This window comes from Vanellus vanellus (assembly GCF_965231255.1).
Source record: "Vanellus vanellus genome assembly, chromosome: 5".
NCBI lineage: Eukaryota > Metazoa > Chordata > Aves > Charadriiformes > Charadriidae > Vanellus > Vanellus vanellus.
The window spans coordinates 64,287,227-64,359,315 of NC_138910.1; the positions used below are offsets into that span (position 1 = coordinate 64,287,227).

General features: G+C 46.7%; 1 protein-coding gene across 1 annotated transcript; it reads right to left on the reverse strand.

Moving 5' to 3' along the window:
* Positions 1–34,880: 34,880 nt before the first annotated feature.
* LRRC8C (leucine rich repeat containing 8 VRAC subunit C) lies at positions 34,881–37,397 on the reverse strand. The gene has a single exon (XM_082483776.1). It carries the CDS (start codon positions 37,331–37,333, stop codon positions 35,066–35,068), a length of 2,268 nt encoding a protein of 755 aa, XP_082339902.1. The 5' UTR covers positions 37,334–37,397; the 3' UTR covers positions 34,881–35,065.
* Positions 37,398–72,089: the final 34,692 nt, after the last annotated feature.

Below are 72,089 nucleotides of genomic sequence, written 5' to 3' on the forward strand. Positions count from 1 at the left end.
GGCTTGTCCAGCCCAGCTCACTGGAATGATTTCCCTGCCTCTCCCAGGACATTTCAGTCTGTTAGTTCTTTCTTCAAATCACGACTGAAACCCCTTCTTCCCTCTTCAGATCTCAGCTGGCTTTCTCAGTGAAATGACTATGGCTCTGTGTGCAAATGGTGTCACAAAACCCCTAAGTGCCCTACCTGGATCTAGGAAAATGGTGGTCTTTAAAGAAATGGCAAGCCAGTCATCTTCAGAGTGCTTAACTACACCTGTGCTAGCACTTAACCTTTACTTCCCCAATGCCACAGTTACAAGAGAGCTTGCTGATTTTGTTATTCATTTAGAACAAGTTTTCTTAAAATAGCCTAGCCACAAGGGCATAATGAGGTGCACAGCTGGGCAGAGCTTTCTGAGCAGCAGGAGGAAAAAGAAAGAACATATGTGGGACCAAAATGCTCAGAGCATGCAATAGACTGATCTCCAGTCATTCGAATGGCTGAAGATTAAGGACTTGCCCAGCTGGACCGTTAAAAAAAATGTTGAGGAAGGACAGGCAAAACAGCAGAAAAAAAAGGGGTAAGGGAATAATATATCATTTATTTCTTACATGCTGCATCTTCTCTCTGTCTTCCTATTTTTCCATGGAGCAAAGAAACCACCAGTCATTCTGTACAAGGAGAGTAGAGAAAACTTATTTAAAAATGGGGATCTTTAATCGGGGATCTAGCGGGACTTGGAGCTCTTTTCCTACCTCAACAACTGCAACAGTGCTGCTGTGTTTGTGCCTGGGAGCCTGCAGAACCCAGGCCTGCCAACCCAGTACTAAAATAAGTTGATTTTGCTTGAAATGGCTAGATTCATCTTTTCACTTTAACTGCAGCACATGCTGCTAGTTACGTGTACATATTATAGACCAAACAAAATCAATTGCTCCATTCTAGAGACCTTACCCAAGGGAAAACATAGCAACAACGTAATATAACTGCACCTCTGAAATTCTCTTCCCAATACTTTTTCAAATACAATGACAATAAACCAAAGTATTCCAGTCCCTAAAGCTTCTACAATTAGATATCCACTGTCAGTTTAGCATCACACTGTCCACTTTACTTTAAGATGACACACCTTAAAGACCCAAGTATTCCTGTGATTCCTCTCCAGAGCTGCCATGGCAGTCAGCACACTCATTTAAAGTCTGCTTCATCTCCTGCTCCAAAGACATATGTGCAGTGGCAGGGAAGCAGGTTACCACGATCTCCAAATCATTCAGTCTTCTCTGTGTTTACCTTGAATGTAAATTAATTGGAGAAAGCACTGGCGATATTTTTATGTATGAATTCACTGCCAACATAGCACAGCCACCACAAAACAACTAAACATGTACCCCCCCCAGCCCCAAACACCTCCAACTTATTTTATCACCATACAGGAGCAGGTAGCAGGAGAAGGAAGGTCTGATCACACCTTAACCCAAAATAACGTTTTGCTTTGTCAGGTTAATTATATGTTCTGACATCAGAAACTGAAATTAGCAGGCGGTTTTCCCTTGGGTTGCTCAGAGACTGTAGAATGAATCACGCCAGCTCTTGTGCTGCACCCGGGACCACAGGGAACGAGGGATGGAAAGACCAGAATATTTATTTTCCTGCTCAGATCTCTGTGGCTAGAGAGTCATATCCACGCTCTGGCTTTGTAGGCGCTGTGATGTGGCTGATTGGTATTGCCATCATCCCACATGTGGCAGAAATGGCCATCATCTTCCAATAGATGCATTTACACAGCCACAGAGGCATATTCACTGCTTTGCTTTGATCCTGGTGTGAATTCATGGCACTAGTTTCTCAAAATGTCACTGCAACTTTCTGAAGTGAATTTGACTTGAGAACAGTGCTCAATATGGAGCATTCTCCTTGGAGAAAACAAAAAAATGTAGCCAGACCTTTTTAACATTTAAACACACAGAAAACACTCCCTGAGTAACCAAGATACCCTCCTCCCCCTTAGAGCTATTTAGCACCAGACACCCTGAAGTTAGCCTAAGTCTTAAATCTTGCAAGAGAAAGAGCACCCAGACACTTCTTTTGCTTGCCGCTTTCGTGTCTTTTTATATCTAAAGTTCTTCTGGCATTTCATTTCCATGGTGGCTGCCTTTCAACCACTTCTCCCTCTCTCTGGCCCCTTTTCCCCTCATCCTTTTTGTGCTGTTTAAGAGCTTCCTACCTGGTGCAACAGAGCTGCCCGCAGTTACCTCTGCCAAACCCCTGCCTGCCTCGCTGCTTCCCCGGGGCTCCTCCTGCCAAGCTTCATCTGCTCTTCTTCCTCTCCCAGAGCTCCCTCTGCTGTCGGATGCAGCTGCACTTCGAAACCCGGCTGTGAACCAGCGGAAACCCCAAGCGTTTGCTTTGGAGGGCTGATGCAGCTCACGCAGGAGGCAAGGCTGCTCCTGGGGTGGTGGGGAGCAGCATGGACAACATGGCCTGGCTGGGTTGGCCTCCTCCTGCCACCTATCCCCCCTGCCAGAGCGCCTCTTGAAGGCAGAAGGAGCAGCATCCTTGCTCAGCACCCCGCAGGGATGTCCTTTATCTTGGGAGTCAGCACGTTAGGAAACACCGCTTCTTTGGACAGAAAAATTGGCCTTTGTGCTCTGTCTAGCGTAGGACATTAGCATAACGCTGTGGAGTAGCTGCACACCCAAAGCGCTGGTTAATGACAGGAGATACAATAGGAGAGGAAGGGAAAATTCTGCCGAAAATTACCGAGGAGTGAAGAATAAGGCCCCAGCCTGTGGAAAACGTGTGCTATTTCTGCCTGCTGTGAGCAGACTGGCCCCGTGCTCTGACAGCCTCACTGGAAGGCACCTACACCCTGTACCTACGCACTGTAGGTGCCTGGAGGTGCGTGCCAGCTGCAGCAGGCCAGCCTGAGCCAGGGCACCGGAGATTTCAGCCCCCAGCCCCGCGGTGCGTGGGCACGAGGCACCGGAGGGAGGGATGCTCGCTCTCCCATCACCCCCTTCCAGAAGCCATGCGCTGCGGAGCTGCCTCCTCGCTGTGCAGCACGCACGCACGCACCTCGCTGCTGACAAGATGCTCAGCAGCTCTTCTCGCTCTGCTGGGCTTCGGGATGCCTGGGATTGAGGAGAAAGAGCACAAGAACTCCATTTCTCAGCAGTGAGGGGGCCTGGCTCCAAAACGTGCCGGTAACTTGTGCCGGTTTCCCACAGGGGCAGCACCCTGCGGCCGTGGTACCCAGGGACGGTGCATGGCTCCGCTCCCACCCTGAGGAGCGTGACATGGAAATGCGCCGAGCTGTCCCCTTCGGAGGCTGCCACGTTTGCACACTTGTTGCCTGCCTGTGTTGCCATAGGAACTGCAGCCCCAGCATCTGCTGCCTGCTGCTCCTGCCGCGCTGCCTCTGCGCCCAGGCAGGCTCAGCCCACCTCTGCTTCTCGCTCTGCCGGCCTGATCATGCTTCCCCCTCGCTCCTGCCTCGTCCTCTTTTTTTGGGTGACAATCGGATTACTGCTGTAGCAGCTAATTATTGCATTAGTTATAATTTGCCTATTCATTTGCCTCTCCCCCTCCCTCCCACCTTGGAACATTTCCATCTCTCTGTCCTTTCCACCTTCATGCTAGTTCTGCTGGCTGACTCCCATCCCCTTTTCTCTTGCACTCTTCAGCCACACAAAGGACCTGGGGGTGCTGTTTGACAGCTGGCTGAATATGAGCCAGCAGTGGGCATAGGTGGCCAAGAAGGCCAATAGCATCCTGGCCTGTATCAGGAATAGTGTGGCCAGCAGGACTAGGGAACTGATTGTCCCCCTGTACTCGACACTGGTGAGGTCACACCTCGAATATTGTGTTCAGTTTTGGGCCCCTCACTACAGTAAAGATGTTGAGGTGATGGAGCGTTTCCAGAGAAGGGCAACGAAGCTGGTGACGGGTCTAGAGCACAAGTCTTATGAGGAGCGGCTGAGGGAACTGGGGTTGTTTAGTTTGGAGAAAGGGAAGCTGAGGGGAGACCTTATCGCTCTCTACAACTACCTGAAAGGAGGTGGTAACAAAGTGGGTGTCAGTCTCTTGTCCCAAGTAACAAGTGATAGGACAAGAAAAAATGACCTCAAGTTACCCCAGGGGAGGTTTAGGATGGATATTAGGAAAAATTTGGTCACAGAAAGTGTTATCAAACATTGGAACAGGCTGCCCAGGGAAGTGGTTGAATCATCATCCCTAGAGCTATTTAAAAGATGGCTAGACGTGGTGCTTAGGGACATGGTTTAGTGGTGGACTTGGCATTACTAGGTTAATAGTTGGACTCAATGATCTTAAAGGTCCCTTCTAATCTAAATGATTCTATGATTCTACAATTCTAAAGCCTTGTTGCACTGCTGTACCCTTTCCTTCCTCTTCTCCTCCCTACTACTCACATCTTCTGTGCTCTTCCCTAGTGCCTCTTGCTCCACACTCTCTCCCAGTCCTTCTCCTCCTGTTTCCTTCCCCTTTAGACCCCCTGCCCACCACCTCAGGCTACTCTTTTGCACAGTCCTTCTCTTTCTTCTGTTCCTGTGTAGGGCGCTGCCAGCTTCTCCCAGGTCTGAGCCAGGCTTGCTCCTCTCTTGCACTCTCCCTGGCTCTTGTACAGTCAACAGCATTTCTCATTCTCTGCTCTTGTCTGTCCAAATACCCCAGAAGCTATCTCCTCCCACCTCTGGCCTTACTCCATTCTTAACCTCTCCAAATCCTCACTTTCCTCTTTCTTCAAGCCCTCCACGGTAAGCACATTATAATCTCTCACTGTCACCAAATCCCACCCTGACCCACCTTTCTTCTTCCTTGTCCTCTGAATGGGAAATTCCAGCCATCACCACAGCCAGCTCCACCCTCAGCCTAACAGTCCTGGTCTATACCTTTACTCCAGTGCTTGCACCATCGTGTTTCACAGCCTCTCGCTCCTCTGTTCCCACCCCCCCGGCTGTCTTGCTGCTTTTGATGCCATTGACTGCAAATTCCCTTTGAAGTCGTATTCCCTCCTTTCTCTCAGAATCACTTTTCCTCTCTGCCACTTTCTCCCTTTCCACACAGCCCCTTGGACCAGGACCCCAGAGTCCTCCCTCCATCGCCACCCCAGGCACACCATTCATCCTTCTTTGCTACCATTTGTGCCCCGTCCCTCTCCACCTGGGAGTCTCCAGCACCCCTGCCCTTTCCTTCCTCCCATGTGAAGGACACAAATGTCTGCTGGAGCACCTTCTGGAGACCATCTCTTCTGCCTAGAGGACTTCAGCTAGCATCTACAGCGGTGCTGGTCCCCACTCCTGATGGGTCTTTCTCCATCTTGCAGCTCAGCCAACCTCTACCCTTTCCTAGATAAACTGAGTGCTTCTAACACTGCCTTCACTGATTCTCTCACTTTTCCTTGCAAGTCCCTTGCTTTTCCACACTCTGTTTTCCTATCGGGAACATCACTTGTCCTTGCTAGGTTTCTTCTGCTTCCACCCTTCTCCTAGTCATAAGGATGCTGTAAAGTTAGACAAGGAATTTTCCACTTGTATTATATTTTCATACATACTTCAGACCATCTGTGGAAAGCTGTCAAATGACTAGTTGGAAACATATTATAAAATCTTGTTATTTTACTTAAAACACTAATTTAGCAGGCTCAGATCTGAGAACTCAGCAAAATGCTAACAGTTTTCTTGTGCTTCCCAACTTTGCTCATCTTTTTACAACAAGAGGGTCTCATAGCTTAATGTGTCCCGGAGTCTTCCCCCACCCCATGCAATTCTCAAGCCCACATTTGGCTGCTAGCTTGGCATGTGTTATGCATTGCTGTAGTCTCAGGTCTACACGTGCTTGTTAATACAGCCTGGAGTAATTTGCATGTGTGTTCTCAAGTCAGCAAAAGTGAGACAGCACTTCATTATTTTCTAGTGACACCTCTGGACCCCACGATCAGTACATTACCAAGTCTTTTTAAAGTCTGTTTGCAGTGGGCTTTTTAAGTGCTTTTTGCACACCGCGTTGTCCTGTTATCTATACAGTTGGACTCCAAATTTCCAGCTCTGTATCCTCACTGTCCATTTGAACAGCATCCTAGATACATTTGAAGTTAGCTTTGTGACCATCTCTTTCCTGATTTCCAGTATTTGAGAAAGCTTCTGGTATCTGTCTAGTTTCCACATGCCATTTTGTGGCAATGCTGGCCTGGAGGAGACTGGCAGCTCTATATTCCTGGTTTTCCCTATATCAAATTTCTCACCTTTAGTTCCAAACCTCTGGAAAAAAACCGTCATTACTTTCAACTCCCATTTTTATTTAGATTTTCCCTATAGAGAACAGCTTGGCTTACCTGTGCTTACTGCAGAATTTCTTCTTCACATCTGAATATCTGTTGTTGAACCTATCTTTAAAGTCTCCTTGCACACACTTTCTGGCATATTTGCACCTTTGTCCTTGTGCCATCAACAAGTTCTTCTGGTTTTCCTCTTCAAAAACAGCTGTGCAGACCTTTTCTCCATGTGTTCCTCTGCAAAACAAATTCAAGTTAGTGCAACAGAGGGTAAGAGACAGGTACCCACACTTCCAAATTATGTAAGCCTACGCTTGGTGCTGCTGTGACGTGAGCTCTGTTGGTACTTATACATTGTCCTTCTGATCTGCAGTTGCTTCCATTGCAAACCCCTTTGCTTGGATGACTAATAAGTAAATCTATATACACATAAAATAGCAATGAAATGTTACTAAATCTACAGTAAATCCATTGAAAATGGTCAGAATTTTCCAATTTACACCCGCTGACCATGCAATATTTTGTACATCTCCTGCACTGAGGGTGTTCCATCAATATACTTCCCAGAGATGCAACCTTCACATACGCTGAGTCTCAACAGATCAGTTGTAGTGGGAGCAGCTGGCTCCAGCAGCCAGCAGGCAACATTTCCCGCTCAGAGCTTGTTTGCAGAACCAGAAATTAATCTCCCAGGGTTTAAGACAGTCCCACAGCCTCATCCCCAACCCCAGGGAATCCACATTTTTCTCTTCTTTTATAACTCGGTTCCGTTTCATGCACAGACAGGATCTCTTTTGACACGAAAGGATCTGACACGATAACAAGCAGCAGCTGCACGGAACAGTCACCACTTGTGTCTGAAATAGAGCGTTTCTGGTGCAAGAGGGAAAAGCCAAAATGCACCAAAGGAATAACTCCAGGAAGGATTGGACAGTCGGTGTCTTGGGTTTAAATTGTACTCCACATCAGGACTAGTCAGATGGGAACAGCGGTCCCTTTTTGAAAATCTGAATGACACGATGGGATCGGGAATAGGAAACAGGGAATGACTCGAGGAGCTGCTATGACTTATACCCTGCCTTACCTGAGCCCAAAAGCCTTTCAGCTTTAGGGGTGGGAGTTTGCTGAGAAAGGCTGATTCCAGCCAGAACTGGAGCATGCATCAGGGAGCAGATAGGTCCTTAGAAGCACGGGTCTTATCCATGAAATTTTCCCATGAAATTTTCCATCATAAGTTCAATACTTTCATGTGCACTGGCCAGCCCTTTTTGGTAACATCAGACATCAGGCAAATGTTTCCTTCTATTGTCTTTGTATCTCCCAAAGGGCCTTTGGCTTGAGTGTCTTTGCCAAGAAATAAGAAGCAGCAAAAGCAGTTGACAGGTTGAGATCAGTGATGACGGTAGAAAAGAGCTGACCGTGATGCTGGTTGCTGTTTATTCTTCTGAACAAAGTACAACCAGTTTGCCCAGGGCTGCATGAGCAGGAAGGAAGAGCTGATCTCTGCTATGCCTGGCTAAGCATGTAATGGTCTGGGATGAAGTCCCATCTTGAGAAATTGGGGGTGGAGGAAAGCTGAAGATCCTTAAATTCAGCCCCATTGCACTTTTTTTGTGTTATCTATTCCCGTGTGGAGTTCCTAAATCTGGGTGAGCAGAATTGTCTCAGAAATATTGCCTGGTTTGCTGGGCTTGGGGAGGGAAAAGGATAAGGTGAGCTTCACGCCACCGGCACCAGAGCCATGGCAGACACAAGGAAGAGAGGGTGCTCTCCTCTACTTTTCATTTGCCTTCACACAGGGGGTGGGCTGTGCCCTCACCTCCTCCTTTTGGGCTTGGAGAGAACAGGAGGAGCAGTAGCAGAGGGGACATGGTCTTTCCACTCAACTCAATTAGTAGAGCCATGAAGTACAGCAAAATCCCCAAATCATTGAGCTCATGTCAATGTGAGACCCTGATGTTTTTCTTTCCCAGACCTGGATCACTTGGAAAAGAGCTGCAAGTCACCATACACATGGACAAGCTTGTTGTGTTCTCAGGAGCAAGTGCATGGCATGCAAATCTACAGTTTGCAGATTGCCTCAAAGCTAATTCAAAATCAGTCAGTGAAGTGAAGTGCATGTCACAGTGGAGTGGTAAATGGACCTCTGGGATGCCAACCGGCCAGACCTCACCTGCTTTGGACACTACAGCTGCATCTTAGCTTGATGAGATGCAAACATTTTCAGAAGTACTCCAAGACGGTGTCAGTAGTATGTGGAAAAGCCAGAGTGGATCAGACGCACACCTTTGCTCTTTCAAGATTTTTTTTTTCCCCAGTCCGTTCGCTTGAGTTTTCGTGGATGTTTTCTTCCTGTTCTGATTCAAGCGTGTACAGGCTTGAAAAATGGTGGTGCATGACTTCGAAAACCCTGAGTGCAGCTGATGGGGAGGACCGAACTCTTCCACCAGGACAGGCAGGTTTGTGTGTTGATGCTTGCAGACCAAAGCTTACAAATTTGTTTTCTATCTTCAGGAATTTTAAGGTAAGATGCAGCATTTTACTGTGCCTTTGATAAATCAGTACCTGGCACAGCTTCACAAAGGTCAACAGCCAGAAGGGCCTGCAGATGTGACATAGGACCATGGAAAACCTCTCTTCTGCTGGAATAGCAGCTGGAGGTGAAGTAGGATATTAAGTCAACAGCAAAACTTCAGCAAGATGGGGTAGAAAATAAGATGGAAAAAGCTCATGGGTCAAGATAAAGGCAGTTTAATAAAAGCAAAAGCAAAGGCCGAGTGTGGAAGCAAAGGAAAACAAAAGACTTATTCTCTACTTCCCATCAGCAGATGATGTCCAGCCACTTCCTGGGAAGTACATGTACATCAGTTCAGTACATATAGCAGTTGCTCCGGAAGACCAAACATCGTAATAATGAATGCCCCCCCTTCTCCTCCTTTCTCTTATCATTTGTTGCTGAGCAGTTGTCATACGGTATGGAATATCTCTTTGGTCAGTTTGGGTCAGCTGTCCTGGCTATGTCCCCTCCCAAGATCTTGCCCATTCCCAGCCTACTGGTGAGTGGGCCATACTGGAGAGACAGCCTTGATGCTGTGCGAGCACTGCTCAGCAGTAGCCAAAACACTGGTGTGTTATCAACATCTTTCTAGCTACCAACACAACGCACAGCACTATGAAAGCTGCTATGGGGAAAATTAACTCCATCTCAGCCAGACCCGATACATCCAGATAGATCACATGGGAAGCACTGAAGGGAAACGCAGGCCTCCCTTTCTTCCCATCATTGTGTTTGGAATATGTTTCCAATTGCACTAGTCACAAAGCAATCAAAGACATTCGTCTACAGTGGCAAATTGAAGATGTCCTATCAGACCACATTATAACGAGCTATGCACTATTGAATCCTTAGTCACATCAGAAAAACCAACATCCACATGGCTTCAGGACACAATGCAGTTGATTTCCATATGCCTTGACAGAAAAGAGAGAACAGTTCTTGAAAGCAAATGAAATATGTCTTTGGAAGATGCCGGCTAACATGCTCTTTCCGCTCCCTTACATCCTTACCCAACATCCTACCCCTCCTGCAAGGAGGTGGGGAAGGAGGGAGGCCACCCCCTGCTGCACACAGAGGCGACAAGCTCATCCAGCCAGGAGCCTTTGGCCTTTCCCAGGCTCCCCAGCAAGCTCCAGGCCCTGCACCCCCTCGTCTCCATCCATCACCTCTGTTAGCCACCTGTTCCCACTGTGCAAGAGCAAGCAAGTGCCTTGCTGCTTTGCTCATTTAGTTTTGGGTGCGCCACATTTAACATTCCCAGTCTCGTTCTGCTCACCTGACACCGTCTGCTGGTTTTAACAGCCGTGCAAAGGAAGACAAAAGTGAAATTATCAAACAACCCAGCCATGGCCGCGTGATAGTACAACAGCTGGGGGTGGCCACCGTCAGAGGGAGCAGGGACCCGAAGCTGGCTCAGGACCTGCTGTGTGTGGCAGGAGCCCCAGTTATACATAATTTACTGGTTCCCTTTGTTCTTCCAGATAACAGCCTTTCTGTTGCGCTCCGAAATGGATCAGAGATGACTGCAGCCTTTGACTGGTATCTTCCCGTAATTGTTATGAAATGACTGCTTTATTCTAGCCCTAAGAAAGCATTCTTTTTTTCATGAGGCCCCTCTTGCAGCACAACTGGAATAAGTAAAACTTGTGAAGGAGAAATGTTTACTGCAAAGATACTTTACGGATCATTGAGCTTTGGAAATAAACTCTTCTCCAGCTACAACTGTTCTCTGATCTGGGTCAGGGCTCCGTGCAAACCATCCCCATGAGCTGTTGCATAGCCGTCCACTGAGCCTGTGTGGGAAGGTATTTCTGCAGTCATTTGACCCTTCAATTAATGGGTCAGATTCTCAGGCAGGCAAAACTCCCACTGAAACGAAGGAATTCGGTTCGCAATCCAGCCTAAATCCTACCAACATTGGCTGGGTCGAGTGAAATAAACTGTCCCTGGCAGCTGGCAAATGGAGTTGTTTGGGGTTTGGTTTTTGGGTTTTGTTTGTTTGGTTGGTTTGGTTTTGCTGTTGTTGTTGTTGTTGTTGTTTTAATAAAAGGGTTGTTGCAGTGCAGCGGGGCGGCGGCGCTGCCCGGCCCCGACAGCAGGTGCCACTGCGGACCGCGGCGTGGCGACACGGCGCGGGTGGCGGCGACTCGCCCGCCGCCCCGGCCCCGACGGCGGAGGGGCTGCGGGGATGCCCGCTGCGGACCCCTCAGTAACCCTCAGGTGGTGGTGGTGGTGGTCGTGGTGGGGCGGTGCTGGGAGGCCACGGCCACCAGCTCACGCGTGGGGATGGCCCCCACGGGAACGGCGACCGAAGGGAGCCGGGTCAGCGCACAGGACACTCGAGCTTCGGCTTTAGCTTGCGGTCAGTCCCCGCTGTTGCCGCCGGTACCCTGTCAACGCGGGCAGGCAAGGTTTTTTAGGCCTTTAAAGGTCACTCTGGCACTGCACTCCAGGACCATCACCGCTATGCCAAGGATTCATGATAATGCTCTGGAAAAAGGCAACATTTTCCTGTTTCCATTACTGATAAGAGAGGCGGCCACAGGAGAAAATGCGCTTTGTTGTTGAAGCTGTGTCTGGTTTATACCCACACCATGAATGAACTTCAGAATGACAGTGGGTTTTTAATTTCTGTTTTCTTTCTGATTGATTTCTGTGGTCAGGAAAGCACTTATACACCTGAATATTTAAAGAGACTAGCAGGGAGAGAAGAGAGGAGGAAAGGCACAGGAAAAAACCCGAACCTGCATACAGTTGATGGATGTATCCTAAAGTTAGGGATGAAGGAAATTGCAAGGACTTCTCAGCTCGTGCAAGTCCTTCCTTCATGGGAGGGACCTATCCCATTTAGGCCCCTGCCCTCACTCACCTGGGGGGATGGATAACCAGTGGAAGCAAAGATGAGACATCCTGTTGTGCCCTCACCTGCCAGTGCTAACGAACATTGCTTGTGCTGGGCAGCTGAATCCACAAACAAATGAAATTCTTTCTCCTACGAACATACTTTTCTAGTCGATCATTTTCTTTCCAGCTCTTTCCTTTCGAGGAGAGGGAGGAGCTGCTCTCTCGGTGTCACAGTGAGCCATGCAGTGCTCAGACCCGGCAGCGTCAGCCCTCTCCACTTGCTTCACTGCTGCGGTAGCTGTGGCTTTAACGCGGACTCTGCCGGCAGCCACAACTCTAGCAAAAAGCTTGAGATTTTGGAGATCATTTGCAACTTCTTGGTATGCCACTGAGGCCTGGGTGGAAGCCAAAGAAGAAGACAGGAAGGGCCCAGAGGAAACGGAGGAGGAACTGGCAGTACGGACGCCAATAAGCAGAGCACAATTTGCCACCACTTTAACCACCCCAAGGTTTCTGAGACTGCACAGAACTGCCTGACGCAGTGTAGGGCCTCAGGAGACCAGTCCATGCAGGAGCAGCAGCTGGAGAGCAAGAGAGGGCACCTAAGGATGTACTGGAGACCTGCAGTCCTAGAGATGGAAGTGGAGAACAAGAGATGGTTAATTCAGAGATCCAGCAGGGAGGAGAGGAAAAAAGCATGAGCAAGTGCTGGGATTCTCTACTAGTGAGCTACAGCTCCTAGATCCCCTGTTTTCTCTCTTTAGGATCTCTCCATACTGATGCCTTCCAAAGTGACAGGCGAAAACTGGGTGCTACTCCATGCTATCAAAGGCAGGTTTGCTGTGAATGAACAGAGCAGCGTTACCCCCTCTGGTGCCGTGTGAAGGATCTGAGAGACACCACTCACCTGCTTAGCAAGAGCATCACACGATGAAGTGCTGCCTACCTACAGCTTTTTACTAAGGTGTTTTATTAATAGCACTCTCCTCCGCTGGCCAGGTCTCCCCAGGTGCGTTACTCTGCCTGTGCTGGTCACCCACCGCAGCTATGTCTGTCTGTCTCTTGATGACAGCTGGTGGATCACTCAGGACTTCTGGATGCCTTCCTTGGGGTTGCACAAGGCTCCAGCTTCAGGATCTCCAGGTACTTTCTACTATAAAGGGAACAGCATGAGCAGCCTCCACTGGACACGCATAACTAGGAGCCTCCTTCACCGTCCCCCAGCGCTGCTGCCTGCTGCTCTGGCACCCAGCCTTGGAAAACACACCCTGGATCGTCCCATCAGCTTGTCAGCTGTGTGTGGAGAGGACCACACTGAGCAGCGATGGGGCAGGAAGGTGCCCACCACGCACAGAGGGTGCCGGGCAGGCTGCGGTGATTTGAAAGCACTGATCGCCCTGAGCGTAGGATGGGGTAACACGAATTACCTCCCTGGGAGAAACGTGGGTGGTATAAAGAAGGCAGCTTGCAGGTTAACCCACCAAGGGACCAAGGGCAGCACGGCTACATCGAAGGCCTTTGCTCTGAGCGGCACATTCTGCTAGCAGGAGAGGCAAGAAGTCTGGCCTCAAGGTGCTGCTTTAAACCAGCTGACTCCATCCGGTGTGTATTGAATCCAGATAATATTAACTGGGTTTAACTTGCTCTTTACATCCATGAAGACAAGCTAAACAGATGGAAGTCTCTCTGGTTGATGCAAGTGCATCCACATGAGGGTTTGCACCAGTAAACCGTAGAGATCTGAAGGTGTGCTGCAGCATGAACCTTCCCTGTGGGCCTTCCAGTCATTCAGACACCTTGTCTCAAGGCCTTTCTGGGCATCACGAACATACACACTCACTCTCCAGAGCAGGAAGGTTTTCCCTTTAGTAGAGCTCTAACTCATTGCTGCTAGAAATCCATACATGTCGCTGTATTAATGGTTTCATCTCGCGCTACTTCCTTTTTAGCAGCAATGAAAATCAATAAAAGATGTCCATGTGATACGGTTACATGTAATAATGATATATAATTACTGAATGACCCAGTTCCCACTTATTGAGGCTGCACAGCCTTAGTAATGTAGGAGAAATGTCCGCAGAGTTAGGGGACAATTGCTTTGTCCCTTGCGTTCCCAGGGCAGTGTAACTGTCTCTGCCTGCCTTGGCCATGTGTTGAGGTTTGCCTCCTGGATCTGCTCTGCATATTGTCCAGCTGAGAAACTTTCTACTGGTTCAACTAGATTCCTTTCCCAGTGCTTTGGAAAGCCTCTGCTGTTGTCCAGCTTGACCTCAAAGTTGTTTTCTCAGACAGTGCCATCCTTTTTCTCCTTCCAGAAAGCTTTGCTGCTGGGTGAAGGACTTCCAGTTTCTCATCAGGCTCTAATTTGAGTTTCTACTGTTTTTTTGCTGGCTTTTCAATTAGACTCCAAGTCTTCCTGCAATTCAGTGATCTGAGAATCCAGGTCACTGCTTCCGTCAGAGCTGCTTCCTCCTCCACCTTCGCTGAGCTGCTCGCAGTTCTTCTTCCTTCCTGGGCAGACCTCCATGCTCTTTGGGCTGCGCCCGCAGATGTGGTAGTTCCCTGCTGCTCTGTACACCCTGTCTCCAGCTCCTGTCACAGTTTTCCTCCCTGAATTACAGACAACAGTCATGATGTGAGATTCAGTCGTACAATTCCTGCCAGAAATTTTTCTTTGCTGCCTGCAGTTCATGAGACTGTCTTGCCCATAGTTCCCTGGTCCTCCAGGTCACTAGGGCCAGGGTCTGCCTGGGAGGTGGGAGCCATGGGGGCTGCCTGGGGCAGCAGGAAAGGACCAGCAAGCAGCACCTGTCCCACCACCACCGCCAGGGAGCAGGGCAGGCCAGGAGGCACCAGGGGCAGCCCCGGGCATTGGGAACCTTCTTGGGTATGGGGCTGGGCCAAGACATCAGCCTGCAGGTGGGCTATCACTGTTACCATAAATGGAGGCTTTGTAGACCAGTGGGACCATCCCCCATCCTGCATCCTCCACCATGGCAGGAGGTCTTCAGCAACCCTTCCTGGGTCCCTAACAGCAGCTGCCGACAAGCTGTGTGCGTGGATGGGAAAAAACATCCAACACATCTTACTCATTCACACACATTCCACACGATGGACCAAGACTTTATATCCTCCCTCCTCATGCTTGTGTCAAGGTCGATGGTGCACCTGGAGACCACCCTCCCCTGCATCCCTGCTTGTGGCCCAGCAGCTCCATTTTGGGGAGCTCCCAGGCCTGGCATGACCCCGCTGCCGGTCCCGTCTTACTGGCCTGGAGTGAGGACCAACTGCCCAGGGTGGGCAGATGCTGCTGCTGCCGCCAGCCCTGCCCACTGCCCTGCCAGCATCATGGCACCCGCAGCCCCACTTGCCTCCCTGCCTGTGGCTCCCCAAGTGCTCACAAGGCTAACATCTTTAGCCCCATAGACTTCCCCGACTCCATAGCTGTGACAGCCCATCCTGGCACATCCTTTCTCCAGCTACAGGCAGCAGCCCAGGCACATGGCCGGGAGAAAGTGCTGGAAGGGCTGCCTGCTCCCAAACCCACAGCTTTTGGGTGCTTTGCCTGTCCCCAACATGCTGTTCCTCAGGGCCAGGTGCCCCCCACCCCATGACAGCTTCAAGTATTTCCAGCAGTCCTCCTTTCAGTGGTGCCCATGGGAGAGCCTTGCAAGCCACTGCTTCTGCCAGCACAGCAGCAGCGTCCCATCGCAGCATCTGTACTGCACCGGGGCAGCTGCTGGCTGATATAGATGAGCTTTCACATTTTTAACCTCCCCACATTTCCAAGGGAAGGAAGAACCTTACCTCTTGCAATTCATCTATTGACTGCTGCGTGATAAAAGCCAATTCCTAGAGGAGTCTGCTCCACGCACCTATCCATGCTGAGATTCCCATTAATAATTACTTAGTCTGTCAGTCGGGTTTGTGTTTTGTGGTTTTTTTTTACCTACAGGATGTTTCTGTGTCTTTCTTACTTCTCTCTGGTTTTAATGTGATAGCACACACAGGCTGTGCTGTGAACAAGTGAACTTGCATGTTCAAACTTCGATAGAAACCACTGACAGGCTCTATATTTTGTGATTCAAAGGTATTTATAATTCAGCAGGAAGCTTTCAAAGTGCATACATATGTACATACATTCTCCTTTTTCTTTGATTTAATATTTTGCCTGCGTTTCAGAGAAGGTGGCTGCTCATCACACACCTGAACCATCACCATTTTTGAAGAACTGGAAACATTTGCATTTGTTTCCTTTTTTTTCTACTTGCCTGTTTTTCAAGTTACATTCCAAGGAGTCTGTTTTAAATGCCTTTTTCTATTCTTTAAAAACTCCTGGACATCTCTCTTTTGCTCCTGCTGCGTTATCTGTATCTGTTATTGATGCCTGGAGTCCAAGTCTCTCTCTCTCTGGATAGTCCAAAGTCACTGTAAAACAGGTCTGACCTCTGTTCTTTAATCCCATTAAAGGCATTTGACCTTTTTTTTATAGATGTAGATAACGGCACAGTGCTGGCAATCCTAGCAACCCCTTTTTCCTACGCTTTGTCTACTAAAGATTTGCAGTAGTGCACCTGAAAAAGAACACTCTCCACTAGACCTTATTCCCTGGCATTTACAGACAATTCCTATTAGCCTCTTTTTTCCACTTACATAAAAGCATGCTTCTGCTCAGTCATTTTCTGCAAACAAAAATAAATTAATCTTTCAGTATCCTGGAAAATTTCATTATAAGGACTTTTCTGTGCTTGCTCGCCTTACAGCTGGGCATCTCAACAGGTCTGAACAAAGTAACTCCCAGAGGCAATGTCCAACAGCAACAGAGCAAAGGAAAAAACCCAAACCCACATTTGACATTCATAAAGCAAAACAAACCTGTAAATGGAGCAACTTACTGAAATAACTTGATCTGGCTCCTGTCACCAAACCCGTTTCACTTCTGCCTGCAGGAATCCAGCCCCTTGAGCCAGGTCATTCCTGATGATCTTTGCTTCCCCAATGGGTACCCAAACCCCATGATGTCCCGTTACTTTCTCATTCCAAAGGCTCCTTCCCAGAGCCTGGAGCCAGCTTTTGGCTCTGGAGTTGCACGTTGTCCCTAAGCGGCCCTAACCCTGATGCTACAGCACCCAGCCACCACAGGGCTGGGGAGGGGGTTGGTCCTGGGCACCCTTTGCTGTGCCATGAGCAAGTCCAGTACATGGGGTGAAGGGAAGGGTGGGGATGGCAATATAGGTCTAAAAATCTCTGCAGCTTCCTTTATTATGGTTCCCAGTGTGAGACAGAGCAGCTGGCATGGTCTGGGATTGCCTGGGACACTTGGGTCAATAAAACAGCCCCTGGCTGAGCCCTGGCTGCGTCTGCACTTGCCATTGTCCCAAGGCACTTGCCATGAATCTGCAGGACAGGAGGGAACCTCAGGGCTGTCCTGGACCACACTTACACTATGGGTATGCCCTGTGGGGCTGGTGGCTTTACACCCCAGCTCTGGAGGCCAGCTGGTTTCCAGGAGCTGTAATCCTCATGCCGTGATAGCTTCCATGGCAGGATTCCTGTTTCAGTATATCAGTCAGGAAGAGCTGCTCAGGAAAGAAGGTCCCTCATACTCAGCCTTCACCGCCTCACCTCCCGGCAAGTCTAACATGTAGTACTGGAGCTCATCATGCTGAGCCTCGCCGGCTGAGCCGGGCAAGGGCCCCAGGAAAAGGGACCAGAAAGATAACAGAAGAGATGCAATTTTGTGGCTATAGACATCCTCTTATCTCCACAGTGCCTGCAGAGCACTGGTCCACCTTTTTTTCCTTCTAAGAAAAAAACCAAACACAACACACCAAGAAAAACTTTGCTGTTGCTTTCATAATCAGCAAGATAAAAAGAACAATTTGCAATGGCATTACAGTGCAGGGCTACTGTAAGAATTGCGGATCTAGGGCTACTTTTCAGCCAAATTATTTAAAGAGTCTCTTCACCTCACGCTGCCAGCACTTTGCATGGCGTTCCTGGGCAGCGTAACCGTATCCCGATAACCTGCAGGTACCTGGTTTTTTCTATTTTGGCCAAACACAAACCCCAGTTGAAGAGAGCAGCGTTTCTGCTGGCTGAAGCACTCTCCCCATTTTGTGCAAGCTGCAGCACAGAAGCTGTAACCTTGAGCAGCTTGACAAAGCTGCGGGCTTTCTGTGTGCTGGCTGTTGTCACTTGGGCTATGCCTGGCATCTCCCTCCCTGGCACCCCTCTGTGGGATGTCCCCAGTCTGTCCCCTGGCTTCAGGGCAGCCTGGGAGTCCCAGCTGGTAGCACCAGCTACCAGCAAGAGGTTTGCGCAAGCATAGCTCTCTTAGGAAACTGCCCTAAGCATTTAGGTAAGAGATGTCTAGTCTTAAAAAAACAGATGTGGCTCCCCAGTGCTAGGGAATATTTATGTCACTTGTCTCAAAAAGAAAAAAAACAAGAGGGAAAAAAACCCCAACAAAATAAAACAAGAAAAGAAGAACAAAGGCAGTGGGAACATACAGCTGCAATACAACATTTGCAGTGCCCCCAACACCCCGGTGCCCGGGGCTGGGGTGGACTCTTACAAACCGTGGGAGGCATCTCAGCCACCTCACAGATCTTCCAGGGGAAGCAGCTGCGGTTTTAATCCTGACATCAGCCACCCAAATCTGCAATTAGGCAGAGTGCTCTTTTGGAGCCGCCTCTATATCTGTAGTAACGTTGCTCAAAGTGTGCAATTACTCGGACCCGACCGTCCCGCAGGAGCCGAGCGCAGGATGGCCATGGCAAGCTCCTCACAGCCGTATCCCTGCTCCTCGGCACAGGCAGGAGGGCCTGGAGTGTGCAGGCACCTGGGACGCAGCCCCAGGCGCTCCCGGGGATTGAGGAAATTGCTGGCACTGTGCCCCGGGTCCTGGTGGCAGCTCCCATGCCACCATGAACGAGTCTGACATGCTTTGCTATTGCATTACTGAGTATGGCAACCGCCGTGTCTTCCTGCCGGCATCTGCTCTGCAAGATGCCGTACTCCGCTCTGAGTCTGCCTACAGCCTGGAGAGGAGCAAGGAAAATGCCACTTGACAGTCAGGTATTTTTCTTCCGACTCCTTTGCAGTTTCTTGGACCCTCTCTCTGTTTTCAGATTCACATGTGCTGAAGTAATTTGCAGTCATGTCTAGGCTTTGCATCGCCGCTAACTCCATTAGTTCATGGGTTTCTTCTCCCATGGAGTTCCTGCAGCTGCTGATGTCTTGCCAGTTAATTTCTCATATAGTTCCTTTCAAATCTGAATTGAATTAGCGAGCATACATAATGAGGCACAGTAGGAAGAAAAAAGGCAGATAAAAGCTGACACAGACCAGATGCCTCTTTCAGCCGCTGCAACACCAATAGAGAGTGTGGGTAAATGTCAGGTAAATGAGAGAAACCAGGACACAGACAAACAACTTGCTAGGATTTGATCATCAGCTACTTACATAGGGGTTTTGAAAATTCCCTGCCCTTAGGGCATCAACATTTCTCTGAGCTTCCCAAGAATTGTGCAGACATTGAGAAGGAGCTCATTTGCATTAGAAAAAATGTTGAATAGTGTGGGAACCAACCGTGGAAGAAAGACCGGCAGAAAAGACCATCCTAAGGGAGCACAGCACATGAACAACAACAACAAAAAACAACCAAAAAAACCCACACATACAATTAGTTTCCCTTCACCTCCTCAGTAGGATACTCTGCCGTCTTTGAGACTGCTCATTCTCTGTTACAGGCACCTTTCATTAATTATTGCCTATCAGCACTTCAGCCCATACACACACAAAGCATTGAGTGCCCAGGAGACATCAACTCTCCCCATCAACAGCACCACAAGCTTATAACTGTATCCTCCATTTTCTTCTCTGACTTCCTATAGGAAATCAAATGAAGGTCAAAGCCCTTATGTTCAAGGCAGCCAGTAGCAGGGACTCAGGAGCTGCAGGGAGCAACGCAAGGCTGTGGGAAGGAGTCTGCAAGTAGAAGGTGGGCTCCACACACAGTAAAAGAGGGTGTCCAGCAGCAGGGACACCCTATTCCAGAGGAGGATGGAGACCCAGACCCTGAAAGCACAGCTGCCTTCTCCGCAAAGACACTTACCAGGCGCGAAGGGTCCCATTCACATGGGCTGCACCATGCTGTGCAGGCAGAGAGCTTGGTACCCAGCTGCAGCGAACTCACTTGAGCACAGCACTCATCCCAGGCCAATGCCCTGCACCTGCCACTTTGGCTTTCTCATTTAACCTGCACCAACACAGCCAGTCCTACAGCTCACTGCAGGGTAAGCAATACTATGGCCCTCAGCACCGTTGGCGCAAAGTTCCTCACTCTTTATAGAATCATTGAATGGTTTAGGTTGGAAGAGATCTTGAAGATCATCTAGTTCCACCTCCCCCTGCCATGGGCAGGGACACCTCCCACTAGACCAGGTTGCTTAAAGCCCCATCCAGCCTGGCCCTAAACACCTCCAGGGATGGAGTTTCCCCAACTTCCCTGGGCAACCTGTTCTAGTGCCTCACCACCCTCAGAGTGAAGAATTTCTTCCTAATAGCTAATCTAAATCTACACTCTTCCAGTTTGAAGCCATTGCCCCTCGTCCTATCGCTACATGCCCTAGTAAAAAGTCCCTCCCCAGCTTTTCTGTAGGCCCCCTTTAGGTACTGGAAGGCTGCAATAAGGTCTCCCCGGAGCCTTCTCTTCTCCAGGCTGAACAACCTCAACTCTCTCAGCCTCTCCTCGTAGAAGTGCAATTGTATAGTATATGGGAAGGAAAAGGTGTGCACAACTCATGTGCATTGTAGAAACATAGCTCTTCAAATCCTTCTCATCCTCCTTCCTGATTCTAAGGCTTACGTTAAGTCCTGCATACATTTGAAATATACATAAATATGCAAATAAATAGATGCATGTCTTTTTTCTCCCGGGTCCCATTTTCCCTGAGCTGTGTACTGCAGCAAGCTCTCAGGGGGGCACAGCTCCCGCAGTGCTGCCCTCACACTGCCCGGAGGGGACCTGGGGCTGCTGAAGGACAAGCGAGTGGTGGCAGCCATCCCACTGGCCACCTGCTGCCTGCGCAGCAAGCCCCTGTCCTTTGGGTCTCACACTGCCAGGCCACCAGCCTAGCTGGACCTCTCAGATACCCTCAACCATGTTTTTAAAATACTACAGAAAGCCTTGGAGAATAAATGAGTTTCAGCATATTTCAGGGCTTCCTCATGGAAACTCCTCTGGTGAATGGCTCTGGTGGCAGCCGCTCAGCTGACTGAAGTGGAAGGGGATTTGCACTTTTTAAAGACCTTTCCCTTGCTTTTTTTCTTTGGTTCTTTGTTAAAGTGATGTGAAATTATCTTGGAAGAACTGGGGGTGTTGCCTTTTGTTGACAAAAATTAAGGCATGAAAGATTTATTCACAGAGATTTTGCTTGTGCATTTATTTTTCAACTCTCCAGATTTCCAGTCTCCCTTTATGGTCTTCCAGGATGAGCAGAGCCTTCAGTTAAAGGCTTGTTGAAGAAGTGAAAACACAAAATTTTTAACATAAGTGGTTTTCTCACTTCTGTTTGCCAGATATTTTATTAAGTGCTAGGAAAATAAGCAAATTAAACCTCCCACTGGTTTTATTATAAATAGATCAGGCACTTGAAGCCCTCCAGTTATTTGCAATTTGCTTCACAAAAAATAATCTGGCTTTCAACTCTAATGTTCTTCCTGCATAGTAAAGGAGGAGGAAGGTACAACCCTTTAGTCCTGATTTGTAGTTTGCTTTTTAGATCCACCTTCTTCCTTCTACGTGAGCCTTTTCTGGCAGCTGAGAGAGATTTCTTCCCCCCCACGAAGGGGGAGAATTGCATGAGATGACTTCAGCATCTTTTGGAGGAGAAGCCGCCCCCCTCGGCCAAGCCCTCCTCCAGCAGCCACCTGTGTCTCTGCTCCCTCTGTGCATCGTTTCATCCCTGTGCTATACAGCCTCAGCTGAGCTGAGTTTCCTACAAGCACCGTGTCCCACGGGCTTTGCAGGAGGCTTTTCTTTCCAGCTCAATGGCGGAGGAAAGATGATGCTTTCAATTCCCTTTGCCCGCAGGCTCTCTCATAGTCCCACAGGGAGGTAAAAGGAAGTGACTGTTTATTAACAGAGGATCCAAATGTGAAAGAGCTGCAGAAAGCAAACGGGAGTGAGGCATTCACTGACTGAGCCATGATAACCCTGCTTAAAAAACTAGTTTTGCAGGAAAAAGAAGCCAAAAGCAGGAAAAAGAACCATGTAGGCAAGCACTGAGAAACAGTCAGGGAAATACACTATTTCCTCACCCGACTTGATACTTGCTCATTTTTTATGTTATCAGCCTGTGAACCCAGCACACCCATTAAGGTGATGTGATAGAGGGCTATTACTATGCCACAGGTTTTTGGATACTCTGATTTGGTGAGCATTTGAGCTACTGCTTCTGTACCCTGCTCGTATGAGTTTCCTGGCTAGCTAAGGCACTTCCTTGGCTCTTTAACAGCAGTAAAAACCTCCCTTTCCCCACTCCCCGGGGAAGTACCTTGACTAGCTGAGGAGGCAGCGAGGCTAGCGTGCCCCAGGAGGGCCCCGGCTTGCCCTGGCTCTGCAGCCCTCCGGCTTCGCCTGTGAGCGCGCCCAAGCCTGGAGGTGGGCGGCAGGAGACACCGGGCGCCGAAGCGGCCAGAAATAAAGTTAGGGAGAGGAAGTTCAAAAATAGCTGAGCTTTTCCTGTAAGTCTGGGTTATTTATTGAATTTGTTGTTGTTGTTTTCGGCTTAGGGACTTTTTCCCCCCCCTCAATGATAGGGGAACGAGGAAAGGGAGAAGCTTTGGGAAACAGGCAAGGGAATAAAAAAAAACCTTTCAAAGCAAATGGTGAGGAAAAAGAGAAGGATTTAAGAGGAATGATATAAAGGATAGGAGTTTCCCCTAGATACCTGTCAGATTTTAATTATGAAGAAAAAAACAGAAACCAAGAACAGGAGGAAAGCCTCCATCATCTCCCGCCCAGGCTTTCAGCGCTGCCATTTGCAGGTGGGTCCTTGTAGCCCTCCTGGGCACACACCCCGGGGCCGGGGCTGCTGCGCTGCCCACAGCCAGCCAGGCACCCCCTAAGGGATGGGAGCCCGGGCTCCCTGCCCCCAAAAAGCCGTACAGCCCTGCCACCCTGGACCCCATCCAACGCCCTGCTCTGGTGTCCGTGACCCCGCTGGGTGCTGCCCTCCCGCCCAGCGGGACCCGGCCACAGCCCCGCGGCTCAGCGGGGCAGCGCAGAGCTGGGTGCAGCGAGGCAGGGGCACGGTCACAGCCGGGGTTTCACGGGGCAGAAGCTGAGGGAAGAGGAGGCAAGCCCAAGAGCAAGCAAACCGAACCGGAGCGCTGCTGACACAGGGCGCATCTACACTGCCGAGGACTCCGGTGGTGCTGTGTCACCTACCAGCTGTACCCGGCTGTGCCCAGCCTCTGCCAGCCCCTTTTGCAGCCCCGTTGCTCGAGAACTTTGCTCAGCTGCAGACACCCTGGAGGGACTTGGCGGGTGAATGCAGCCCCTGCCCAGCCAGGGGAGCTGGGGGGGAGCTCCTCTCACACCACTGCGTGGGTGTGGACACATCTGGGGATGTGTGCTGGTGGTACTGTTTAAAGCAGTAGAGAAGAAGCAGAGATTATCTCTACATCAGGGATGGAACTACATTTTCTACCATGGCACGTCAGTTTAATTACTATCTGGTGTATATGCAACTCGAATCAGGCCCTGTTACACGTGGAAAGTGCAAAGACCTCCTTACCAACACTGCCGGCTGCATACACACTTGTGTTACTGCACATGGAGTTGTGAGAGAGAGTTTCAGGGAAGTCTGTTGAGATGCAGAGCTCCAACAGGCTATTCTCTCAGTGGATTTCACCTGAGGATCTCGGAGTATTTTACATCACCTCTTGTCAGCTTGACAAACTCCTCTAAACGCTCATCCATGCCAAAAGTTGGGGTGGAGACGGCAGAGTCACAGGCCGGCTGTTTGCAGGGCAGCGAGTGAGATGCTGGGTACCTGGCCCTGACTTCCATGCGTAGCTCGAGCCCTGGCAGGGGCGGTCCCAGGGAGCCCTTCTGGCACGGGTGTCCCACATGTGGGACCAGACACAACCCCCCTCCTGGGGCGATGGCCGGCATCATGCTCAGGCTGTGCCCAGTGAGTTAATTAGCAAGGGAAGCAGAGAGGCTGCCCCCAGCAGCATTTTTAGTGAATTCTGCTTTTTTCACCCCAGAAAGGGTCATAATCCAGAAAGGGACCCTCACCCGTCCCCTACTGCACAAGCCAGAGCTGTGTGAGGGCTGTGGCCTCTCGGTTCCTGCTACCTCCAACAGCAACGCTGCTCAGCGTGCTCCTCACCTCAGCCCCTGCCCTCTACCCTTGTACGATATTGCTTGGTGTGTCCCCGGTTTCCATAATATCTGCTGCCTGTCAGTGACGCTGTGGAAGAAGCCCACACCCTGAGGTCTCACCTCTCTTTTCCACAGCCTTAAAAGGGAAAGCAAAATGTTTAAATTTGAGTGCTTTGAAGTTTTGCAGAATAAACAGACTTCTTCATGTGGACTGCAATGGGGAAAAAATTCACAGAATGCTCCATAAGGCGTAATAAATCTGGCATCTATTGCATTGTCTGTGCACCCATGGCAAATAATACATTATAGACCTGAAAACAAAGTGCTCGGGGACACCATGTTATTAAAAAACAGGCAATCACTCTCACTATCTTGGAAGGCAACCAAAGCATCCAAGGCACACGTGAAGATGGGATCAAAACCCAGTGAGAAAGCTGCAGGACTAGGAGACGCGCAACATTAATGGAATTCACTTTAAAGGCTCCTAAAACTGGAAACGTTTCTTATATAATGAGAGATGGTTTAATGCAGGATGCCCTTGGAGGCCTGAAGCAACTGTAAGCATGTACTTACGGAATGCTATGAGCCTTCTACACGGTAGAGAAAAAGGGTGTGAAAAATGGAAATGTGCTTGGGGTGGATGCAGCTTTGGGCCATTTGTTTGTACTCTGTCTGAATTCCTTGCTGGCTTCGTCTCTAAATCATCATTATCACAGATCCCCAACAGCTGAGTGATCTCCGATGGAATAATGTCGAGGCAGGCAATGTGTAGGGAAAACACGCTCATCCATTAGGCAGATCTCTGAGGCATAACTTCTTCTAAATAAGTACTGGATGAAATTACAGCTTAAATGGATGGATTTCAATGCAGTTTCCAGTCACTTTTTAAAACTTTCTTGGAAAGCTAGTTAAATGAGATTTAGATAAGGCTAAGGCTCGACTGTGCTGTTGTCAAGGGAAAACGTCCTCACACACATTATTAACGATTGACTTGGGGGCACATTGCTCACTTTTGTTTGCATAGTGTCTCAGCCCATACCAAAATCCTGGCTACGGTTTTTCAGCTGGCCGGTGCTCTGTATATGGAGTGTTACACCCAACCGCTGGGATCAAGCGCCCTTGAACACCCAGAGACGGCGGTGTCCAACTGTAAGTCGTTTGGGTAGGGGTCTTCTCACCTCCTTTTGGCTGCTCGGGATTGAGCATCACATTGTAGTTACTGTTCACCCCCAGCCAAAGGACGCAGAGAGGAGCCGAAGGAGGAGGAAGCAGCCCACGCCACCCAAGGGGTCTGAGGCAGAGGGACCCGATCACGCCACTGAACATCCTACCCCTGGAGCCTACTGATTAGTTCAATCAGCAATTATTCCTCATCCTCTAATCCCTGTTTAAAATATCCTGGGCCAAAGACCAAGACAGACAGGACCAGTTCTTGGCAGGAATGAGCACACCTGCAGCCATGAAGAGAAGAGCTGCCAGTGACACCGGGAGGAGCTCAACTGGCCTCACCTGCCCTCTACCACACGGCCCTCATTCCTCGTGTTTTAAGGCTTGTTGCCCTCTCTGCTGAGATAATGCATGGGGATGCCTGGTGCCCTGCGCTCCAGCCTTGGGGTGTCAGGAGCATGAGGGGGACACCAGCTTTGGGAAACTCACCACTTTGGTCACCTAATGGACTGTTAAAGGAACCTGATTTCCTGATTTTTTTTCTAAAAAAAAAAAAAAAAGCAATAAATATTTTGCAAGACCTGGAATACAGAAACAATCTGATCTGAAATCTGCAAGTTTTGGGCAGCCACATTTTTCCATATTTAGGTGTAACTTCCCTCAGAGAGCATGACTTAGCCTCCTGCGCCCTTCTGAATGAGGACTCTTGAAGCCTACCTAATGGGAATCAGAGCTGAGAAGCTGGAAAAAAAGAAACTTAAGTAAACACAGCCTTTTTTTTTATGAAAGCCCCAAGTGTCGTAATGGCAAACCTGGTGCTGGGGGTGGCAGTGGGAGCCCCAAGCTGCAGTCTGGCCATTGGCATGGGTGCTACAGTGCCCATATCCCACCACCTCACACAGGGTGAGTGGTGCCCACCTGGCGGTGGGTGGCCGTGGGTCTTCCAGGGCACCTGAGGCAGACAGTCCCTGACGCGGCTCTCAGCTTGGGCTGAAAAGTGGAAGAAAAGGCAGCTTGTGCCGATGGCGGCTGCTCCCTGCATTGCCATGGCAACACATCTGCTTCCTCCATTTCCCCGCTCCCTGCCAAGGGAGAGCTCCAGCCCCGCCGGCGTCAACACGAACCCAGGAGAAGTCCAAGTCCCAACAAAACACCTTTTCACCAGTCCCTCACTCCCCGGGCCGCAGCCTTCTCTTCAATGACTGCACAAACCTTTACTCTCCGGCAGAGTTTGCCTTGCTGCTGCTGCCCTGCTCTCAAAAATGCCACGGAACCCCCGAGCACTCAGGCACCCTTGCAGCATCGGGCCAGCAGCACCTTTCCCTGCCATGGGTAACATCATGCCACATGGGAAGCAGCCCCCTACCTCATCACCTCACTTTTTTCCAGGCCTGCGAGCTTACATTTGCCCCCCTCGGTGGCTTAATGAGCCCCACGTTTTCCTTTCAGGTCCCTTTTACAGGTTTCCCATGAAAGGTCTTTTGTTTTGGGAGATTTATGGCAAACCTCCACTGATGAGCTGGTGCAAGTTCAAGCTCCTGTTGATGCACCCATTGCTCACTCACCAAGGCCCAGCCTCACTTCCCCAAAGAAGACACCCGTGAGTACCGGGGTGCTCGCAGGAGAGTGTGGGTTATGGTGCTCAGGGGTCTGACAGCTCGGGAAGGGTTGCGAACAGCACAGCTCTTGCGGCAGAGCTGGACCATTGATGCCCAAGGTGCCTGGATGCCGGCGCTGGCCGGGGCAAGCCCCTTGTGCAGCTGGTTGCCGACGTCGGGCACCATCAGCAGTTTGGAAGCAGTTCCTCTCTGCTTTCACAACTTCTGCAGAAATAATTGCTGATGAAAGCAAAAGTGTATGCTCGGCAGTTCCCCGGCAGCTTATCAGGGCATCCACACTGAGCTCCCAGGAAGGGCTGCTCGGGCAGGAGGAGCCGGCACCACCCATTTGGCCCATCCAGCCCTGAACCGGCAGGACCACTTGGTTGCTCTTCCACTGGGCAAGTGCCAGGCTTTGCAAAGCCATTCCCACCAGCTCAGAAAGCTTTTCACTTCTATTCAACCAATTCATGCCCTGATAAATTGTCTGGTTCGAAACAAACGCCCGGGTCCCTGCTTCATAGAAGCTTTTCAGCTTATTGAAGCAACAGGGGTAAAATCGCCCAAAGATTAGGCTGTAGTTTCGAGGAGTGTTGTAGCCACCAGCTGAGAGCACAGCTGTAATGGTATTTATTTACCATGTCTTACCCTTCTCAGGGCCCACGTACAGGTACTGACGTGCTGATGCCAACAGTGAGAAGGGTCAGTGCTTCCAAAACGCCACAGGTTGCGCACTTAGATCTCGTAGTGAGGATGTAGCAATGGATTTCTTGTATTGAAAGAAAATAATCAATTCTCTCCCTTTGAGCCCGGCAGTCTCCTGCAGTCACCCAGTGCAGAGGTGCTGCGGCCAAGTGGATAAAGAAACCGCCTCCTGGGTGGCACCGCCTTCAAAACACAGGAGAGAGGTGCAGCTCTGCTTCTTCTAGCTGCCCTGCACACCACCCCAGTGAGCCCGTCCCTCTCACCCTCCACCCCTGCGCCGCCGAGCATCACTTGCCTCAGGAGAGGCACAAAGAGGGGACGACACGGGGTAAATGAGGTTACAGACCTCACCAGCACCGATCCTGCCTGCGTTCACTCCTGGCAATTCAGCTTCTTAAAGTCACTCTTTGCCAAGGGGATTACTTTGCTCTGTGGTTTTATTTGCAACTTGTTCTGGACTTGTAAAAATCTGATTTAGCTTCTAGCTGTAGCAGCAGCTTATTCCTAAGGGTAACCTTGTGACTGCACTGAAGTTCCGTGCTTCTTTAACTACTTTCTTCTCTCTGCTCACAGCAGGGAAACAGGGTGCCACAGCTTTGCCAAAATATTTTACTAAATAAATAGAACTGCAGGCAGTCTCCACAAGCCAGTTGCGCAGTGCCACATGACCCCAACTGGCAAGAGAAAAGGGTTACATTTAAATTCAATTTTAATTCAGCAAAACATCAACACTTATTTACCACAGTCCATAAAATTCATGTGACAAAATACCTCCGACAGACAGATTAGTAGCCCTCTTACTCCAGAAATGTAAAAGCACAACAAATCAAGTCAGCACATGTTCTGCAGTATCACACCAGGCTGGCAGCAACACATGCACCAGCAAGTGACTCCTTGCTGAAATCTCTGCATGCTCTGGGGCGCTCAGTGCCTCTGGCAGCCCCAAATTCCCATGCCACCTCTGTCTTGTTCCTGGGGAAACTTTTGGTCCTGGGGGAACAAAGCTACACATTGCAGCAGTGTAAAGGGACACAGACACGCACGTCCCATTTGGCCTGATGATATCCAAATGATTTTCAAGGAAGCACCATCTTGTCATTACCAGTCCCAACGCCTGCGCCACTGCCACCTTGCCACACCAAAGAGACTGCTGGATGTGCTACCCAGACACCTCCCCCGAGTTTAGGTGCAACTTCATAAGCCTTGGCAGCAGAGGAGAGGATGGGCTGATAAACTCATGCTTGATAACAGAACGGTTCAAGCTTGCCTGCAACGTAGGTGTTTTCCTCCACGCCCTGGGATGGCGCACCTTGCCAGTGCTGCCCATGGCACTACCTGGGAATTTGGCCCTGGCCAAGAGCCACCAAACCCTACTGGCCATGACGGTTGCACTCCTTAAAGTTCTTGCATTTGTTTCCTCTTCGGAAGCACAACCTCTGGGCACACTTGGACCCTCCCTGGCCTGGGACAGGTGGAAGAAGCCCTGCTCTGAAAGCCAGCTCCATTTCAGACCTGTCCACCTGCAAACAGCCCACGTGTGAGGACCCAGCATGGCCCCGCCAACCACCACGAGCAGCCTCACAGTTTACTTGCCAGAGCCAAAGCCGTCAGCCACAGCCCAGTCACAACATGGCCTATTTAGTATCGAGACAGCGATAAAAACATAACCTCTCTGCCAGCACAAGATCCTTCAAACATGTGCCTGGAGCCAGAGGACTGGAGTGAGGTCCTCACGCAGGTCTGGGTTTCCTTATGTGGAAGCTTTGGGGCCATTGCCATCCATCTCACATCTGCCAAGCCTCACGTCCCCCTGTGGCACACCAGCCCTCTCTGATCCCAGTGGGGACAGGGCAGGTCCAGCCCAGATTTGTCCTCCGCACCCAGTGCTACAGACAAGAGCATGATGAAGGGCAGGACGCATGATGGGAAATCGGGAGCTGAGCCCAGGGCGCGCGAGCGCCCATGGGTGGAGGTGGACCTGCAGAGACCTGCTCTGCCGAGTCGCCCCGCCAGCGGGACACTGCCTGCCTGGCCCTGCCCTGGCACTGCCCCTGTGGGGAGAAGGCTGAGGGGCTCATCCTCACCCTCCTGGCAGACCCATTCCTGCCTCTGTGTTCCTGCGGTGGCCCTGGCCATCACTCCCACACGCCCGCTGCTCATGGGGATGGAGGTGGTGATGGGGAAGACCTGCACCCTTGGCATGAGGGGCATTTCTGAGGCAATCACAGGTGAAAAAAAAGAGAAATGGAAATCTCTTCTTATTAATCTGAATCTTCATGGCATCATGTATGCTCCAAAGGAGAAAAGAGGACAGACATGGAATTTTCTTACTCTCGCCTACACTACTGAATGCAATATATGAAGACATACAAACAGTCACAGTTATTCGGAATTCCCAGGAGCTATTTAGCATGGGGTGAAGGACAAACTGGCCCTGGCATTGCTGCTTGCTGGTGAGCAGATGAGATAGCTGCTGGTGGGGTTGTGTGGGGCAGGGGATCCTCAGGGCACAGTATCTGCTCTGGTTAACTCTTGCTCCCCGACACATATATTCAGGAAACTGCTGAAAGAAGAGGTTTGTCAGGGCTCAGCTAACTTGGGCTGTTAACTTCTCCTGCCACCAGCACGCTCAGTAAACAGGGCGACATCTGCTCCGGTAGCATGATCTCATCACCCCAGGGATCCCCGCGGCGGTTTCGCCTGTGCTGTCATTCCCATCCTGCCGGGTGCGGCCCTGAGATGGTATCTCCTGCGGGGCCGGTGGGAAGGAGCAGCGCTGCGAGGAGCGGACCAGCTTTCCCAGCCCTCTGCATCTTCGCAGGGAACAGCCTGGAGGTTAAGAGCAGGCGCCATCAGCAAGGCTTCCTCCTGCTTCTCTGTGAGGCCTGCCGGGCCCCACGGGTGGCACGTCCCCAATGCCAGCTCCCTGCCAGGGCTCATCCGGAGGTGAAGCTGATTTGGGATGCTGCGCTTGCCACTTCCCTCCTCTCCCTGGGACCACAAGGACCAGAGAGGAGCATTTCTTGCTCCATCTCGGCTGGGCAGCGTTGTCTCGATATAAAAAAACCCCAAACCTGAAACACAGTATCGCTCCCAACTTAAAGATCCAGAGAAAGGAGGAGAATGTACCATGCCAAACACAGGCAGCACGAGCCCATCGCCTTTGGCCGGGAGATTTATAGGGGGTTACGTCAGATGCAAGGGCTAAGAGCATCATTTCCCTTTGCAGAGCAGGCATGCCACGGGGGGAGGCCGGAGACCTCGCGCCCGTGGCTGGCGGGGGGGCGGTGTGGGAGCCGGGGCTGGCAGGGCCCCCGGCATCTCCCACACACCCTGGCAGAGCACGGGGACCGGAGCGGGGGAGCTGCTCCTGCCAGGATGGCCTCTTTGCTGGCCATGGAGCTGGCTGCCGGAGCAAGGGGATGGAAAGAGGTGCATAGGAAGCGAGACCACGTGGTTATAAATCCTGTCAAGTCTAACGATGTTTTTTCAAGCATATTTTCCTGACTTCCCTCCCAAGGGATCAAACCCAAAAGATGGTCATGTCTGATCTTTAAGTTACCCAGAAACAAAATGTTTCCCAAAACAAATAATCACTTTGCAGTCTGACAATGTTCATTATTACAAAAGAGCATTTTATTTCCATTTTTTCTGGGTGTACTATATTGCAACGTAACATTACGCAGGTCTGTTATCATATTAAGATTCTTGCTACAGAATTAAGAAGTTTGTCCGTTTGGTCAAATTTCAAAGTTTTTCCTTGGCATTCTTACAGGACTCGTCACCACTTAAGCACATGAATTAGTGGAAGTGCCAAAAAATGTGATATGAGACTTGGAGAAGGCTCTTTCCAATCAGAATTTGCAAAAGTTGTTGGTCTGGCTAGATGCACGAGGTCAGCACAAATATCCATCCTAATTTTTGACAAAGGGGGAGATGCACATCTCCAGATTTTGATCACAAGGTAGATTTGCTTTTCGGGCTTAACGTACTATTAAGGTTGTCATCTTATTTTTGATGCCCTCTTTGTCATCTCTGCTTCCATCACCAAGGAAGATTTGTATTATTTTTGAGCAATAATGTAAAATGCCTTGCTTATATTCTGGAATTGTCTTACTTGTTAGGCACCTGATTAATATAAATAGTTATATACACTCATACAAACCATGCCTAAAGTATTATCCACAAAATGCCCATCCATTCTAAGTCAAATAACATAGGTCACAGAAAAGTCTAGTATGCATTGCATGTGAATATACATGAGCAGTACATGAATCACTGAGTAAATATGGCACTTTTACATATTTTCCTGGATGTCATACAGAATTAGGAAACAATCTCCTCTTAGCTGACGCACTTCTAAAATACTGTAATACGGTTTTGGAAAATACACCCCACAGACTACACAGTAAGAAGTTTAGAAAAGTCAACAGTGCAGCTACCTGAGTTTGTTTCATTAAGTTTAAGCAATTAACAGTAATGTGATATTTTATCATTCACCGCGAGCCTGAGGGTTGCCGACCCACAAAAGCCATGCCGCCTCACCCTGCCATCAATAAAACAGCACTGCTCTCCAAGCACGCGGCTTGGCAAGATGATGAACTGACCTAGCAGCTCAGCACCTCCAAAGTGACTTGTCCCACCTTCTCCTTGCCCAGACCCTGGATGCAGAGTCCTGTCCCCTTGCTACTCCCACCCTAGTGTCCATCCCATCCTTTGGAGAGCCGATCCAGCAGAAAATTAGTTCCTTTTTTTTAACTGGCTTAGTTTTCTGCTGGCTTAGAAAGTTGATTTGTCCTGTGAAGGGATCAGACCAGCACCAGACCAGTAAAGGTACAAGAGAAGCAGCTGGAACCCTTTGGCAGGAATAGGGAGCATGGGAGGAGAAGGAGGTAACTGCCCCTTTTTGGTGGCAGCGAGCTGTTAGATTGACTAAGCTGTCTCAGCAGACCAAACCTTTGGAGAAGATACAGTTATTAGCGCGAAAGTGCTTAGACCGGTATAGTTTATTCCTATCTAGAAGGTGAATAAAGATATACCAGCACAAGGCACTTTATACTCATGTAACTGTGTCCACATGAGGGGTTGCACTGGTATACGTATAATCAGTAACAAACAAAAACCCCACATCCCCTAAGTGATGTATTTACAAAAATGGCATAGAACGAGTCTCCGACCTTCAGTTATGAGGTGTGCATAACTTCCATTCAGAAAACAGACCACAAACTACACATGAAAAACAACATTAGACACAAAATAAATTACGGATTTAAAATGCTACATCTAGGAATATAAAGATTTTTTAAAAAAACTTTAAATGTAATCCCGTATTTCAAATCTACGTAAAAGAACTATACAGCTCCACCAATTACATGGACATTTTAAACAGTTTACATTCATCAGGGACAACAGCACTTTGGTTGACATAATTAGGTTAAAATGAGCAATGAAACATTTCTCGCCCTCACATTACATCAAAGTGAAATACATTTAGAATATATATACTGCCAAGTTGTTTCAATAAGTGCATTCCATACACAAGTAAGAGTAGCTCTCACAACAGCTACACCAGTCATAGGTCTTTAATAGAACTAAAAACTCTTTAAAAAAGCTTGCTTCGATTCCTTCATGGCTGACCCACTTTTGATTAATCACATGGATCTTCTCCAGAACATAGCCAAGCGCAAAAAATAAGTCTGACTTGGTACTGTGGCAAGCCCACATACCAGATTGCATAGCATGCCCTGGATTCACGAGGAAATTCTCATTTTAGTTTGTCTCCCCACCTTTATAAGTCAGACTCTTAAAACAACAGTATGCTTTTGTCCCAAGATCAAGAACTCAGATGAACTGTAGCTCAAGACACGCAATGGCAGTTAGAAAACATTTAAAAGCAACCAACCTGACAACCACCAGACAATCATTTTACATAACTTTAAACAATTAGCAACTCAACCTCTGCAATTTATAAACAGCATTGCCTCCTAGAGAAAGAAGCACTTACTCCTAGATATCCTTGCAAAGCATTTATTCACTGCCTGGATCTGATCGAAACATGTTGTTGGACAGGATAAAGAGATCTCCTCCCAGCAAAATACTCTACTATCATATGGTTATTTTTGATTAGCTTAAATTAGCTTGTGAGCAGCACGTGAGTTATCATATACCTGCCAAACTTGCCCAAAAGAAAGCAAATGGCTGGATTAAATAAACTGAACATGGCTTCAGAGGATAAAGTTCCCAACCTGATACATAACTACTACAGATTATTACATTGTTTTAAAAAGCAGACTTCCAACTGTATGATTTCCAATTTAATTACTAGCTGGGAGATGAAAACACAGCCTTCATCACTGTCCTCTGGCAGGTTGAGACTTTCGAGAAGTTAATGTATTCATTTAATCTCTTTTTTGCAAATCTGCAACTGTTCCTATGCTGAGCTTGGTCATAGGCTACCCAAGCTCAATTAAGGAGAGGATTAGATGCTATTTCCTTGTCAGAAGCTTTACAAACTAAACAGGATTGCACTTTTTCTGGATCCCGTTCCTGCAAGGTGCCGGGAATCCCAGTAGGGAAGCGAACTGAGGGGGGCAGAGGACACTTGCTGCCTTGCAGGATGGGGTGTTTAGTGGAGGATGGGTAGGGGACTTTTCAAGATAGTGTTTCATCTCACTGGGTTGACATTTCCAACACAGTGAGTTCACTGCACCCCTTCCTTTCAAGTTAGCAGGAAATGGGCAGCCGCATCCCTTCGCGCTGTTTGGAAACTCTTCAACGTGAGTCACTTTGGTCCTGACTCCTCTGTGACCTTACTCTTCCTGCATCAGAGAGGAAATCGCAGTCGGTGCCTCCTGCTCGGTGTGCTGTGTGAACGGAGAGCTAGACTAAACTTGCCAAAAGGCCCTGAAGGAGCTCTGCATGCTCCCTCAGACCCATTAAAATACATAAAGAACCTTTTCTACTTGCTTTGACCATCTGAGAAAACCACGTCATAAATAAAAAAGGATGGTCAACCCAGATTTGACCTTGTTAGATGTTGAAGACCACCTACTGCCACTGAAGAAAAGAAGAAACAGGGCATTCAACACCTGCAGCACCACCTGTTGAAGACCACGTTGTAAGGGATTAACAATAACCAGGAAGACACTATAATCATCTATTACAAATTATGAAACCCAAAGCATACATCTTAAACACAGTTCCCCTGTTGGGATTAGGCAAAGGAAAAAAAAAAAAAATCAGCAGATAAAACCATTTACTTTTATCAGTAAAAATTAAGTTACAGATACCCTTGCTCCCAGGGCAAAACAAACTTAAAAAATATCTTAAACCGGTGAAAAAATACAAGAAAATTTTATTTAAAAATATATGTACTCCTTACTCCAAATGTGTTTGTACAGAAAGGATTTGTTTGAAAAAGAAAAAAGTAATGACAAACTAAATGCATATTTGGAGTATGCACTTTCTACAGCGTATTTGGTAGAAGAGTTATTCCTGTAAAACTGAGCGAGAGGAAGTTAGTTATTCAGCTTTCATTTGTTCCCTGACATCAGAAGGCAACGTTTCAAACAAGGTGTCCTCTACAGTGAAACCAGTTCGCTTCAGAGCTCTACATTCACCGAGCTCAGGTGGGAGGATTTCAAAGTGATTGCCTTTAATATCCAAGTAGGAGAGGAATACCAAATTACCAATTTTAGGTGAAAGGACTGACAAGTTATTTTTCCCAATTTTCAGAGTCTTAAGTTTTTTGCAAAAGTATAGTTCATCTGGCACGCTCTCCACTTTGTTGCAAGTAATGGAAAAGTATTGTAAACTCTGCAGAACTCCTATTTCAGGTGGGATAAAGCGAATGTCATTGTAAGACAAATCCAAGTATCTGATTTTGTTGCATAGGAATAGGTGGGATGGAAGAACCTCTATTTTGTTATGGCTAAAGGAAAGCCGCTCGAGACTGGTGAGTTTCTTTATGTGCTCTGGGATGTATGTTATACTGTTATACCACAGCTTTAGGATTGTCAGTTTTCGCAGATGTTGAAAACTTACTATTTCTTCAATGGATTTGAGGTTGTTTTCTTTTAGATCCAATTCCTGAAGACTGAGAAGGCTGAAGACTGCATGAGGAATGCGCTCTAAATCACAATGAACCAATTCCAGCTGTGTCAGGTTGACCATCTTCTTCAGGTTGTTGAGCATCACTAACTTAGTGCCATCGTTATGGATGCACAATTTTTGCAGGTGACTTGAAACATCGACTGCAGATTGTGGGATTTTGGACAAATTACTTTTTATGTAAAGAACTTTAAGGCTTTTAAGTTCCCGAAAAGACTCCAGTGTAATGTTTTTGGAAATGTCGTGACCTAGGGAGCCAATTAAATAGAGCTCTTCCAAATTTCTGAGGCCATACATCCAGTGTGGAAGTTCTCTGATGTCATCAAACTTGACACTCAAGATCTTGAGATTCTCCTTCAGAAACGCCAAGGCAGCGCTGTGGATCTTCACAGAGCACTGGTGCAACGAGAGCTCCTGGAGATTGTCCAACTGTGCAATGGTTGCTGGTATCATTACGTTATTAATTATTTCAAGCTTTAAAGACTGCAGCTCAGTAATTTCAAAAACTGTGTCTGGTAGTCCAGACAGCATGAAAAGCTGTAGCTCCAAATGGCTATGGGAGTTTGTCTGTAGCCTCTGTCGCAGTTTATCTGCAGTCCACTCATTGTTTAGGTTCAGCTGTTTCAGCTTGTTTTCACTGACTTCGGACAGGAAGACAGCAAACCGCTTGGAATACAGAGGGTCATACTGATCGATCATATGCAGCATAAAAGCAAAGTCATTCTTGACATCTGGGATATCATCAATTCCCGTCTCTTGCCGAACGTATTCAAAAGAATATTCTTTCAGTGAACGATAGAACAACCAGTATAGTGTGTAAAGGCATGTGAGGCCGTAGATGCTTACAAAGCACAGGTAGCAGTAGGAAAGTTTAGAGAACAGATGTGCCATTGTGTGATTACAGCAAAAATTCTTATATCCTGTCATGTCTTCTATATCAACATTACAGACTACTGTAAAATTAACTTCTGAGACAAGTGCTGTGTTGTAAGCAATAATAATAAGGAATTTAATTACCTTAAGTACTGTCTGGCGAACGTACATGACATAGAGTATATCACCCTCCTCAACATGCAGCCTGAATTTCTTCACCTTTTCAAACAGTGCTTTGGCCTGTTCACCTTCTTTCTTATCTAATGCCCCAGGTGTTCCCTTATCCACAACTAACTTCTCAGGGATTGATTTTAAAGATTGTGTTTTGACCAAAGTGCCTTCAGTGCTTGGCTGGATAGTATTAGACTTGTTTACGTTGTTCTTCCTGTTATCTTTTTCTTCAGAGTCTTCCCCTGACACTTCAGATAAGGCTCTTGTTGTCCAGGGAGAATCAAAACATTTCCCGAGTATTGAAATGAAGTGTTCAATTTTGGAGCTCGACCCGGGGAATTTGAACCAGAAGTTACTACACAGCATGAAGACCAGTGTGTGTATAAGGACAAGGTAAGGGAAGTACTTGGCATACCAGTGCAGGGCACGTTCATAGCACACCTGATTTATAAAGCTGTATTGCTGAAGGTCCAAGTCAGTCTTCAGTCCTTTCATTTCGACTGTAGCTGGAGGGGTGGATGGCTTGGGTGGAGGAATGGGGGTTGTGTCTGGGACTGTGTTAAACACATTTGAACTATTAGATTGGTTCTGGCAAGGCTGAATGCGCTTCGGAAGGCATATTATCTTGTCTTGCATGACCTGAAACACACAAAAAGATATCTTTTAAACTGATGTACAAACAATGGTGGCAGTACCAATGGGTAGCTGTCCTTGGAGTTCCTCCAGGCATTCCTCCCCACAGCCTGGCACTTGGCCCCACTGGCTGTGCTATTATTATTGCTATTCCCAACAAGACATTTGTTCTATATGCCAAGAACTGGGTCACCCCTTTTCATCTATGGTTAGATTTCCACAATATGAATAAGAGGCCATTGAGATAATCCAGAAAAAGGAAAGGTGTGGGTAATGCTTCCAGAAAAGACCACGGATCTCCTGCATTGCTCTTCCCAGAAACAGACTGTTCTTACCAGGTGTATCCTGGCTACACACTCCTCAGAGATAGCTTAGGCTTGAAAGCAGCGTAACTGCATTCATGTGGCTTTACGCTCACACTGTGATGTCTTATCACACCGAAAATGGCTGACAAAGCGCTAACGTGGGCATATCTACGCTGGGACATTATTAATCTTCAGTCTTAATAAAGACAGATGGGGGTAATGGAGAATTGACAGCATTTGTGCGCGTGTGTGCATGGACATCATTTTTATTCGGTTTCTCATCCATACACATACCACACACCGGTGGGGAAAAAAAGTAACTCTGTCCTTCTGTCCTTTATTCTGCCAAAAAAAAAAGCAACTTTCTTAACTTGCACTGGACATCCATGTTGGCAAACTGAGGTCAGAGCACCTTTAGGGACCAATCACCTTTGGTTTAACTTGGGACAACAGTTTGAGTTCAGTGAAAGGCTCCCTACAGGTCTGAATTTAAAATGCCAATCCTCGTGATAAACCAAGGAGCTCTGTTATTTGCCCTGAATAACTAACTGGGATTAGCCCAAACTAAGAATGTGTGTGTAGTGCAAATGTATCCTTTGACATGATGGTTGTTGAAAGCACTAAATATAGGGTAGGCAACAAGAGCTACCAAAATCACATCCTCCTTGATGATCCACCCTGGTGCAGGGAGATGCTGAGATGAGACCACACGTGTTTTGAATAACATCAATGCTGTAACTCTTGACACATCAAAACCTCCTGCAGTTAATCTTTGTCTGCAAATGCTATTCTGATATACACCATTACTTACACGCTGGTAATAAGTTGGAATAAAAAAAATCACCTGTCATTTGCAGTGTTTCCATACATTATTTTCCAGTGCGCTTCATCCAATCGTGCAGGTAAACTTAAAAATAACGGATGTTCTACTTTGTGTGCTTAAGCAAACACTTAGCTACCAATGCAAAATTAAGCCCTACATACAAAGATTTTTAAATGTGGACATCATATCTTTTCAACTGAAAATACTTGAAAATGGAGAATACAGGCAAAACTACAGTTGATTTCGCGTGAAACTTGAGATATACCATGTGAGAATCTTGGGCCATGTAAGTAAGCAAATTCCCCTGAAGTAAGAGCTCTGTCAATGTGTCTCTTTAGCTCAATTTCTAGGTCATGCCAAGAAACGCAAGATCCATGTTTGAACTAGCACTATAACTTTCTATTTTTGTGGAGTCCATCCCAAACAGTACTTTCCATTTCTTTTCAGCTTTTGGCTCTTTAGCAAAATGTAACTAACAGTGATTGACAGTAATGTCAATTGTTTATGTGTAAGCATCCTCAGAGATGCTTTGGAATGGAAGAAGCGTAGTATTAGTTGTGGGTGGCGTTGATAAAATAATCACATTCATTTCAAATCTCTTTGGAAGCATAGAGACAAAAAGAATATTAATATTTGCTAAATAAAGAAAAACAGAAATTACAAAATTACATTTTTCAAACTTCTAAGCAGAAAAATGGTAACAAGGACTTCAGTCAATCATCTGTTTTGTTATGTCAAATTGTGGCAAAAACAGGCACCCAGGCACAAGCCAAACCAACAGCTCTTATTTTAGCTGGCATGGCTCCATCAACTCTAGCACAACTCTGCTGATTCACAGCTGCTAAGAAGTCTGGTCTTTGTTATTTGATGTTGCTACCTAAACAGCTTTAATCCTGGAACCAGCGAATTTTCGCATTGTTCATGGTGAACCCAAGAGATAAAACGAGATGGGACACCATCTTTCCAAGGGTCTTCCTTATTTGTGGTGTTCTTTCAGCACCCCTGAGAGCACCCTCCTCACCTCTGTCCCGTTTCATTTACCTGTAATGTGCACCCAAATACACCGATCATCAGCATGGCGACGGAGAGATAGTCCGTGAACACATCCCACCAGGGCTTCAGCACCCTGAACGCCGGCTGCTGCTCCGAGAACTGGCGAAACTCGGTCACGGGAATCATTGTCCTGCAAAAGAGTAAGGCCAGCGCTCAGCCTCCTGCAGCCTGTACCCCTCAGTCTGTGCAAGAAAGTGCCTCTGTGAGGTATGAAAAAAATCTGATCTGGAAATGAGAAGCCCATCATGGGGCGTAAAAGTTCCCAGCTACCACCCAAGCCACCCAAGTCCCTCTGACACCCCGCCTCAGAAGAGGGATGCTTGTGCTGTCCCCCTGCAGCTCCTGTGAGGAAGGGAGAGCAAGAATGGGGTCCCATCCATGCAGATGGGCTAATGCTCTCTCTGCGTTAACCCACCGTATCTGATGGGTCAACAAGGCCTTCCTAATCCCTGAAAACAAGCCCATTCTGTAGATACTTGAGACATTCAGCTTTATACACATTAGCCTTGATCTCAAAGGTCTGGTTAAAATGCCTGTCTTGCGCTCAAGTTTCACAGGCCCTTTTAGCTATCATGTTTTCATTCACTTCCATTTTATTCATAGTTGTTTCAAGGATGCTTTGGAATATTTGTGTGCATACTCACTGCAGTTTTACATCTACTATGTCTTGAGTGCAGGTTGCTAAAGTGCTTTAGCTAACCAAAGCTACAAGCAGATCAAGGGCTTTATCTTCACCTCAGATGTCGAGGCTTACATCATCACCTCCTCTGAAAAATCAGCTAACACATGAGCATGTACAGGCAGAGCAACTGATTTTAAATCCAGCAGCATATTGTGTAACTGAATCCCCGAGATCAAACCAGTACTGAAACTCCTCAGTAAGTTACGATGGAAAGATAAATTTGCACCGCAATGGAACAAAAATACTCCCAAGAGAAATTTACAAAATATGCCCTTTAACTAATATTGTAAATGCTCACCACAATCACTTCAGATCACAGGCATATTCAAAGAGTCTATAATACTGATTCAGCTGAGCACTGGGACCCATTAGTGTGGGTTTGGTGCCATCCAGCTGTGCACAGGCTTAGTGATAAGCGCACACTTACTGATATACTGCCCAGGGACTTAAGGGATTCAGCTTGTTCAGAGCTGGTGATCTGGCAGAGAAGGATTCAGGCACTAACGGCTGCAATTCATCACAAGCATACAGCCATCCCAAGAATTTGCAACTGACTCCCACTACACTGGCCATACTCAAGTGGAAAGATGCTCAGTTTGACACCTTCTCAAGGACTGCTGTGCCTCTGCTTGCTCAGCCGATCCTCAGGAGGTACCGTGGTCCCCAAAAGCACAAGGTGATGTCTGTAAATGAGCTTGGGTTAGTAGCTGGGCTGGGGCTTTGCAGCTTTCTGAGCAGGTAGCATAAAAACTTCTTAACTCCCTGCTTCCCCCTCCTCTTGCAACCCTTCTGTGTTGCTTTAAGCACTGCTTGGCCAGGCAGAAGAATCTCTCTCTCAGCCTCTTGTCCTTCTAAACGCTGTCCCTAAGATGAAATCACACACATTTCTCGCACAGCTGGTGATCCCCAAGAGGAAGGCAAGCTGTCCTCTGCAGCACTTGCAAATTAATAGACCATCAGTGAAAACGATGGCAGTGCAAGTCTGACTTCACACAGCCAGGTCAGAGGCTTGGCAGTGACCATGCCAACAGGCTTGAATTGCTGCAGTGGTGGCGAAGGAATGCAGCATTTGTTATTAAATTACACACAGCCAGGAGCCGCACTTCTGATTTTTGTGTGCCTGTCTTGCAAATGCTCAGCAGACACATCAGGGAAGATATACCTCTACAGCAGAGAACAGCTCAGGTAGCTCCTGGGACAAACCTTTTATTGCCTTTCACTTTTCTTTTAGAAATATTGGTGGGAAAAATGGGTTTCATAAATTAGAGGTGCCCTGTGCAGCTTTAAGTACATGCCCAGCGCTCCTTCAGCTGAGCCTGGGGAGAGGAAACCCTCCGCTGGCAGCTCCCGGCAGCATCTGAGCTGAAGAACATCATGCGCTGATCTCTCTTCCATACCCGCACGCATTTCACTGCCATTGGTAAGGAATTACCCTCTTCTTTTTTATTTCTACATAAAATGTAGGTGACTGGCAATAGCTGCTGGTAAGCTTTAAAAAATAATTTTTCTGTCAAGCATTGAAAAACTTAGAGAATTCTTAAATATACACTTAAACACACTTAAATATAAAAAAATCTTAATATACACTAAATACAAATGTTAGCTAATCAGTTGCCAAGCAACAGACCTGCTCGAAGCTTTGTAACACATATACCACTGCCGGTTCAGGTTTTGAGACCAGTTAGCTGACTGGAATGCCATCGGTACACCCAAAAATACAGATCTACAGATTACTTTAAAATCCCGAGGGTTTGACATTTTCTTCCCATCCCCCCCTCAATAATGGTTTATGGGTTCTTTCTCATCTTCTGATGCCACAGCCTCTAGGGGTCCTATTTGTAAGGTTTTTCCAAAAGTATAGACAATTCAAGTGTCAGTTAAGACACGATCGTGTTTCCTGCAGTGGAGCCTCTTGAGAAAACACGAGTGCTCGCATGCATCAAAACATGTGGAGACAACAGTTCTCCCTGGTTAGATGTCTAAGCCAACTCCGCGGATCTGAGCCATGGCGTTAAGACAGTCAGCAGCACCGAAACAGGGGCAGCGCCTGACAGCAGATGGGACTAGAAACTATCTTGCAAATTACTGTGCAGGGACAGCTTTCAAGACCAGAAATTAATTTGTCTGTTGCATTTGATAGGTTTCACTCCATATTTTTAGGGGCCTTTGCTGTATTATATATTTGCTTTTTTTCTTCTAAGTGATGTGTGGGGAATTTAGATGAACGCAGATAGTTTCTGGCACCACAAATACATGCTGCTCTGAACCCTTGTTCCCTTTAGAGGCTGCTGTTTGCATAGCGTGACTCCTCATTAGTAGAGCGCACACATTGTAACCCTGGTTAATGGGCCAAGCAGAGGGAGACTTGCATGCAGAAAGCCTCTCTGAGCCGTGCTGGAAGGGTGGAAGGTTTGTAGTCCAACACCAGACATCAAAATTTGTCTGCTGCCTATGTTTTCTTTGTTGTTAAAAAAGAAAACAAGTGTTACTGAATGATGGCAATGGTACTGCACGTAGCAATGGTAAATACACTAACAATGTCTAATGACAGACAGTATTTTTTAACTTCGGGAAAAAAGACATTCACAAAAAGCTTTAAACGGAGACTGAACATGAAGAAATGGGATAATTGTTTTCCAACATTCTCTGGAGAAACCCTATTGCTTCTCCCCTTGTTGCACTAGGGAGTAACGAGAAAATGCTGGAAAGAAGTGCAGAGAAACCTAGGCTTACCAGCGCTGCTGGTATCTGCACGTAAAACAGAATGACACAAAATCGCTTTGTATTTGTCTCTCTCTCCCCTCTAGCTTCCTTTCTGTTCTGGCCTGTCCAGTGACCGAAAGAACATCTATGACAAGTGGCTCTGAGGCCTCAGAAAAGCCACAGCACGTCCATGTGGCTCAGAGCAATCCTGAAAACCCACTCCGGGCTGTGGCTGGAGTCCGGCTCTTCCCCACTGCTACGCCAGAAGCCACACCATTGCCAGATTCATTTATAAACACGTAGAAACCAGGTCTGTACAAAAGAAAGTGATTCAGTCAATCATGAATTTAAACAAATCAAACCAGGGATGCTAAAAAGTCACACTGCAGCCCAAATCACAGCAATCTCTGGGACAGCATACCATCTACTGTAGATTCTAATCTCTTCTTTGTAACAAGGAGATAGAAGAAAAAGAGTTCAACATTTCAGCTGGTGAAAACTGAGACAGTGTTACTAATTTCAGTTCACTCACTTTCAAAATGTTATTTAATGGCACAATACCTCATAGCTGAAATGTGGAGCCTGACTTACGTCAAATACTATTCTAACCTACTTTAGGAAATATTGAATTCTGTAATTTTTTTCAGTTAAAATCAGAACTTGTTCTCTTTTTTCTCTCTTGCATTTCTAATAATCCTCAGTCTCTAGAGAAAAGAAAACCATACATGAGATAAATCATTTGGTATACAGCTACCAGAAGGAAATAAAAAAGGAACTTAGATTAAAAAATGTTGTACTGGCTGTTAAGCAGTGCTGCAGAAAAGAGCTGAGGGTTTGTCAGATTAAATAAAAAATAACAAAAAAACCTTGAACAAAAAAAAAAATTAGGGGACAGGAATTAGTAGGGTTTTTTTATTATTATTATTAAATTTCTAGAAATAGAAAATAGATGAGTGAAAATGAATCCGTGATAATAAGATGAAATACTGGAATCCAGGTACAAGGAAGGTGTGATATTTACTTCAGCAGAAAAACTAACTACAGGAAACAGCTAATGCATGGGAGATTAGGAGTGAGACACAATGACTTAATGTGACCTAGCATTGCTAAGGAGAATAAACAGATCTAAGTGAGAGATAAAAGTATTGGAAACAAATTAGACTTAATAAATCAAGAGATTAAATCAAAGAATGATCGTGAAATGGCCGCACCGTGGAGCAAACCAGCTTCTCAGCAATTGGCCTTTATCAGAGGGAATAAAGGAAAGCGGTGGGGACAGTTCGGAAGTAATGACGGCTCCTCTCAGTGCAGCTAAAGAGAAAAATGACTATGTTTTACAAATCGGGCCATCCGCGTGACGTGCACTGCAGAATATAACGGAAATGAATTAATGAACTTCCTGCCCACTGGCAGCTCAGAGGACGCTCGGGTGGGCTGCCCGGGGGGTTTCTGGGCAGGGACCACCTTTGCAGCAATGGTGTCCCCGGGACAGAGAGGCACAGCCAGCCAGCATCCAAACCTCTGTCACCAGCGCTGTGTCGTCAGGGCCTCTGCGTGAACGGGCACAGAGATGCTGACAAGCAGTTTCCAGCTGTAGCTGTGGCTCTACAGCCACAGCATCCCACGCACCAGCCCTCCCCAGCCACCGCACAGCGTGCCCAGGCTGGCACCGCTCGCTGCCGGGGCTCTCTCTGGCAGTGCTGGCTGTACAGCGTGGCCAGCAAAGCCCCGAGGACAAGCCCAGGCCTCAGCTTAATGCTTCACAAGTAGGCGCTGTGAGCTGCTTCCCACGGCTCCATGTCCATGGGATTTCTGTGACCTGCCTTGCAGCAGTGCATGAGGGACCCCCGTCAAAGACATGGGCCCACCATGCCAGGTGGGCAAATGCCGGGAGACATAAAAGTTTATACACCCGACCTGTCTGAGATGCGTAAGCTCAAGCTGTATTCATCTTCCAACTTGAGAGACGCTTTACAGAGAAAAAACACGTTAAGCCTCAGAGAAGTGCCCCTCTGGTCCAACCCCGAACAGAACCGCTTTTGGCTTCTAGAAGCTGCCAGGCCCCATGCTCCAGCTATTGCTAGGTGACAGCTGCTATTTTTAAGCAGATTTTCACAGAGTAACTCCATTCGTTTTATGGAGCATAACCACGCGGATTGACACCAGCCCTCAGCAGGCAGAGGGTGCGCTGCTGGAGAGCGCTCTGTCACCGCTCTGCACCGCTGCACCACTCCCCCTCTGCAGCTACCACCACCACCACCACCACCACCCCTGCCATGACAAGATGGCCACGGGGCTGCCCGCACCACCCTGTCAGGAAAGCAGGACTGGTCTGCGCCCTTCCACGGGTGACACTCAATACTACCCGTTGGCAGCAGCCAGCCTGTGCCCCAGCTATGGCCTTCTTGCCCAGCAAAGCCCAAAGGCCCGTCCCTGCGTTTTGCTGACCCTCATGCAACAGAGAAGTGGTGTCACTGCTGCTTTGTCTGCTGTAGGCAGGAGACCAGGGCTTGCCAGGGCTGTGTTTGCCAAGCTACAGGTGTTACTCACCACAAGTCAAGCAAGCCTTCTGCTCTTTTCCAGCAGTGGTTACTCAATCATGGTACCAAGCGTTGAAGCAATCACTGTCATCCATCACTTGTTTTAGGGGAATGATCACAGCCACACACCAGAATCAGGGTCCCCAGATGCCGGACAGTCAATTAACATCCAGAATTGGTTGGTTTGGTAGGGGCAGGGTATGAATAACACACCAGAGGAAAAAAGGAGGAGGAATGTAGCAGGAGGAGAGAGACAACATTGCAGGAGTAGTGACGTTTACGACTGGGAAGCATAAAAGGTTGGTGAGATTTCTCAAGCTGACTGGAAACGACATTTAAATGATTAGCCAGCTGCCACCGAACCACGCTTCCCTGAACTCACATCAACCCTCCTCAGACGTAGGATGAGCACCACCACCTCCTGGAGTGGCGCAGAGTCCAAGCAAGTCCCAGATGCCATGAACACGGCCCCGACTCCCCCCAGGGAAGGAGCCTTCCCCTTGGCGTGAGGGGCCTGGGGCTGGTGGCCACAGGGCCACAAACACAGCCCAGCAGAGTATGCCCGAAGGGTCCAGGCTGAGGTGTCCTCAAGAGACAATTCAGACTGGGACTGCTCGGTCTTTCACATCAGAGACCTACTGGAAGGAGAAAGTGCTGGGTTAGGCAAAACCCTCCCTCCTGGCTGTTTTAAACATACTGCATGTGTTAGGATAAATTATGAAATGCCTTTTGGGAATGGTGCTGCAAGTAGGTCTCCGGGTCGGTTCCCACACATGATTTATTATTGCATATTCATCTTCATTAAAGGAACAGAGCACAGCGCATATTTAACACACAACGAGCCCGTGACTGGGCAGCGGGGACCCAGCAGAGCCCGAGGGCTGCGGGACGCATGTGCAGGGGCTGCACTCCGGTGGGCTTTACTTTACACAGGACACGGCACCGCGTGGCCTGAACACCGTGGCCCGCCGTCCTTGGCTGTAAACATTTGTTACTCAGCATAAATACCATAAAGTCGCTTTTCAGGTGGTTCCATGCAGTCTGGCCTTGGCCGCCTTGGGCCGAAGTTAAGCTAAAGTGCTTCTCAGCACAGGGCCTGAGGCTGCACTGAAAAGCAGAATTTTGCCTTCTTATTTTGCCTGAATGGGAACTACATGCTGAGACAGTTAAATAAGCAGGGATAAGGGAGTTTCACAGCCAGGTTCACGATGATGTATTCTGAACCACCCATTTTAAAATCACCGGTTTATGCAGAGCCCCAGGGCTTAGGGCCACAGTCTCCTCTAGCCAGGGATGGTAGGCACAGCCCGGTGCTAAAACGGTTCGGTACTAGCATCATCAGTCATAGTTTCTGTTGATTATAATTTTACCAAATGTGTATTTGTGGGTGGGGTGGGGCCCCTGAAATGACCATAAGGGAAAATACTGCCTATTTTAAAACAAAATTTAAATAAAGATCTAGCCAGCAACTGTTCGAACCATTTCTAGAAACAAGCTTAGGGGAACAACATTGGACTGTGAACACTACAAAACTCATGGTCTTTTTATTTTAAACTTTCCAGAACCCCACGCCCCAAAATTTGCCCTGTGTATGGGGGAACACACTTTTTACTGCAGCGTGAACAGTTGCCCACAGCTGGCTAATTTTTAAACCTTTGGAAACTGTGGTTTTGCATGTGTCTTTTGATCTCAGCAGCTGAACATTTCATCTTCAGCACGTTTCCAGGAGCCCATCACAGCTCCTGGCACTGCCTGTGCTGGCACCACAGATCACAGATAATGAACCTGCTTCACTTCATCACCTAACCAGGAGAGGACTAAAAGTGGACCCAGGGACAAGGCAACAAGTCTGGAAAACTGAGATTAGACTAAGGGGGAAATAAAATGATAAGGGCTGGAATTAGCAACTCCTAATTCCTGAGAGGTTGATGTTCCATCCTTATCTGTGTATTCTCACACACATTGTATGCAGAGTGAAATAATGTCTGAACTACCCTGACAATCAGTTTTGATAATTATCTTGCCATATGTTTGGACTGACAAAAAACGTCCAGCATTTTGGTATGTGTATGTGTAGGTGCTTTGTCAGCTCCCATGTAACATACAATAATAACTCTGCTACTAACTGTTCCCTGGATTGGAGGCATTTCAGGAGACCGGCTTCCCTGCTAGACTTTACAGCCATTGCTGTTCCCTGTAACATAAAATTAAAAAAAAAACCAACACCCCCCAAAAAAAACTGTCAAAATTTTTGGCTTGGAAAAACTACTTTGAAAGCCGGCTATTTGGGAGTATGGAAAAAAAATATCACACACTGCCACTTCTTCAAATATGACGGGTCACTTTTTGTTCTGTTGATTGTAACAGAGATTTTCATAGGAAGAAACATCATTCTGAAGTAAGAAATACAAACAAATGATGCTGTTGCTTAAACATAAATCCTACGTAAAGGAACTGGAAAGCTATTAAAAACAAACCATTTGCATCCAAACAATTATTTTAAAAGTCCATGTGTTTACTGTAATTTCAAACAAATTACTTGAAATTTGTCTTCTTGGGGCTAAGGCTGGTGATGAAATGTGGCCCAAAGGAACAACAGAGTGTGAGTCAGGACTCCCTACTGGGACCCATCCGTGGGCTCACTGTGCTCCTGCGTTGGGCATGCCACATCGCCCCGCCATGCCGCCGCTCCTCCAGCTGCAAAACAGAAAGTTGTCTACTTTCTTTGCTACCTTTGTTGGGAAATATGAATGAATAGTATTACAAAATCATAACATACTACTTTGTCCAGTTTTCTGCAATGGTTGAGTCTAAACTGATAGCATGCCAAAGCTTCCCTACAAAGCCACTGGAGTTAATTTGATTTCACACTACACGTTACCAAAATTATGTGTCACAGTGGGTACTAGTCTGCAGTCTGGGGAGCAGACAAAAATTGGCCTATAGAAGGTATTATTCCAGCAACCCCAATTTGATGGTCCTACAAAACGTGTGCAGTGCATGCAGTTTTCACAGGGGCTACACCTGGGCTGATGCGGATGAAAGCAGGGTGGCCATGACCCAGCCGTCTCCCACGTGACAGCTGTTCAGCGTAGAAACGGGGTTTCGTTTCCAGATGTACTGATTGTAGGCTAGGCACAGTCACAACCCAGCTACTAGAAAACTGCCTTCCACTTCGCCAGCAGCCACAACCGAGCTTCCCCGGTGCTCTGGCTCTGCAAGTCCGCAACCGTGGGCAAGACTCCAACAAATCACTGGCAATTTAGTTGCTTGAGAAGATTGGAACGGGTGTAACTTCCAGAAACCTGCTCAACACCTCAACCTTTCTTGTTCTTTTCCCTCTGAGTTACTGAGGCCCACACTGCAAGCATTTAGGTTTCGGCTGCCTCTCTGCCTAACACCCAGGAGGGACCATGGCAGATTCAGAGGTGGCAGTGAATCCCCTTGCTCTGCTGTCGGTAGCATTCGCTGTGGCATTGGAAGGTCAAAGGCTTGAATCCAAAACTTGGAAGAGACACAAGGGACGTAAAAGAGAGACAGAAAGGATGTAAAGAGGAAGCAACTTTAATAAACTGCATTTCAAAATATGCGCTGCCATTTCCACCTACACATACAGTAAGTGCCGCTTTGGCGACGGATCCCAGACAACAACCTTGTTGTTTGTTTTAACTGAGTCATAGTACTTTTTCATGTGTCACACACCAAAAAAGACTTCCTATTGTCAGCAGCTCTTCGACTTTGACTTGGTTGGACTGAAGAGAAAAAACTCTCCAGGGCCAGATTCTGCCAGATAGAGTCTCTGTGAAATCAATAGGAGTTCTCTCAGTACCAAGCACGTAGGCCTGCGTGGAGATTTGGCTTTGCTGAGCTATTTCTCCAAACCTAAAGAAAAGTACACTCTATGCAGCCCCATGTCAAAGACTACTTCAAAGGCAATACTTACCATTTTTCAGCTCTGGGAGTAACATTCTTAGTTTATCAGGGCTATCACTCAAGCTGCCAGCCCTCTTTCCAGAGCTGCAAACGTTCTTAATGCGAGTGAAAGCCTTTAACAGCAAAACAAAGCACTGAACGAGAAACTATCCAGTAAGTGGTATTTCAGTACTCTTGAAATATGTCTAAATGATGGAGAAAAGTAAACTCACGTCAAATTTTAACCAAAGTTACACCAGGTTTTCCACAAACACTTATTTAACATACTCAGATAATGAAGACACAAACAATGCCGTAGAATGTCAGAGGACAGACAGTATTACACAAACCAGTGCCATTCATTGTCAAAGTAATAGTCAGGGGCCTCAGGCTAATACAAGTGCTCATAATAAAAAACACTCAGCTGATATAATTAAAAATTAATTCCTAATTGGGACAGGAAGCACAAAAGGTCCATTCTGAGTCTTAAGCAGCTCAACCATCTGAAAAGTTAGTTAAAAACTTTTTATGCAGTGATTGAGCCAAAAACATGAAATAAATGTCTGTTTTCATGATTTGTGAGACTTTTTCATATAAAGGATCTTTTCTGCTCCTGCTTGTGTGCTACACAAGACAGCCTTCTAAACTTTGTGACAGTCTCATAAAACACGGATCCCAAAACACCTGGATAAACACACAGGTATTCTCAGCCTGAAACACAGCTGATGTATTTTCCTCCCCCCAAACCATCCTTCACAACAAAAATCCCCAACGATAAAAATAAAGCACACAGTCTTCATCCATACTCCTGAAAGAATAAGACAGACTGCAGATAAATTCAAGCACACAAAATGGATGTGATCTACACATACTCAAAGGTAAACACAAACAGCTACAGAATCGAAATTGCCATTCACATAAGACAACTTTTAAAGATTGTAAACTTCAGAGATGTGGAAAACCAGAGCTATCTGCTTAAATTCTCCCTTGGACTTTTTCAGCACAGTGTACATCCATGGCCCACCAAAGAGAGAAAAGCTCTAAACTTATTCCACCAAAAAGTCTGTGGCTGCATCATAAAACAGAAAGAAAGGCTGTTTCCATCAAGCCTAAACTTTGTGAGATCAAAGCAGTTGCTGGGGGGGGGGGGCGGTTCTGACCACACTCCAGCAGGTGTGCAGGTCTTTGAAATTATGTTGGCGTGGGTAAATGATGGCAAAGAACAAACACTCTTTTTAATCCCGTTACATTTAACAAAGGGCTTTTCCGACAAAATTGTCTGTGAACACCAATCTTGCTCTATAAGCTTGTGTGAAAACTAGCTGCCCTTGAGATAGCTCATCAAGCATTCCCATCAACTGGAAAATGAGATCTCTAACGGTGCTCGTGCAGAACACCAAACCTGCTTTCTGACAGCAACCTGCACTTCTGACCTGTTGCACTCTGCTGTAAATCACGCGTATATCAGGATCTTATGCCGCTGCATGCGCAGGGCAGGGCTTGACCCGTGTTCTGCTTCGCCACATGCTCAGAGCAAGCAATTAATCCAAGCCCCCACCTTGCTTTCAGTGATAAGTAAATAAAATTGAAAATGTTCTCAGCACTTCAGCAGTCCTACTGCTGGCTTGTTGAATTTTGGATTCCCATCAATACAAAACCTCTATGTGCTATTGCCACTGAAGGGAGATGTGATCTGGCATCTCCGTTTTCAGCAGATCATCGTTTAGCCCAGGACTTGGAGCTGGTATAAAAGGCTGGATGCTGCTCACCTGGAAGTCAATGGAAAAGTTAAAAGTTTACTTTGACAGAGAGAGAAATGGATTTTTAATGCTACTCTACAGGACCAAATGCTTTCACATATGCTGGTGCAAATTCAGTGGAACTTTGTATGCTCACCGCGACAGCAGCATCAGCAACTTTCCATGGAGAACGGTGCCATTCTGCGCTTTGGGGGAGGCCCTGGTTTTATTTTAAAACCAAGAAAAAACACATCCTGTATCTTAATGCAGGATTCCCCCAAACAAATGGAAAATGTGCATAGCACATACATGGCACTACCCCACCTTTTAAAAATCTGACCTGATGAAACACAGGAAAAAATGTGGAAAAAAAATCATCCTGGGTTGTAAAAAGTTTATGCTGTGTCTGATTAGCTGCTTGTGTCAGGCACTAAAATTTAAAATGAATATACTGCAGGAAAGCCGACCCAGGGTCTGCCAGGCTTGAAGACAGCTCTAAGACACTTTGCCTGCCTGGGGACAGGAGGACAGGGATGCCTGCCCTGTATGACGAATGAAAGCAGTGGACCAAATGGCACACTCATGCATGCCCAAGAAGGTGAATCAAACCAAGTATCTTCCTAGCGGGAAAGAGATCTTAGAAGAACAAACCCCAACAAAAGTCATTGCACTATAGCTTGCATTTGCATGAGTTTTGTTGCACAAACAACAAGTTGTTGGGCAAACAGCTAAAGGATGAAGAAGAGAGTAAAGTTTCCATTATGTTGAGCATGTGAAATCCAACACTTGTTAACATTCTTCTGACAAATCATTTTTTCTTCTTTGCTTTACTAAGTAAGGTTTTTAGAGAAGTATTTGGGGGTTCTCTTTTTTTTTTTCTGATGTAAAATGTTTCATTTTGGGGGTTTTCTTTAATACGCAGCCCCTCCCCTGCCCTTCACAACTCTGTGACGAGGACAGTATCTTTTCACCAAATTTTCTCATAGAGGAAAAAATCCTGTAAAATTAAACTCTAGCTCCCGTTATTGTGAATTGTTTGGACGGTAATCGAAACTTTTTTTTACTTCCCGCAGCATTCACAAAAGGCTTGGGCTGGGAAGCGCCTTTCTGGTGGTGAATAGGGGCCACTCCAACCAGTTCCAACTGAGGTCAATGGACAATCAGGGGAACTGCTCCTCCCAGCACTCTCTGACCCAGTTCATTATTTTGGGTCTTACTGCATCCTCACTCTGGAGCTAAGGCCACCTAAATATTGTTTAACCCTCTCTACTGCCCAGCATGGATGCCGCCCCCTTCCCAGTCAGAGTCCCTTACCGTGGGCCTCAAAAACCAGATACTGAGGTGGGATGTGGCTGCCTCAGGAAATCAACTCCAACTGGTACAGAGACTGATTGCAAGATAGCACCAAGCACTGAGGCAAGGAACTTGTGCGAAGAATTCAGCTGCCTCTGACTTTGTTCTTCACTGTCAGCCAGCACTGGCCATTTCCAATACAAGGCATACAAAGTAACTAGATTTTTAAGCTTTCCATCAGAAAGTTTCTTTCCAGAATTGCTTATAAGAGTAAATAATAACAGAAAACCCACAGAAAGTTACATTACGGTAAAACCTCTAGCGGGGCCCGTTAGTACTCAGGCTGGAAGAAAACAGCATCACGGCTACCACACATTTTACGAACTCGGAATATAACTGGAAAAGGAAATGATTCAGAAACCACAGGTGCTCAGCACCAGGCTGCTGCGCCTCACTGGCCGCCCCCGGGCACCGGTGCTTGTGAGACAGCAGGAATCCAAGGCCAGGTTAAAATTAGGGATCAACTCGGAACAGTGCTCAGCCCAGCTCTCGACACTGATCTGCACCACAGGGGCAAACGGGCATTTCCAGGAGGAGTGAGCCCAGAGGAGTGAGCTCTACCCTCCTCACTGCCGTCATCATGCCAAAAAGAAAAGTAAAAGCAGGCTTAATATACCGGGGGTTGGAGGGGAGGAAGGGGCGAATATAGGTACTTGGTTGAATTGAGGAGGGAGATTTTTAAAAAAATAATTTTTTCCAGCATTGCCATCTTTTTCTCTGCTATCTTGCAAAGAAGTCTATCACCTGTCTGCCCGTTCAGTTTTTTTACAGCATCAGTCAAGCCTACCAGTGCTCTGATGGGAGCAAACAGGTACATGTGTGCCTTCAAACAGCGCTGCTCATAATGCAGTCTTTCCTCACCCAAGGTACTTACTCCGAAAAGTAAAAAAAAAAACAACCAAAACTTAAAAAGGCAACCCATAACTCCCACCTGTGCAATACAATTCCTCATTTTTAGGCATTTTCGTTCTAATGAAACTCTAGCAGGATACATTCGGCAGTCTTTCATAAGCCTCTCATTTTGCTTGGTCAACTCTTTCCAGCGAACTGGACAAACTGCATTTCGTGAATAATGAACAAAACCGCCCATCACACTGCGACAAGGCAGAGTTGGTTTTAAACCGATAGAGAACCACGAATGTTTAGAGGTTTGGGTTGGTTTTTTTTTTTTTTTTAATCTCTTCGAAAACGAAGAGATTAAAAGGAACGCCGAAGGCCGGATGCTGGCAGTGCCGCCGGGGGCCGCGCTCCCCTCCCCTCCCCTCCCGGCCCGGCGGCGGGGACCCACCGAGGACACGGCTACGCTGCGGAGGGACCGCGCTCCCCGCGTCCCCTCTGCCCCGAACCGCCGCCTCCCCGTCAAGCGGGTTGCCGTGGGGGTTTGGGTTTTGGCTTGCTTTTTTTTTTTTTTTTTTTTTTTTTTTCCCCGAGGAAAACACCGTCCAGGGTTTCCCTCGAGCCACCCGTCTCCACGGCGACTGTTCCACCTCCCCCCTCTCCTCCTCCCCCGCCGACCCCGCTCCCGGGAAGCCCCGCTTGGCTCCGGGCCGCCGCCCCGCGGGGCACCCCCGGGGCCGCCCGAACGCCGCGGCCCGGCAGCGGGGAGCCCCGCCCGGCAGGGGATGAGGTGGGATGAGGTGGGATGGGGTGGACGGGGGGGGGGAAGAGGGGGGGAGGCTGCCTCGGCCGCTTCCCGGCGCCTCTCCGCGGGGGAGGATCCCGGATAAAGTTTGGCTCCCCCAGCGCTGCCCGGGGCGGGGGGGGGGGGGGGGGGGCGGCACCGGGGATGCCGCCGACGGGCAGAGCGGCGGCCCTACAGCCGCAGCCCGGGCCGGGTCTCTTCTCCCCGCGGGGGCGCAGCGTCGGTCCCTGCGGCGGCTTCGTCCCCGCGCCCCCCCCCCCCCCCCGGGCCCCCTCCCCGCGGCGATGCCCCGGTCCCGGCGCGGCCCAGCCCCGCGCGGCGCGGGCAGCGGAGGGCCCGGGGAAGAGTCAGGCCCGGCGCGGTTAACGGCAGCGCCTACCTGGTACGCGTCTGGGCGGGGGGCGCGGGGTCACGGGCGGCGGCGGCCGGGCGGGAGCACGATCATGCCGCGGCGCGGTGCGGGGCAGGGCCGGGCCGGGCCGGGCGGGGCGGGGAGGGGGAGGCCGCCTGCAGCCGCGCTCCGCCCGCCGCCGCTCCGCCCCCCCCCATCGCCGCCGCGGGGCCACGTCTCCGGCCTGACGCAGGCGGCGGCGGTCGGGGGGCGCCGGGCGGGCCGCCCCCGCTGGCGGCGGCGCTGCGGGCGGGACAACCCCGCAGGCCCGGCCACGGCGGGCGGGACAGCCGCGCTCCGCCCGCCCCCGCGGGGAGCACCGCTAAGGGTAACCGGCAGCCGAGGCCTCCCGGAGGGCCCGCGGCATCCCCGGCTGGGGCGGTCGTCAGCGGTGCCCGGAGGGAGCTGCGAGGTGGGGGCCGGCTGAAAAAATGCGGCACAAACGGGTTTTTGGGGTGGTTTCTTCTCCTCCGCAGAGGGCGGGCGGTGCCGTGGGAGGTCATTACGGGTGGAGGGGAGCGGCGAGTGGCCGTCCCCGCGCTGGTGGGGCGGCTTCGGGCCGCGGCTGGAGGGCGACGGCAGAAATGGTTAGGGGAAAGACCTCGGCCTCACCCCCCGGGGCCGTGGAAAGACTATAAAGAGAGCAGGCTGCAAAGCGCCTGGGATTGCATTAACAATAGAAAAGTGTCTCAAAGAGCGACAATTGGAAACACAAACTTCTGGCCCAGCAATTCAAAAAGCGCAGACTGAAAACTGCTGCTGAAAGAAACCACATATTTGAAGGGATTTGTGTCCAACGTATCCAAAAAAGATTTACATCTCTGGCAGAACGCAGAGACGGGACGAATTCTGCATTAGAGGGAGGTACTTGCCCTCTAATGACTTGCCCCTAACCTCAGGGATAGCGTGTGTATCCCCTTAGGGACACTACAAATATGTAAACAAAGAAATACAAATATATAAGCCCACTGGGGGGGAGTTAATGGAAACAAATACGACATGAGGCATCACAGCTGTTTTGCTGCAAAAATATTAACTGGATTGGGATGTGGACTGAAGGTCTGCCATGGATAGCTGTGGGTAATTCCAACTTCGTGTACTTTGTGACCCATCCGTTTCAGGGACTGCTGAGGGCAGAGTCAGGTTCCTCATTTGGGAATCACTGATGTGATTTATAGCTGTGGGAGTTCAGCTCATCATTTGACTGAAGTGTTTGCTTAAGTGCTTTGCTGTGCAGAGCTGCTTTCCTCAGCTGAAGCCTCAAGGCTTTCTGAGGCACCTCCAGACGCGAGGGTCTGAATCTGGCAGGAGCTGGAAGAGGTTGTTGGCATAGCTCCCTCACAGTCCTTCGGAGCCGCCAATCTAAAAGATTTCAGCAATATTACACCATTACATAATTTTAAGCATTAGCCCCATGCTTTGGGGGATATGGCTGAGGAATAAAACCGGACAAGGTTCCCATATGGACAAAAGCACCGGATTTCTTTTTTGAGCTAAAGAAATAATTATGGCCACTGCTGTGTTCATTTTCTCTTTATTGGTTTCTTTCCATTACTCTTAACTCCTGGCAGCAGCTTAGAGGATCCCTCCCTGTCCTGGATGGTTTCTTCTTTCAGACATTTGCAGGCAGTTATTCTGCTCACCCTTTCGTCATCACTTAGCTCATTTAATCTTTTCTCATAAGTCAGTACCTCCCATTACCTAATCATGGTGCTGCTTTTCCCTGAACTCCCTCTCAGTTGCTCGTTTATTTTACGGTGACGTGGTGGCCAGTAATCCTGCCATTGTTAACGTTTCCTGTTGTGGACTTTTGGGTTATTTTTGTTCAGAGTTGCTGCAGTACTTGGAGGATTGAGCTAAGCTTCCCCTGTGAAGAATAATTACAGGCGAGGTCACTGATACTGCAATAGAAAAGACAGTCCATGGATAACTATAGCTGATGGGTTTGGGGATGGAGGTTTAGGCAGTTTCTGGTGGAAGAAGGCCCCAAAATTCATGTTTGATATGAAACACACATCTGGGGCTCCAGAAGCCTTTCCTCCACCAGAAAGATTTTGCTGCCTCCAGAAAACTGTAATTTATTTGTGAATTCCTGAATTATTTTCTTTAAGACCATCTAGGCAGGTGAAGTCTGAAGTCATTTGGGGGTATTTATTTCACTAAAAGTATTGTTTCTACCAAAATGATAGGCAACAGAAACAGGATTCAACCACCTGTATGGCTGCAAGTTTTTGACATCCTTTGATTTCAGGCTGCCTCTTTGTTTTTCATTAACTCCAGAGGACACGTCACATACAAAGTGCCATTACTGCACACATAGCACATTTGCTTTTACTGTCGATTGTCCTGTTCTGTCATTCGTAATTTACAAACTCCAATAACATTACTGCTGCTGCTCAGTGCTACCTTGTAGTACTGACACTACAACAGAACCAAGAGCAGTGCTGGTTTGCACCCAAGTTAAAACTAGCACAGAGCAGCCTCCAAACCTAGTTGGACAGAGGGACAGATCGCACGGTCAGCACTTATGTGAAAATTATCCCCTGTTCATGTACCTACGGGCCAATTCCTAAGTGTGATCCAGGTTCAGGATGCTCAGTCCTGAAGTCCTTGCTCAGTACCAACATAGCATCTGCCAGGATCCAGCCCCCACCTTCTACTGATTCCTGCTCAGGGTTTTGGGTTTTTTTCTTTCTTTTTTTCTCTCCAATCCCTTGATAATATGAGGATGCACCCTGAAAAAACTCAAAGCCATTCCATACCCAAAAATCTGGGGTCCCAACAAAAGCAGCCCTGAAGCTGGGGCTGAGGGGATGGTGCTGTGCAGAGCTGGACAGACCACATCCCCTCTCAGCTTCAGGAGAGATCTGGGCAAGTAAACTGGGGTTTCAGTGCAAGAGCTTTGTCTATACTTGGACACACACCCACAATGAAAATGCTTTTCATAAGTCATCTCTCCAACAACTGTTGAAAACGCATAATCTGCTAACACAGAAAAGCTAAATTGCTTTCAGACGAAGTACTGAAAAACTGCTTCTGTGATTTGATTCAGCTCAAATCCAAAATGCACTATTTGACAGCTCTAGCGCTTCTTAGCTGCTTAAAGTTTCTGTCAAAGTTTATCTTTTCCCCTAGTTTGCTTTGCTCTAGTTTTACATTTTAACCCCTCTCTCCCCAGATCAGTGTTTTTGAAACACAAATTTTAAGTGCACCCGATGTTTACATAATAGCAGTGCAGTGGAAGTACAGACTTCTAAAATAAATTGCATGGATGCTACGGGCTGAGTCTGGGCAGGAGAAGCAAAGCTTCAGAGCGATCGTTTCTTAAGCCTGCAGCATCTTCTATGTACTAAAACCTGCTTTAAATCAGAAGGAAAACACTGAAAGGATGTTTAATCTCACGAGCTCTTTTGTTGTTCCTAAGTAAAGAGGAGCCACATTCATCACTGGTATGATTACAACGGAAGCACTGCAATTACATCAGGGAAGAATTTGGCCCGACTAGTTCTCTGTAGAGAAGCTATTGACAGCTGTCCCCACGTACCTCATATTGTTGAGAAAACAGAGAGCTAAAGACATGCCGAAAGAAATAGGACTAACTCCCATTTTCTGACCTTTGGCTGAACTGGAGCTCCTGGATATGAACGATGCTTTACCTCTGTTACACTTCTGATCATCATTAGGTTTTCTTCAGTGATCCATCTGAAAACGTATTCCTAACTGGGGAGCTGTGCAGCTATGCTGGGTACGGCTACTGCAGCTCTGAGCCACTGAGCTGTGTGCTTCACGGGATACAGCATCTCGTCTAATTTTAGATGTGATGCAACGAGTGGGGGTAGCTCACATGAAGCAGGAGGGATGGAGCCCAGCAGCCAGAGCTCAGAACGAGCACTTTATTAAATGCTACTTTCAAAATAACAGAGGCTTTTATTAATACCAATGCATCGTTATGGGTGTGATTGAATAAACAATCAGTAGCAAGGACAAACATTTCTGGCGGAGAATTTTAGGACAAGAGTCAATCCCCACCTCAGGTGGTAACTGAGGCTGCCTCGGGTCCTGCCTCCCAGCCTTCCCCCCACTCTCTGCACCCTCTCATGTTCTCTACTGAACTGCTGTAGTTGGTCTGACATGCATATAGGCTTTTTTCTATATGGGCACTGTCTCGTACCCTCATTCAGACACTCACAGAGAGATGGCTTAGTTCAGGTGTTGGGTTTTCTCTCATACTTTATTTTCTCAAGAGCCTTCTGCCCCTTGCACAAGCCAGACCACGATACTTGCAGAGCCAGTCTGCTCATAACCAAATCTATGCACAGAATCTATAAATTAATACAAAGCAGCTCTACTTTTAGGGAAGTCTCTGTTTGCTAGAGCAGTGACCTATCCTGATCGGGTACCCTGGCTCTGATGCCGTGTTGGACCGAGTCACTGGTTACATGGCACACTCCCTGGCTGACATCCTGCTATGAGATAACGGACTGTCAGTGGTGGTCCACTTTGCATCATGCTTTGGGTTTGGACGTTAGGGAGGATTCAGGTCTTTCACTATCGTTACACCTCAGCCTGGAATGTTTTTCCCTGGTTCCAGCCCCCCATGAAATTCCAGCATTGAATTACCCACCTTTTTGTCCACTGTCTTTAAACACTTCTTTGCAGATCTTGTACTGCTAGCAAACCTGTGTCAATAAATCATAATTTAAAAACACAAATAGCACATTCTTAATGAAAATTTCCTTTTACACATCTACATGATAAAGTAAATGTTTGAGAAACAGGTCCCTAATTCTTTATGGCATTTTAAAACAGTCATCTCAAAATAAACAAAAAGAAATGTTTGTTAATCATCTGGAATTTTTAATTTCCTACTTTGCGTGGGAACCTGAGTAATCAGACATATGGTATGCCTGTTAGGTGGGAAAGGGTCAGGATTAGAATAGATTCTCAAAATTAGAAAGCACTAAAATATAGCAGCAGTCTTCACGGAATCACGGAGTTTTCAGAGTTGGAAGGGACCTCTAGAGATCATCTAGTCCAACTCCACTGCTAAAGCAGGATTGCCCAGAGCACATTACTCAGGACTGCATCCAGGCAGGTCTTGAAAATCTCCAGAGAAGTGGACTCCACAACCTCCCTGGGCAGCCTGTGCCAGTGCTCTGTCACCCTCACCGTAAAGAAGTGTTTCCGTGTATTTGAACGGAACTTCCTGTGTTCTAACTTGTGCCCATTGCCCCTCATCCTGTCACTGGGAACCATTGAAAAGAGCCTGGCTCCATCCTCCTTCAACCCACCCTTTAGATACTTGTATGCCATAATAAGGTCTCCCCTCAGCCTTCTCTTCTCCAGGCTAAAGAGTCCCAGCTCTCTCAGCCTTTCCTCATAAGGGAGATGCTCCAAGCCCTTAATCATCTTAGTTGCTCTTCGCTGGACTCGCTCCAGCAGTTCCCTGTCCCTCTTGAACTGGGGAGCCCAAAACTGGACACAGTATTCCAGTTGTGGCCTCACCGGTGCAGAGTAGAGGGGGAGAATGACCTCCCTCGACCTACTGGCCACACTCTTCCCTATGCAGCCCAGGATTCCATTGGCCTTTTTGGCAACAAGGGCACATTGCTGGGCCATGGATAATTTACTGTCTACTAGGACCCCCAGATCCTTCTCCTCCGAGCTACTTCCCAGCAGGTCCGCCCCTAACCTATACTGGTGCTTTACATTCTTCCTCCCCAGGTGCAGGACCTTGCACTTGCTTTTGTTGAACCTCATTAGGTTCTTCTCTGCCCAGTCTTGACTGCCTAAACTTAAAATAAACAATTTTTTGTGTTAATTGCTGGAACAGATCAACACTGAAAAAACCCACACATCTAATTGATTCTCTGAAATACAGTGCTTGGCAGGGGAGAGGAAGTCTCAGGGGATTGGGGATGAGCTAGTCAATAATTTACCTGCAAAGGAGATTGTCTGATACAGACAAAGCTGATAAGGAGTAAAACGTGCAGTGTTGTTCAGTGGCTTCTGTGTGAGCTCAGTAGCTTTATGAGTCGTGGAATTCCTAATGCAGAGGAGTCCAGTCAGATAAAAGTAATAATATTTTCGGATTTATAGTGCTGAGCATCACTGAGCTATTAGGCAGTAGAAGTATCTTCCAGTGTAAGCTTTCATTTCTGGGGTGGAAGCACAGCTCATAGGTGGTACCTCCATTGATGGCAGCAGTACGTACAATAGAATGAAAAGGTCCACATTATTTTAGTTTGGTTCTTTAGTTTTGGTTCATTTTAGTATGATTCTTTAAATCACTACTGTATTGGCAGAAGGCAGCTCCCAACATTTTCCTGCATCATTAGACCAGGCCCACACAGAAGATGAACGGATACACCTTTTGCTGCTTATACATGACAGAGGTCCAGGCCAACGCTACTTCCAACAGTGGAAGTCGGCATACATCCTGCACGGGGCTTCACGCTTATTCATCAGCCGACAGTCGCTTACGTGGAATGCGTCTGACCCCACTGCAATTACGCCTGCTATGCTCAGACTTGCCCTCATTTCAACACATGTAGTTAAAAGTGGTTTTGTTTTGGTTTTTTTTTTTCCTCTGTTGTTTTTCAATTATATATTTGAGCTTTGTGCTTCGCTAGGAATCAATTTGAATCCAACTATTGGAAACAAAACAAACCACCAAAAAAAACTTAAGGGTAGTTTACAATTTCAACTCTGGCTACTTCACGCTACTTCAGTATGAGAACAACCCAAAAGACAGTGTACTTCACTGCTCCACGACATGGTGGGCACAGCCTCTGAAGTGGGTAACATCACAGGAGAGTAAGTAGTGTTCAGGAAGACTGTTTTGAACAGTCTTTTGTGGTTTGAGGGCATAAATAACAGCCACCTGTGGCCTATGCTAATTGTCAGTCCAACTACTCAGGCATCATATGCACAGCACGCACCTGAGTCATTTTTACTGTCCCCTTTCTTGGCTTGTCAAAGGTTGGCTCTCCACTGGGACTACATCCAATTCAGCTAGGTCAGTGACTCCACATTTAAAAGTCTCTTTGTCATTACTTCTAGAAGTGCATTTGTGTCCTCCAAGCTCTGGCTGTTGAGCTGTTCGCATAGCTGAAAGATGGTAGTCCGAGGGCTTCGTTCTTCCCTCCTCTCAGCCGTAGGTGTTTCTGGTGGATATGATTTACAGAGTTGTCCAAGCAGCCCAGGCTGCATTGCCAGAAATTTATATCTATCTGGACAACTATCATACTAAAGTATTTAGAATCAAGGCTGTATGTATTTGCATATACATACACATGCTTACATACCGAAGCAAGCCTGCATGCAGCTGAGATGAGAGGTAAGATTGTTTACTATAGCACAAAGGTAAGGGGATGAAACATCCACACAAGCTGTTTTCGTCTAGCTGTTGGTTGGACTGTATATGGTACAATGACTCTTTGTTCAGCAAGAGGCTAAAGATTATATATTTATACTTGAGACCTTTAAGACTCAGACTATGCAGTAGACAACTTCCCCTTTAGACTGGCTAATAACAATTTAGTAGACTGCCTGGTTTCATCTGCTGTATTGCATTTTTAGACCACTATATATGACAAACCTTCCAGGAATCCCAAACACAAGTTCAGCTGCTTCAAGTGATTCAGTGGAAGAACACCATCAGTGAGGCCACACAACTGCGTGGAATGTGATGAATTTCCAGGAATAGGATTGTTTCCCGGAGATTATTGTGTAAAATACAAGTGTAAAGAGGGAACGAAGGTAACGCTGGCAGTCTTTGCAACACTAGGTTATTTTAGTTTGTGAAAAGAAGAACGAAGAAAACGGACATGTTAGAAGACATAGGCTTCCTGTTAGCCTAGCAAACATGTCAAGTGCAAACCCTGAAACAAAGCAGTATGAAATTATCTCAGCATAAAGTGTAATCTCTCCATGATTTTATCTTTTGAAACCAAATCTACTTTTGGCTTGAATGCAGAGCTAATGGAGATGTTAAGAGCTCTATGTCCATGTTTCCATCTAGTCATAACAAAGAAATGACTAGATAAAAGACAATAATTATATAGAAACAGGTGAACTCTGCAGTTCTGAGGGGAAAGGAGAGCAGTGCATTTTGAGGTTCAAAAGCAGTAGGAAACCTGCCCATTCAAGTTCACTGAGAAATCAGTTCTGCTGACTAGAACCTACTCTGAAGCAGTGGTTAAGCAGAGAACTTTCAAAGGAAAAGTACCACACAGCATGTGCAGAAGTTGGGCTTCTGTATATAATGAAAGCAATCCTTCCAGTAGAGCCTTCTGGTCTCTTCGTTCAGGGAACCTCTGGTTCCAACATGCTGGAGGAAATCTTACTTTTAAATAAGCTGACTCTCAGAGGTGCAAAATCTAGTATGGTTTCAACCCTGGAAGTGTTTGCTTCGCAGCTTTATCGAGCACAGCTCAGCTCCTGACACTAGCTGTTGGTGAGTAAAGACTGCAACTTCTTAAGACATCAGGTGTCAAACCAAGGTGACATCATGGTTACTGTTCAGTGTTTGCATGCTTCCAATTTCAGGTGGTCTTTCCACCATATACAAAGACGCTTGGACAGAACACAAAAAACTAGGTATAGCATTTCATGAAACAGGTTTTCAAATGCTCTCATATTTGTTACTCATTTACTTTTTGGTCCAGCAGAGAGAGAGAGAGAGAGGCAGGAATATGAAATCCCCACTTATGAGCCTAAGGATATGCAACTAGACACAGTCAGCTTATCAAGGTTTAAAGAACCTACACGATACTACAGTTACTTTTCATACATACTTATTGCAAAGAAGAGTCTGTGCCCATACAGCTAAACTCCCTTATTGCCACCAACAGGGCTACATCCAGACTGCCAGCTGGAAACAGTCACTGACCTGTGCCACCCAAAGCATTGCTGGGAAGGGTGCTGCCTGGCCCAGAGCCGTGCCATAGACTATACCACAATTTGCAGTATGAATAGAGAGCACGCCAGTGCTTGGGCCTCTGCCCCAGGCCTGTTTAGCTTACCCATGCAGGCATTGTCCGCACAGCTGCCGAAATATGCGCACACACAGGGAGGGAAGGAGGGAGGAAAGGGCAGCAGAGCCATCTTCCTCAGCAGTACCATCAGTTTGTGCCAACTCACACTATTCCTGGAATTTCAGCTTAGCCCTGACAACAGCACTGTATGCCAGATAGATAGCCCTGCTCCAGACTGACACTGGGAAAGCACACAGTGGTGTCAGCCTACCAAAGGGGATACGCCAGCTCAGCACAGAAAACGGGAACAGAACTTTTTCACCCTGCACCTATATTTTGCCATTACCTCCACAGCATCTCCGTGGTGCAGCCTTTAGTCTCCGCATCGCAGTATGACTCCCCCGCACAAGGCACCACCGTGCAGGGATCCTGAGCTAGTCCAGATGAGCTGGGAGTGCTGCCTGGCACAGCCCGTGGGCCTCACTTACAGCCCAGAAGCAGTCAAGCTGCGTTAGCTAAAAAGGAGACAGCAATGCACAGCAGCCCAGCCAGAACGGAGGGCAGTCTGCATTCCCACTCCCAGCAAGTCTCTTGACAGCAAGTGAGAAGACAACTCCTACAGGGAAGAAAAAAAAAAAAAAAGTTTGGAAAGTACCATTTCCATTTCTTTTTCTTCCAGTCTAACAAACAAAAACATATTACTGGCTCAAGTTCTATAAATTTGACACAAGCACTATGTTTTTATGAAAAAATAGAAAGACGGGAAATTATGCGCAACTTTCCAACAGAAGCAACGGCAACAGTGAAAATCCTGACTAGTTAAAGCCTTGATAATTACATCCAGGCAATCTTATTTTGTGCCTTTGGATAGGTCCATCTTCCCTTCCTCTCCCCCATCTTCAATGTTCCTCTTAGACCTCGCTGATAAAGTTATAAACTGAAAGGAGATCTGGTATATATAGTTGCACACTTGAAACTGTGACCCATGCTCTCCCTAGAAATGTTGCTTTCTTCACCTCTTTCAATGTTCGTTAAATGTAGCGTGGATGATTTAGCCCAGAGGGTACTGCATTCATAGTAACAAATACGATTTCTGCAGATTTTTTAGGCTGAAGGCTATTCCCACAGGAAATTAGGTAGGCAATAAACATTAAAGTAGTGATGCAATGTGTCATCCCTCTAATAAATATTGAATGTACTGGTTGATTTCTAACAAACTGAACAAAAGAATAGAAGTCTCAGGTAAACAGAGTTCCTTCAAGCTGCATGAAAATAGGCAACTGGCTACCTAGGAGAAGATGATCCTACAAGTGTTCCATCCAAGAGGATGCCTGCAAGATTAAGTTAAACACCAGAAAAGTCTGTAAGAGGGAGGTCACTTTTAAATACCCCAACTATGAGGAAATCCTCAGGGACGCTGATCTGTAGGTCAGGCTTTGTTCCTTCAGCTGCTTATGAAGCGATGCAGTGTTAGGCTCTTCCTCCCTGGTTTCAAGTTTTCTTAACTTCCATCCAGTTAAGGAACAGTTTGTCAGAGACTTCAGATAGACTGCATGCTTGTCCAAGCTAGAAACAGTAAAAAGCATCTCCAAGTAGTAACGTAAATATAACACTTCTGCATCTGGAAAATCCTAGGGATCCCCAAGAGTTATGAAGCTGAGGAAATGCGTGTTGTACTGACAGGAGTCCCTGTCTACACACACATTAGCTGGAAGACCTACAACTGACACGCAGCAACGGCTTCAGAAAAGTTTTCTTTATTGCTCTACCCTGTTGGCTTTGCCACTGTTACCCAAGGCACTCACCAAAAGCAACCTTTCAGGCACAGAAAGGCAAAGGCCTTCAGATTATTCTTTTGCCTTGCTCCTGGTACCTTTAAAAAGCTCACACTGTGAGCAACTACTAACTCCCGTTTTACATCTTCTGTCCTGGACAGTGGCAGGATCAGTAACATCCCATCATGAACATTTAAAGCATTTAGAGAAATGAACTGCTACAAGCAAGAGACTGTCCTTTAATTATGTGGTATGTAGTGCTCTATTAGGAGATGATGATGTTGACCTCTAGTGACTAGTCTGGGGATACCTGGTGGCATGATCACAGTGAAACGTTTTGCAAACAGTTAGCCAAAAATTTCACTGAAGCTTGCACACGAGAACAGTCACCCTCCTCATGGAGGTGAGTAATTACACATCCCTTTCATGGAACAGAAACCCCCAGCTGAAATAAAGACCCCAGAAATGCTGCTATACAGCCTAAATTATGCACGCAGAGAGATTTAAATAGAGGATGATTGTACATGGATTCCTTGAGCTGTACAGTGGTTGCAACCTCAAGAGAGAAAACACACCCAGACTGAGTGAAAGGACTGGAAAAAGCAGCACATGGAGGCGGACATCGTGGTATAATTCCAGGAGAAAACCAGAGGGTGAGGACTCAGTTAGGAAAGGAACTGAGCTGGAAGCAATTAATTAAGTTATAGAATGGTTTAGGTTGGAAGGGACCTTGAAGGTCATCTAGTTCCAACGCCCTTGTCGTAGTCAGGGACACCTCCCACTAGACCAGGTTGCACAAAGCCCCATCCAGCCTGCCTTGAACACCTCCAGGAATGCTTAAATCAGTTTCTCAAAACACAGAAATGAAGCAAGAGGAGACAATTGTGATTCATTGTAAATAAGCAAAACAGCAGAGGAACACCCCAACCCACTGTCTAGTTCTTAGCTGACATAACCCATTAGACACAACATTTTGCCAGATTATTAGTAATGGAAAATAGTTAGACATTTAAGCACTGGCCATCAACGAGTTATACATTTGTTTTTTAAATCTCATCCATTCTGCATAATGAAACTATTTACTCAATTATGTTTGAAAATCACGTAGAGTGTTATGTTGCACATTCCTAGAATAAAACCAGAAGACAATACATGATGCCTTCGGAAGTTACTCAGATCTTATCCATAGATTCAAAATAACACGTTTCATTTTCCCACTTATTGAAAGAAATGAAGAAAAAGCTTTTCCCAGCAGAGTCACTCAAGGCATATGAAGAAAATAACAGATATTCAGGAAAATGTTAAAGAATGAAAATAACTTAAGGATTGGGAAGGAGAGCAGGTTCCAAACTAGCAACACAGCCCAAGTGATGTAGTGACTACACTGTCCCATGCAAACAGAGATACCAGCAAAAGGGAAATTAAGTGAGCAGAGCATGCTCCCAGGTAACTATTCTGACATGGATTTGAAGCAAGGAGAAAATGAACGCAATTTCAACCCTCAAGAACTAGCAATAGTAGCTGTTTCTCAACAGAAAAGGACTTTTCCCGTTTTTTTTTTTTTTTTTTTTTTTTAAGAACTTTTTCCATTTAATACAACTTTCTGATAGAGCTTAATATCCATCTTAATATCACTGCTTACTTCTCAGGTTGGGCTGATTAGCATCAAAACTGTTCAAAGACAACCTGGCAGCAAAAAAGTAAATTGAAAATACACATTTTGCCACTCAAATACATAAATTAGAACAAGGAATTCACTTAGGTTTTTTGCTATTTGGGTAGTGCATTTGCTTTGCACACAGTGGCTAACTGGTAGTGTGAAGATGAACCAGTACTGCCGTCCCCTGTAAGAGTTCCATTCCTGGTTTCCAGGGGTTTGCTCCATACTGCAGTGATTGGAAATCGAGGGTGTCTTTACAGCCAGATCTCAGAGAGCTTAAATTGTGATTTGTATTTAATTAATTAAAATATTTTTTAAAATGTCTTTTCAAAGAAATTGTCCATACCTGAAATCATGTTACAGTACCCATTTAGTCATGCAACAGCGCCAGTAGGGGGAGATGAAGAGTAAAATATGCCTAAAGCTGCATAAAGCATAGACAGGAGAGAAATTTTGCAGTAGAAATGCCTTACAAAGGGGTCCTGGAGCATTTAAAAGCAGAAATAAACTGGCATTTAAATAGATTAAAAAAAATAAGATGAATGAAAAACAAAAAACTACAGAGTAAGAGCAGAAGGTAAATATTCTCTAAGAACACTTGGTTTAGTTTTCTGGGTATAGCTGAACACTTAGTAAGTATATTTGTGAACACTTGCCTCATAGCTTAATTTTTGAATCTTTAATAATCATACACACATACTGTATATATTTGTGTAACTGTTCACAAATGACTGCAACCCTTTTGTTAGCGTTCCTCAGCACGTATTCTCTCTCTCAACTGGAGATGTTCTCAGGACATGTATCATTTTGGGAGGGAAAGGCAAAGACATTACTTGGCATATCCAAACGTGTCCCTAGCTGTACAGGATGTGTTTCCCATGCTTCACTGGCAGTCTGATTCAATATCAGCATGTACAGCTTACACTAAAAAAGCTCTCTGATTTTTTTAGCATATTACTTTGGCTGAGAAAGAATTAAGGTAAAGGCTACTCCCTCCCCACTGACCTATGGACTTACATAACTGTCAAAGAAGCCACTGGCTTAACCCTATGAAGATGGCAAAGAAACAGCTGTTAGCTAAATGAACACCAAGGATGCAAACAGAAATGCTGCTATTGGGAGGTACTCAGACCTACAACCAAAGTTTTCCCCTCCAAATATTTTTTCCAGTACTCTTTGCCAGCTCAGTTCTTTCAACATATAGCAGGGACAGCCGCTACAGAATTACTGAGTTTGCCTCCCAATCTGTGTGTTTCTTGCTCCATGTTCTACACTTGGATGTGGCCACTATTTAGGTCACACTTCTATCTGTGAACGATCAACGCTCGCGTAAACTGGCACAGCCACCAAAATAATCATCCCCATTCTGCCCCTCCCAGCTCATTCTCTCATGCCAGCACAAGCATGAGTTCTCCTACATACCAGGCTGTAATTTTATCAACAGCTGGACTCTAAGGGGGAGGCACCAACCACAGTGATTTCGCATCTCCCTGCCCTCAATACAGAAACCAAAGGAATGTTTACCTAGGCACAGAGAGAACTTTCACTGTCATTTAGAAGCTGTACTTCTCTGCCCTATGCAATTATTACTATAATTAAAATTCACTTAAAGGTAGGCTGTTAATGAGAAAAGGCAGAGTTGAAATGATGTGGCATACAGGCCCTTCTTAAAGAGAGAAAATTCTGAAAAATGCAAGAGAGATATTGCAACTTAAAGGAGCTCAAAGCCTTATTAACCACATTAGACTTCCGCAGCATGGCTTTGTTATTTTCCTTTAAAAGAAACAGCAGCTTTTATTCAGGGAAGAAAATTCCCCAAACCTCGACTTCTCCTCTGCTCCAGTTCTGTTTTCTTGGGTCTGCAAGCTCTTGGAGCAGTACTCCAAGGGACACAAATGACAGATCTGAACTGATTAAGCCTGAAGTCTTAGAAGACAGCTTGTCATGCACTATTTGCTACTTCACCGCTGACTCAAGAACATTCAGCTCGTGTGGTTATTCCACTTTCCCATCTGCCCACTGCTTCAGCTTCTCACCGACAGTTGGGCATTTCCAGCACAAACATCTTTGATATATTAAGAACTAAGCGCAGGGCAGCATAAAACATGCAGTGCTTTTCATCAAAGTATCAGAAGTACTACTCTATCGACTATTAATCTTTATTTGTGAGCTTAACTTATTAAAAGCCTCCATTTTAACATAATAAATAATGTAACTATGTATAGTAGCCTACTGCAACTAGAAAAATTTATGTAGAATTTTAGACTCCTTTGCTATGGAATATGAGGCTTTGTTTATACTCTTGATGGATCTGTGTAAATCTACAGCAATGAAAGCCAATCCCTCTTTATAAGCTGCTAGCGTTATTAAATCCAGAAAAACAGGCGGCTATAGCTAAAAGCAAGACTCAGTAAATTTAAAACTTTGTACCTAAAGTTTATCAGTTTTCTCTGAACCAATGCAGGAAAGAATATGTTATCAGTTAAGACCATCCAGTGGATTTATTTCTCAAGCCAGCAAAACCACACACACTTGGCATAAAAACAGATTTTAATCAAATAAGATTCATATGTCCTTGCCTTTGACATTGCTGCTTGTTTCTAGCCATTTTTTAAAACGGAGAACTGTTACCCATTTCCTTTTCATGCATATGTTATAATTTATACCCACAGAACTGAAAGAAAACAAATCATTGTTTTATAAGCTCCTTTTATCAAGACATCTTTAAGAATAAAAAGGTTTGTTTGGAATGGTATGAATACCTTGAACTCCCACTGGCTTTGGGTGGGAGTCAAGCTCAATCACTAAGCAGTTACTCAAAAAACTCAGCACCTTGCAGAATCAGTCCCTGCACAGCCCTCAAGTTACTTCATGAGTTTTCCATAACGAGACAGACTTCTTTAAAGCAAACCCAGCAGTATCTCTCATCAGCCAGATTAAGGAACTGATTCAGGAGTGAAAATGGCTTGGTCTACAACAGCTGGACTAGCTCCTGCCCTAGCTTCTCTCCCCTCTTCAGTTTTCCATCACTACTACAGGAATGGCTCATGTTGCTTTGAAATAGCTGCTTAAGTTCCGTCTGCCTCGCAAAAAGCAATGCCAACTTTGGGTTACCTTAATAACCCAGACCAAAATACAACAGTTCAGCAGAACCTGAATCATCCCTAAGTAGCAGAAAACTCTCAAAGGAGCACAGAAACTGCTATCACTGCTCCATAATCAGAGCACTAATCTAGATAAAACACAGGCAAACAGGAAAGCTGACAGTGGTAGGGATTAATGAGCCCACATAGTCACCAATTATCATGGGTTACATGTCTGATTACTTTCCCCTCCTACTCCTAAATTTTCAGGCAACCATTGCAGCTAAGGTAACTGAGCATATCTTGTTACCAAATAAGATCAGTTCAAGACATGCTATTTGTGAACTCTTGAAGAGGTTTTTTTTTTTAAATCTTTATTTTTACACTTTCCACTTCATTAATACCTCATTTTAGATAAACATATTTAGTATATTCCTGTGTCCTAGACCTGTTTAATACCAGATCTGGATCCAGTACCTATATATGTGCATATATATAGCGCTATATATATATATGATGGCCCATGTAAAGAAGTCATGACCATTTTGTTATAATAATATACTATAAAAAAAAAAAAAAACAACGAGGCAGCCAAAGATAATTACTTTGCAAGCAAAGGCAAAGTTGCATCCTACGCAATTCATCATAAGGGGAGGTACTGATCTTTGTCCTGTTCTCCTACTGACTTTTGTGCTTGTCAGACTGTACCAAACTGATTCAGCATGTTAAACCAGCAGAAAACCAGTACAAGTAGTGTTCTGCAACACTTTTGCATTGAATCAGCTCAGCATAGGGTCCAGCAAAAGCCAAAACAATGGTGTAGTCAGACCACAGGGCCAAAGCATAGGGGCCAGAGGATTGGAACTTCCCCTATGCTGATGCAGAGGGTTTAAACAGCTTTAGCTATAACGAGCAACTTCACTCAAAAAACCAAACAAAACTGTTTCATGCACAATTTTCTGCAGTTTTGTGACTGAGCAAGGTGCATTTAAAATGGTCAGTCAATTCACTATTTACTTGCAGGTTAGCTATGTTTTCAATGAAGAGCTACGGTCCTCCTTTTTCGCTTACTATCCATGTACTAAACATTAACCCTGAATTAAGAGATTTTCAAGTTGCGTTGCCAGTGGGATTGCAGTGACCGGCATTTCTACGCGCCTCCATTACAATTTTCATCCTTGCATGCTTTGCAAATACTAATCATGTTAGTTGCTTTGCAATGTATTTTAACGAGTACTGGTTCTGCAATACATAGATATGCAAGTATGACGGAGGAGAAAGAAAAGAAATTAAGTTTTATAAGTAAGTTTTATAAATAGTAGCAGTAGATTTATAAATAGCATTTTTAAGAGGAAAAAAGCAATAGCAAGTAATAAATTCAACTGTTTAACAGCATGCCCACAAGCACTATAGACTAATACCTCACTGTGCTAAGCACCATACTGTCATAATTACCGACTAGCAAGTAATACTTCCCAATAGCTTCCTAAAAGCCTTGCTGGGCTAAGCAGTAATAATGATCTCTCAGATGCGTCCCTTGTTACTTTGAGCATTTATTCCTTTCCCCTCTCTCTGCAGGTAGACCCAGTTTTCATCCTCCCTTCTCCACCTCTCAAAGCGTTAAATGCATATGGCTTGCATATCCATACCACCTGAAAGTCTTTTAGCCAGCTCCTGCCATGCAGAGAGCACGCTTGTACAAAATAATAAAAAAGGCTTATAAGTTATTAGAGGCTGGAGAAAGAGAAAACATATATTCTCAGAAACGGAGGAACACAAGGAAGCAACAAGACAAAGATGTAACGGTTCATTTACTAAACACACTAGGCTGGGTTAATGCCTAAACCCTTTCAGATGCCAGTCCAGCCCCGGAGTGGGTTGCTACTGCCCCTTCTGCCACCTACATGTCCTGGCAATGGAGGACTGGGATAAATTCTCCATGTAATGCCAGGACAGCAACTTCTCCAGACACAAGAATTCCCGAGACACTGCTGTATCCTACAAGCATACAAGACTGTAGTATCACTGCTTGCTTCTTCCTATCAATTAACTACAATTTCTCCTCTGTTGCCACAGCCTACATTAGTGTCAACTCTGTCATGGCAGCAAGTGAACTTGAA

Bases quoted from the DNA above. Each gene is read 5' to 3' on its own strand.
- LRRC8C (XM_082483776.1), bottom strand. From the start codon at position 37,333: ATGCAAGACAAGATAATATGCCTTCCGAAGCGCATTCAGCCTTGCCAG.